Source organism: Anomaloglossus baeobatrachus, chromosome 11 (genome assembly GCF_048569485.1).
Source record: "Anomaloglossus baeobatrachus isolate aAnoBae1 chromosome 11, aAnoBae1.hap1, whole genome shotgun sequence".
NCBI lineage: Eukaryota > Metazoa > Chordata > Amphibia > Anura > Aromobatidae > Anomaloglossus > Anomaloglossus baeobatrachus.
Genome location: NC_134363.1, coordinates 7,719,984 through 7,788,586, shown reverse-complemented (window position 1 = coordinate 7,788,586; position 68,603 = coordinate 7,719,984). Strand labels below are relative to the sequence as shown.

General features: G+C 50.3%; 2 protein-coding genes across 4 annotated transcripts; one reads left to right on the top strand and one right to left on the bottom strand.

Moving 5' to 3' along the window:
- Nucleotides 1-46,032: 46,032 nt before the first annotated feature.
- Nucleotides 46,033-52,480, bottom strand: LOC142256340 (basic phospholipase A2 homolog APC-K49-like). The gene is made up of 4 exons (XM_075327972.1): nucleotides 52,360-52,480; nucleotides 52,050-52,194; nucleotides 51,489-51,595; nucleotides 46,033-46,576 (listed from the first exon to the last, which is right to left on the bottom strand). Exons 1-4 carry the CDS (start codon nucleotides 52,433-52,435, stop codon nucleotides 46,422-46,424), a joined length of 483 nt encoding a protein of 160 aa, XP_075184087.1. The 5' UTR covers nucleotides 52,436-52,480; the 3' UTR covers nucleotides 46,033-46,421.
- An 11,376-nt stretch (nucleotides 52,481-63,856) lies between these two features.
- UBXN10 (UBX domain protein 10) lies at nucleotides 63,857-68,199 on the top strand. 3 transcript variants are annotated; one of them, XM_075329375.1, is made up of 2 exons: nucleotides 63,857-63,927; nucleotides 65,865-68,199. In XM_075329375.1, exon 2 carries the CDS (start codon nucleotides 65,880-65,882, stop codon nucleotides 66,600-66,602), a length of 723 nt encoding a protein of 240 aa, XP_075185490.1. In that variant the 5' UTR covers nucleotides 63,857-63,927; nucleotides 65,865-65,879; the 3' UTR covers nucleotides 66,603-68,199. The 3 variants fall into 3 exon arrangements, with proteins under 3 accessions (XP_075185490.1, XP_075185492.1, XP_075185493.1); XM_075329377.1 differs by lacking the exon at nucleotides 63,857-63,927 and adding an exon at nucleotides 63,943-64,019; XM_075329378.1 differs by lacking the exon at nucleotides 63,857-63,927 and adding an exon at nucleotides 64,053-64,117.
- Nucleotides 68,200-68,603: the final 404 nt, after the last annotated feature.

Below are 68,603 nucleotides of genomic sequence, written 5' to 3'. Positions count from 1 at the left end.
TGGTGACGTGAACGTCATTTCCGGTGCTTGGAATGCAGGAACTTCTTGATCAGCGTCCCAGCACCCTTTGGAACACATGTCCACATCCGGTCTGTGTCTCAGCGCCTGCGCAGCACTATCTTCTCCCCTGCCTTTACTCAGACACCGGAAACAACACGCTAATACAGGTAGCGGGTAGTTTATTTAGGGATAGGTATAAATAAGGTTTTTCTGATGTGACACATCCTTGATGAAGCTACAAAGGTAGTTCTGATCCACCGACACCTGGTCTATTTCATAGGATTGTATGTATTATGGCAAATTGACTAGTATTTTCTTGTCTATATATTGTGTAATATTTATTTATTTTATATATATATATATATATATATATATATATATATATAATTGCCTTATTCTGTCTGTCTGTCTGTCTGTCTGTCTATCTGTCTGTCTGTCTGTCATGCTCCAAAAGCATCAGCCTCCCTCGTCCCAGCCTCCCTCAGCATCAGCCTCTCTCCTTCCAGCCTCCCTCAGCATCAGCCTCCTCTCCCCAGCCTTCCCTAGGATCAGCCTCTCTCCTCCCAGCCTCCTTCTTCCCAGCCTTCCGATCCCAGCCTCCTTCAGCATCAGCATTTCCCTCTTCCCCATGATCAGCCTCTCTGCTCCCAGCCTCCTCCAGCACGCCCTGCTCCTCTGCCGACACTCACACACCCGATCGCATGCACTCACACACACACCCGATCGCATCCACTCACACACACACCCGATCGCATCCACTCACACACACACCCGATCGCATCCACTCACACACACACCCGATCGCATCCACTCACACACACACCCGATCGCATCCACTCACACACACACCCGATCGCATCCACTCACACACACACCCGATCGCATCCACTCACACACACCCGATCGCATCCACTCACACACACAGACACTGACGATATCGCACTTACGCGCTCATACTCACAACATCCGGGGATATCACATGCTTCTGGCCATGTGATCCTCCGTCAGGTCCTGGAAGATCACAACAGCACATTTTCGCCGCCGAGAAGCAAGCGATATCCCAGGATGTCGTGAGTATGTGGATGCGATGTGAGGTGTGTGTGAGGTGTGTATGAGAGTGAGTGTGAGTGTGATCTGATGTGTGTGTATGTTTGTGTGTGTGCGTGTGGACCTTCCGGCGCAGCAGGACCTTGATGGGCTTGTAACCATGCGAGCATGGTTACCAACGTATCCACACCACTCCCACCACTGCCGTGGGAGCGGGGGCCGGGGGAGGGGGAGGGAGTACAGTACTCACCTCCGTGACAGCGCTTGTAACCATGCGAGTATCCACACCACCCCTTTGGGAGCGGGGGCCGGGGGGGGGGGGGGGTTGGGGGGGGATAGGGAGTACCGTACTCACCTCCGTGACAGCCGTGTCAGTTAGAGAAATGCGCGGGGGGAGGGAGGGGGTGGGGCCAGAGCTAACGTGCATTGCGTGAGGGGGGCGGGGCGTGGCGTGGCTGAATTGCCAATGCCTGCAGGGTGCCGGGGCGAGAGGCCAATCTGTGGGGGGGGCGGAGCCTGGGCGAGCGGCTGGCCAATCCGTGTGGGGGCGCAGCCTGGGCGAGCGGCCAATCCGTGTGGGGGGGCGGGGCCATGGCGAGCCCAGCGGCCAATCAGCTTTGTGTCACCGTAAGGACACAATTTTGGAGCATGACAGACAGACAGACAGATAGACAGACAGACAGACAGACAGACAGAATAAGGCAATTATATATATAGATATATATATATATATACAGTGCCTACAAGTAGTCTTCAACCCCCTGCAGATTTAGCAGGTTTACACATTCGGAAGTAACTTGGCATTGTGACATTTGGACTGTAGATCAGCCTGGAAGTGTGAAATGCAGCAAAAAAGAATGTTATTTCTCTTTTTATTTTTTTTTTTAAATTGTGAAAAGTTTATTCAGGGGTCATTTATTATTCAACCCCTCAAACCACCAGATTTCTGTTTGGTTCCCCTAAAGTATTAAGAAGTATTTCAGGCACAAAGAACAATGAGCTTCACATGTTTGGATTAATGATCTCTTTTTCCAGCCTTTTCTGACTAATTAAGACCCTCCCCAAACTTGTGAACAGCACTCATACTTGGTCAACATGGGAAAGACAAAGGAGCATTCCAAGGCCATCAGAGACAAGATCGTGGAGGGTCACAAGGCTGGCAAGGGGTACAAAACCCTTTCCAAGGAGTTGGGCCTACCTGTCTCCACTGTTGGGAGCATCATCCGGAAGTGGAAGGCTTATGGAACTACTGTTAGCCTTCCACGGCCTGGACAGCCTTCGAAAGTTTCCACCCGTGCCGAGGCCAGGCTTGTCCGAAGAGTCAAGGCTAACCCAAGGACAACAAGGAAGGAGCTCCGGGAAGATCTCATGGCAGTGGGGACATTGGTTTCAGTCAATACCATAAGTAACGTACTCCACAGCAATGGTCTCCGTTCCAGACGAGCCCGTAAGGTACCTTTACTTCCAACGCGTCATGTCAAGGCTCGTCTACAGTTTGCTCATGATCACTTTGAGGACTCTGAGACAGACTGGTTCAAGGTTCTCTGGTCTGATGAGACCAAGATCGAGATCTTTGGTGCCAACCACACACGTGACGTTTGGAGACTGGATGGCACTGCATACAACCCCAAGAATACCATCCCTACAGTCAAGCATGGTGGTGGCAGCATCATGCTGTGGGGCTGTTTCTCAGCCAAGGGGCCTGGCCATCTGGTCCGCATCCATGAGAAGATGGATAGCACGGCCTACCTGGAGATTTTGGCCAAGAACCTGCGCTCCTCCATCAAGGATCTTAAGATGGGTCGTCATTTCATCTTCCAACAAGACAATGACCCAAAGCACACAGCCAAGAAAAGCAAGGCCTGGTTCAAGAGGGAAAAAAATCAAGGTGTTGCAGTGGCCTAGTCAGTCTCCTGACCTTAACCCAATTGAAAACTTGTGGAAGGAGCTCAAGATTAAATCCACAGGAGACACCCAAAGAACCTAGATAACTTGGAGAAGATCTGCATGGAGGAGTGGGCCAAGATAACTCCAGAGACCTGTGCCGGCCTGATCAGGTCTTATAAAAGACGATTATTAGCTGTAATTGCAAACAAGGGTTATTCCACAAAATATTAAACCTAGGGGTTGAATAATAATTGACTCACACTTTTATGTGGAAAATTTATTAAAATTTAATTGAGCAACATAACTTGTTGGTTTGTAAGATTTATGCATCTGTTAATAAATCCTGCTCTTGTTTGAAGTTTGCAGGCTCTAACTTATTTGCATCTTATCAAACCTGCTAAATCTGCAGGGGGTTGAAGACTACTTGTAGGCACTGTATATATATATATATATATATATATATATATATATATATATACTGTATTTTTCGTTTTATAAGACGCATTTAATTTAGAGATAAAAAAAGGTGTAAAAAAAAAAATGGGTCCACCTCCCCGCCAGCACAGTGGGTCCACCTCCCCGCCAGCACAGTGGGTCCACCTCCCCGCCAGCACAGTGGGTCCACCTCCCCGCCAGCACAGTGGGTCCACCTCAACGCCAGCACAGTGGGTCCACCTCCCCGCCAGAACAGTGGGTCCACCTCCCCGCCAGAACAGTGGGTCCACCTCCCCGCCAGAACAGTGGGTCCACCTCCCCGCCAGCACAGTGGGTCCACCTCCCCGCCAGAACAGTGGGTCCACCTCCCCGCCAGAACAGTGGGTCCACCTCCCCGCCAGCACAGTGGGTCCACCTCCCCGCCAGCACAGTGGGTCCACCTCCCCGCCAGAACAGTGGGTCCACCTCCCCGCCAGAACAGTGGGTCCACCTCCCCGCCAGCACAGTGGGTCCACCTCCCCGCCAGCACAGTGGGTCCACCTCCCCGCCAGCACAGTGGGTCCACCTCCCCGCCAGAACAGTGGGTCCACCTCCCCGCCAGAACAGTAGGTCCACCTCCCCGCCAGCACAGTGGGTCCACCTCCCCGCCAGCACAGTAGGTCCACCTCCCCGCCAGCACAGTAGGTCCACCTCCCCGCCAGCACAGTGGGTCCACCTCCCCGCCAGCACAGTGGGTCCACCTCCCCGCCAGAACAGTGGGTCCACCTCCCCGCCCGCACAGTGGGTCCACCTCCCCGCCAGAACAGTGGGTCCACCTCCCCGCCCGCACAGTGGGTCCACCTCCCCGCCCGCACAGTGGGTCCACCTGACCGCCCGCACAGTGGGTCCACCTGACCGCCCGCACAGTGAGTCCACCTCCCCGCCAGCACAGTGGGTCCACCTGCCCGCCCGCACAGTGAGTCCACCTCCCCGTCAGCACAGTGGGTCCACCTCCCCGCCAGCACAGTGGGTCCACCTCCCCGCCAGAACAGTGGGTCCACCTCCCTGCCAGAACAGTAGGTCCACCTCCCCGCCAGCACAGTGGGTCCACCTCCCCGCCAGCACAGTAGGTCCACCTCCCCGCCAGCACAGTAGGTCCACCTCCCCGCCAGAACAGTGGGTCCACCTCCCCGCCAGCACAGTGGGTCCACCTCCCCGCCAGAACAGTGGGTCCACCTCCCCGCCCGCACAGTGGGTCCACCTCCCCGCCCGCACAGTGGGTCCACCTCCCCGCTCGCACAGTGGGTCCACCTCCCCGCCCGCACAGTGGGTCCACCTCCCCGCCCGCACAGTGGGTCCACCTGACCGCCCGCACAGTGAGTCCACCTCCCCGCCAGCACAGTGGGTCCACCTGCCCGCCCGCACAGTGAGTCCACCTCCCCGCCAGCACAGTGGGTCCACCTGCCCGCCCGCACAGTGGGTCCACCTGCCCGCTTGCACAGTGGGTCCACCTGCCCGCCCGCACAGTGAGTCCACCTCCCCGCCAGCACAGTGGGTCCACCTGCCTGCCCGCACAGTGGGTCCACCTGACCGCCTGCACAGTTGGTCCACTTCCCCGCCTGCACAGTGGGTCCACCTCCCCGCCCGCACAGTGGGTCCACCTCCCCGCCAGCACAGTAGGTCCACTTCCCCGCCCGCACAGTGGGTCCACCTGCTTTTTGGAAAATGTGATTAGTTATTGAACCGAATGTTGCCGATTTTTTTTTTGGAGAAAGTGCTTGGGTTACCGAAACCGAACCGAACAGGCAAAGGCTCGTACCAAATTTGAAATTGGTGAACCTATAGGTCCGCTCCTCTCCAGTACATACAGTGCGTCCTTCTGCATTTTTTAGCCAATTTCTCAATTGGAGGAAAATTACTTTGTAAAGGCTGCAAAATTGTGAGATCTGCTCTTCTATGACCTTGCTGAATGTTTCCCTTTTTTTACCTTGGGGGGGTAATTTTGGCTTCTGATGTGGGGTCGGAGCCTCATGATTTCTAAGTAACCCTCTCATTCTGCAAACAAAAAAAACAAGACCTCTATGTTTCAGTATACTATGTGGTAAAATGAATGATGTCATTCAGAAGCACAACTCATCCTGCAAAAAAGCGCACCCTTACACGGCTATGGGGCTGGAGAAATTAGATAAAGAGGAGAAAAAAAAGCTAAAAGTTGCCTGGACGGGGAGGGTTAAATCCTTTTATGAGCGGTAGTGATAGTGAATCTGACGACCTTTCAAGGCTCGACTGATGCAATAGGAAAGAAAAACATAATGCGTTCCATGAGTGCGGACGTGCAGCCACGTCTGAGCACGCGCTGCACATTCCTCTGTTGCAGGATGAGGGTGGGGTGAGCTGTGACATCTCAGCACGGCGGCCGTTCTCCGTCTCCGGTAAGTAACTTTCTTTTTTTTTCTTGTTACTTTAATTCCAGGACAAGAGAGGGGTTAATTTTATTAATTAATCATCAGACTTTCTACATTTCCACCTCATGCTCTTTAATGACTAATAACGTGATTGAAAACAGAAACAGGAAATGTCTGGGAGGAGGAGGTGAAAGTGTGATTAACGTTCCATGTAAATTAAAAGATACATTTAAAAATATGAAAATATAAACAAAGCAAAACCGTTAACCCCTAAGCGGATTCTTAGAGGGGGCGCACAGCGATATTTTACAGGGTAAAAGCTTAGAAGCATGGGGGTAAACTGGAAATGTCACCATTAACCCTTTCAATGCTGTGAACCAACATAGACACTATTAAAAGGGACTATGTTACCAGGTTCTTGTCACCTAATCTGAGAGCAACATAATGTAGGGGCAGAGATCCTGATTCCAGTGATGTCACTTACTGAGCTGCTTAGTTTAGATAAAATCACTATTTAATCAGCAGGAGATTATCATTACAAGACTAGTTGGTAGTCCAGCGCATTCATGAGCTTTGTGTAACTGCTAGATCTGCAGCAGAGGAGAAAGCAGACAGCCCAGTAAGTGACACATCGCTGGAATCAGGGTCTCTGTCTCTACATTGTTACATGGGGGAGCAAAAACCTGGTGACAGATTCCCTTTAACCCCTTCATTATTCAGGCCTCATGTGACAGTGTCCTTTTGTTGCCTTGTGTACGCAATAAATACTAATATTATATGGCAGTATTAGTTCAGGTAAGCTGTGCATGTGTCAGTGTGCACATAGTGGGGGGCTCGGCCCTACCTGCCAGGGGCCCCTATACAATGGGCCGGGCCTACCTGCCAGGGGCCTCTATACAATGAGCCAGGCCTACCTGCCAGGGGCCCCTATACAATGGGCCGGGCCTACCTGCCAGGGCCCCTATACAATGGGCCGGGCCTACCTGCCAGGGGCCCCTATACAATGGGCCGGGCCTACCTGCCAGGGGCCCCTATACAATGGGCCGGGCCTACCTGCCAGGGGCCCCTATACAATGGGCCGGGCCTACCTGCCAGGGGCCCCTATACAATGGGCCGGGCCTACCTGCCAGGGGCCCCTATACAATGGGCCGGGCCTACCTGCCAGGGGCCTTATACAATGGGCTGGGCCTACCTGCCAGTGGCCCCTATACAATGGGCCGGGCCTACCTGCCAGGGGCCCCTATACAATGGGCCGGGCCTACCTGCCAGTGGCCCCTATACAATGGGCCGGGCCTACCTGCCAGGGGCCCCTATACAATGGGCCGGGCCTACCTGCCAGGGGCCCCTATACAATGGGCCGGGCCTACCTGCCAGGGGCCTTATACAATGGGCCGGGCCTACCTGCCAGGGGCCCCTATACAATGGGCCGGGCCTACCTGCCAGTGGCCCCTATACAATGGGCCGGGCCTACCTGCCAGGGGCCCCTATACAATGGGCCGGGCCTACCTGCCAGTGGCCCCTATACAATGGGCCGGGCCTACCTGCCAGGGGCCCCTATACAATGGGCCGGGCCTACCTGCCAGGGGCTCCTATACAATGGGCCGGGCCTACCTGCCAGGGGCCCCTATACAATGGGCCGGGCCTACCTGCCAGTGGCCCCTATACAATGGGCCGGGCCTACCTGCCAGGGGCCCCTATACAATGGGCCGGGCCTACCTGCCAGGGGCCCCTATACAATGGGCCGGGCCTACCTGCCAGGGGCTCCTATACAATGGGTCGGGCCTACCTGCCAGGGGCCCCTATACAATGGGCCGGGCCTACCTGCCAGGGGCCCCTATACAATGGGCCGGGCCTACCTGCCAGGGGCCCCTATACAATGGGCCACACTGTAGAGGGAGATTTCAAAGCAAAGAACTTTAAAGAGGTTTTTCCTGTTTATTATATTGATGATAATATAACTCCTCGAGTGCAGCCAAGAAAAAAACTGGTGGTCGCTATGGTCTATAAGATGTTGAAAATATCTAATATGATGGATTTGTGGTGACGGCATGCCAGTAATCAATCACTATGGGGCGGTAATCTGTGGTCGTGGTATGGCGGTATTACTCAGACACAAACATGGTGGTAATATGTGAAGTGTGGAGATATTACTCAGCCACTTTGTGGTTATGGAAAGCTGGTATCAATCAGAGACTGCAGGGTCAGAAATAAACAAATTACTTTGATTTTTTTTTTTTTTTGCACGTCACACATGCAACAAAAATGTAATATGCGTAATAATATTAGCAAACCCTTCCAATTAAAAATGTAGTATAGTTCTCCTGATCAGTCATGTCTCCTACCTCATGTGCAGGGCATTGCAGCTTAGGTATCCATGGTTACGACCACATGCAATGCCCTGCACATGAGGTAAGAGACTTAGCCAATCAGGAGAACTATACTACATTTCTAATTGGAGCAATTTGATAATATTATGATTGCACTTACTACATACTGGGATAGGATCTTGGAGATGGGAATATCCCTTTAAACCGACGTCCATCCCAGTGATCATTTGAGTTATTCTAGATATTTATAGCGCTGCTTTTCACTCACATGAACACTCACCCCTGAAAAAGCCGAACTGCAGATGGCGAAACGCGTGGAGTTCTCTCCCGCCTCCTAAAATTCCATCTGGCATTCACTGGCAACTCCATATACTTGATATCCTTCTACTTAATGGCATTTTACATGACAGAGCACAGGATAACTTGCAAGTAACAATCCTTGTCAGAGGAAATAATCTTTTACGTGACCAACACTGGTGGACCGAAGGCTGGCTGCTGTGCTGAGAGAGGGTGCAGGAAGGGGTGCACGACCAAGCGGTGCACGGTGCGGGAGGTGTAGGGGTAGATGGAAGGCTGGATTGAGAACCATGTGGTGTGGTCGATGTCTCACATGGATCTAAAGCATCAGGCATGGCCACATCCGTACCACCTGACGGGCCCTCACCCACCCCCACTGTGGCGGGTACACGAGAGTAGGTTCTGTGGTTGGAGACCTGTTAGAATAGTTTCGATGGTGACGGAGGAGGAAGAAGTGTTGCACAGCTTCTAGCTTCCCAGTTGTAGAAGAAACTTCACAGAGCAGATTACATGGGATAACAAGCTTTACTTCTCAGAACATAGGGTAAATATGCACAGACATTCAGCGCTGCACCAGGAATAGAAAATATAGGAAGTACAAAAGACTTTTTTACAATATAGTAAGGGAACTTTACACAACCTCGCCATCTACTGTTAGATCAGCATAAAGTCCTCCTCCACACAAACAAAGAAGTCCTCAACTGTTGCATATACCAACAAGAAGTAGTATCTACAGCCTCACAGTCATTTTCTCTGTCGGCCTCCTCCTCTTCCTGCCCTGACTACACAGTACAGTGCTTTCTATAAAGGTGCATGTTGTCCCCCTGTACACCCCACAGATACCTTTTATAAAATCTTCCTCCATACATACTAATCTTTGGCTCCGGTCTGATGGGCATCCTATTTTGTGGCTCTTGTCCTTCCTCTTTGCTCTAATCACTGTCCTCCTTTGATAATTGACATTAATGATGCCTCCGGCACAATGCACACAGCTGGGCAAAATCTTGCGCATGCGCAGACACATTGCCGGCTCATGAAGGCGCACTTTGCTCTGCTTCTAAATGCGCATGCTCTGGCCATGGTTTTCCTGCTTCCCATTACCGGAAGTGAGATTTTGCCCAGCTACGCGGATGACGCAGGTGACATCATCCACATTGCCTGGCAAAATCTCGTGCATGCGCAGAGAACTCACCGGTCGCGCAGGCGCACTTTGCTCTGCTTCTAAATGCGCATGCGCTGGCCATGGTTTTCCTGCTTCCCATTACCGGAAGTGAGGTTTTGCCCAGCTACGCAGATGACGTAGGTGACATCATCCACATTGCCTGGCAAAATCTCACGCATGCGCAGAGAACTCGCCGGCTCACGCAGGCGCACTGATATTTTTGAGTTTGCTTGCAATAGTAGAGCGAAGTGCGCCTGCGCGAGCTGGTAATGTCTCTGCGCAGGCGCACGATGTTGCCCGATTACATGGATAGCAGTGGAGGCATCATCCACGTCAATCATCAAAAGAGGATGGTGATCAGCGCCGAAAGGAGGGACAAGAGCCACAAAATAGGACACCGGATCCAAGGATTAACGCACAGGGAAGTAGATTTTATAAAGGTATTTGTGGGGTGTAAAGGGGGGTCAGGGGGGCAACATGCACCTTTATAGAATGCAGCACAGGCGCTGATGAAGGTGATAGGTTTATAATAACTCAAAAATCTGGTGACCGGTTCCCTATAATCACTGAAATATTAAAAACTAGACAATTTTGGTTTTGGTGAAATCCGACCGATCTGGAGAATCACTGTCCGGTCAATTTTACTGCATAATGAGCCCCGTAAAAGCAAAACCTAAAAAACAAATGGCAGAATTGTGGGTTTTATTTCCCCTAGTTTGAATTTGTTGGAATTTTCTCCCCCCCATTTTCATGAGCATTATATGGTAAAATGAACATATGTATATATGTGTGTGTGTGTGTATGTGTATATATATATGTGTGTGTGTGTGTCCGCTAAAGGAATCCGCACCATCGCATTTACAATCACAACATTTTGCACAGACGCCCCATGTGACCCAGGGAACGTCATAGACTATGTTTTGACTGGAAAATTTAACCCCGTGCTTTACAGTTACTCTCCAAAAAACCTACCTCCATTAAACTGAATGGAGGTGGGAGCTACAGGTCATTAATAGCAGCTCTGATTGGTTTCTATAGGAACAAAATAAACTGTTAGTATAGGAAGCTCATGTGTGAGGTAATATGATGTCAGTGGAGAGATGGATAGAGACAGGGAAAGAGACAGGCAGACAGGAAAAGAAACAGATAGACAGACGGGGAAAGAGACAGGCAGACAGGAAAAGAAACAGAGAGACAGACAGAGACAGACGGGGAAAGATAGACAGACAGAGATAGACAGACAGAGACACAGAGACAGACAAAACCAGACACAAACAGATGAAGATGGGGGACAGTTACTATCCCGGGCAACGCCAGATACTACAGCTAGTGTGTGTGTGTGTGTATGTATGTATGTATGTATGTATGTGTATATGTATGTGTGTATATATATATATATATATATATATATATATATATGTATGTATATGTGCCGCCCCAGCAGCAGATCGAACCGCTCGGATCCGGGGGTGGTGTTCATTCGTAGCTCGAGGGTCTCCGGACCCGGGGGCTAGGGGCCACACTCAAATGTAAAAGGGTTTTTTTACAGGGGATTTGGTATAGTTCGTGATGCCACCTGTGGTGTACGGTAATTGGGAGTACCACCACTGCCGTTGGGAGTACTCGGGGTGATGGAGTGGGGCAGCAAGATGAAGTTACCCTCCACGGGTAGGAGAAGGCCCTGGGACTCTGGATGGTGGTATGGGGTGCAGGGGAGCACAGGCTCGCTGGTTGCAGGGGTCAGTCGGGTACTCACTCAACAATGAAGCAGACGCTGACAATAGGGTAAACCAAGTCTCTCGGTGCCGTTGCCTCTCGAGGGGAGCTCGCCTGGGTCCCATCCCCTACAGTACTGCCAGTGGTCCATAACCTGCCTCCTGGCACTAAGTTTTAGATTGTCCGTTGTGGGCCGGTAACTTGGAGCTTTCCGGGCCTCGCTCCCCACTGTGGCTAAGTGAAGGAGCCTGCTCTCAGGGCTCACGCTTGGGATTTCAGTGGGCCGCTTGCTAGGAAAGCCCTATCACCTCGTTGTGCTAGTGCCCCCGATCTCTGAGCTTCGCGGGAACAGTCCATGAAGGCCACGTTCTCCTCAGGTTAATTGCCGGGTTGCCTGAAGCTTCTCCCCGACCTAGGGTCCGTGTACCCCGTCGTGCCTTCGGTCCTGGACTGGTGATTAGGCCCAGGCTGCTGGCCGTCCTCCTTGATGAGTTCCAGGCACCTAGCCTCAATCCCCTGCAACCGGGGTCCAACTCCTCTAGGTCCAGGCCACCGTCTGCGACCTAGTCTGCTTCTCCCCTGGGAGCTCCAACTCCCAGCTTCCTCAGAGCTCCCCACAGCTCGAGGGCTACCAATGAACTGACTTGACACCTCCTTGCCTGATCCCTAGGTTGGCGGCCCTATTCCAGCTTAAGCAGCCCACTGGTGTGCCTGACAGGTGTGGTGCGAGGTGTAACTAGGATTTGTGAATGCTGGTGGAGGCAGTACTGCAGGATGGAGACCCAGAACCATGGGGGGTTGGGCCCTGCACGGGGAGAGAAAGATTGTGCAGAACCCTGTTGCCACCTGAGTAGTCCAGGGCGTCACATATATATATACGCCTCTCGGGAAAGGGAAAAGTATAAACATATGTAGGCAAGTGAAAAATTGTCCCGTCTGGAAGTGGTTAAACATCACTATTTTATGGATACTTCTGAAGATTAGTTTGCAGATTTCCTTATGTTTGGCAGACGTTGTAGAAGTATATTGAGGATTGCCGTGTTTGTTAGTAAACTACAGTTGAACTTTGCCGAGGAGGAAACTTTTCGACTCTTTCGAAGCTGAAAGTAAAATGAGAGATCATGCCGAACAAAGAACAAAGAAGGGCGGTGTCTTCCCTGCCAAGATGGCCCCCGTCCTTCCAGCCTCCCGTAAGTCATGCTAATACTCGAGTTATTATTATTTATTTATTATCGATATTTCAGGGTGACGGGGACGTTCTTCCTATAGCTGAAAACCAGTTTACACTCATCCGTGTCCTGATCTTGTTAGATTCTAAGAAAACAGTAAGAAAGTGATTGGCAGGAGTCGGAGAAAGAGTCGAAAAGTTTTTGGGGTAGAATTAAACAAAACAAAGTTCTCCTACTTGAGCCATTAACCCCGTACTGTGGCGTTTAGGGGGGGGGACCCACAGACAGAAGCTGTGTTTCCTGGCAGTGACAGTTCCTGGAGATTCCGCAGTTCTGTGACTTTGTAGCGAATAGTCAGGAAAAGTGACACTTTGTGCCCAGTTTGGAGCAAACACTTGTATCAGTTGAATTCAAATATTTACATTGTTCTTGTTTCTTTGCTGTAAACGCTGCTAATAACACAAAGTTACAATGGGCGAATAATTTTAGTTGTAAGGCTATGTGCCCACGGGAGCTCGTAACTGCGGGTATATCTACAGGTACTGTACAGCCGCAGGTTTCCCGCAGCTGATCCCCGGAATCCACAGTTATCCATAACTGCGACATTCCAGCGGATTAGCTGCGGTAAACCTGCGGATATTCATGCGATTTACCTGCGGACGTCCCGGCCTCTATCTCCATAGTGGAGGGCCGGGATTTCCGCAGCTATTTCCGCAGGAATAATTGACATGCAGTGATGTGCGGCTGCGGGACATCCGCAGCATATTCCGCAGCCGCAAATACCACAGCATGGACACAATCACTCCCCATGTCCCATAGGATAACATAGGAAGTGTCTGTACTTGCTGAAACCTGCAGATTTATCTAGAAAATCCAGATATATCCACAGGTTTTCCGCGGCAAAATCCGCAGGAGCAAGCTCCCGTGGGCACATAGCCTAACTGTATGAACTTGATCAGCCCCCCTCCCCCATCCTGCTTTTATTCTTGCATGTCAATCACACTAAGAAAAAAAAATGCATTTCTGTCATTATATTTTAGGTTTCTTTGCAATGTAATAACTACGTGACAACTTGGTTCTCCAGGTCAGTATGATTATGGTAATATCACATTAGTAGAGGTTTTTGTTTTTTTTTGTTATTTTATAATAATTGTGCTTGCATTTCCTGAAACTTGTGACTTTTTTAATTTTTTTTTTTATTTTTTTTTTATTTATTTATTTATTTTTTAATTTGTGCTAGGGTGTGATTTTTGTGCACTGTTTTGGAAAATAAATGCTTTAAATACCATAAACCCTTAATATAAAGTTTAGTATCAATTTGCATATTATTGGTTTTCACCCCACCTGGTTTAGCAAATTCTTGGAATAATCATTAGGCCATAATAATAATAATATTTATTCATTTATATAGCGCTATTAATTCCACAGCACTTTACATACATTGGCAACTCTGTCCCCATTGGGGCTCACAATCTAGAGTCCCTATGAGTATGTTTTTTGTAGTGTGGGAGGAAACCGGAGAACCCGGAGAACATACAGTACAAACTCCCTGCAGATGTTGTCCTTGGTGGGATTTGAACCCAGGACCCCAGCGCTGCAAGACTGCAGTGCTAACCACTGATCCACCACATGACTGCAGTGCTAACCACTGAGACACCACAAGACTGCAGTGCTAACTACTGAGCCACCACAAGACTGCACTGCTAACCACTGAGCCACCACAAGACTGCAGTGCTAACCACTGAGCCACCACAAGACTGCAGTGCTAACCACTGAGCCACCACAAGACTGCAGTGCTAACCACTGAGCCACCGCAAGACTGCAGTGCTAACCACTGAGCCACCACAAGACTGCAGTGCTAACCACTGAGCCACCACAAGACTGCAGTGCTAACCACTGAGCCACTGCAAGACTGCAGTGCTAACCACTGAGCCACCGCAAGACTGCAGTGCTAACCACTGAGCCACCGCAAGACTGCAGTTGCTAACCACTGAGCCACCGCAAGACTGCAGTGCTAACCACTGAGCCACCATGCCGCACACAGTGCCTTTTGATACTTTTTTTTTTTTTTTTTGGTGCAGTTCTGTCACAAATCTGCATGTCTATCTTTATGCCAGCAAAATCAATGAGCATTCTGAAGTATTTTGCGCATGTTGCTTATTTTATTTACTTGCAGACTTGGTGCAGAAAATCTGCAGTATGTCAATTCTTGGTGCGTTTTTGCCTCAGTGTTTTTTTTGTTTTTTTGGTTTTTTTTAGCCTTTTCACCCATTGACTTTATTATGAAAACCGCACGGCACAAAAACATTCATCACACTCATCATTTACTCTGATTTGGAGAATATTTAATTCCATCCTGCACTCAAGGGGTTAAGGTTCCTTTCTATCCTGCAGTGATCTAACAGGTAGTTGTAAACTCAGCTGCAGCCACTGCCTTCTGCTATAAGTATCCACTCCTCACTCCTCTCTATGCCGGCTATAGCTCATACCTATGCTGTCCACTTGAAAGGAGCCTGTCTCTAGAGGAAGCTGAGGCGTGTTGTATGTTATGTTTTTCCCTTCCTGTTTGTCTTACGTTCCTCGTGTTGTATTATTGCAGTGGTGAGATTAGCTAGTCATGGTGAGATCAGGGCCAGTGAGGGCCTAGGCACGTGACAACGTCTCCATCTTTGATCACTGATTAGCAAGTTGTCCCTTTTGGGTATGTTTTTTTTTTGGGAAATTTCAGGTTCTAGGTGTCACTCATTGGGCTGCTTTATGTAGTTTTAATAACAATCCCTGTTTTCTCTGCTGCAGATCTAGCAGTTCTCTTAATGCTGAGCCCTGTATAATGCCACCCACTCCACTGGTTGCTAAATATATGTTCACTGTGCATAGGTAGAAAGCTGCCAATCAGTGATGTGGGGGCAGGGTTATATGAATATGGAGGACTAACTGGCAGTAGGTTTGCTGATAAAACTATGATTTTAAGAAAACTACAGAAAGTGACACATGACTGACATCAGGGTCTCTACCCCTACATCATGTTGAGGGCAAAAGCCTGGAGACAATTACCCTTTGATTTTAAAGTTGTAACCAATGGGTCGGGGGGGATGGATGATTCACATTTCCTAATGATAACATATTATAGGCGTCCTCCATTAGTCCATTATTGATGAACTTATCAATATCAGTATCACAGTGCTACTTGCCTTACTTCCATCAATGTGTCACTGATAAGTAGAACCCCACAGCGCCATTCACTTTGTAGTGGCCGTTCTTGGTACTGCAGCTTAGCTCTAAGTAACTTCAATAGGAGCAGAGCTGCAGTACCAAGAACGGCTACTACATAGTGAATGGCGCTGTGGGGTTCCATCTGTTGATCGGTGGAGATGCTTGTTGTCTGACATCCATCGATCTGATATTAATGGCCATCCCTAAGGAGGATGGGGGAGCAATAACCAAAAAGTGGACAACCCCTTTAAGGAGACCTTTCCGTTGCTATAAACAAAAACTGAACAGAATAAAGCAAATGTGAACAGGTGCAAGCTGCTGTGACTGCAAAATATTCAAAGTAGAAAGTGCCGCTGTCCCTGTATGAGATGTCTGCAAACACGGACCCTGTGACATGCAGTTTAGATGTCACATATATAATGCTTGCATGCATTGCAGAGAACAGAGTGCTGCGGAATGCTTTGGTTTGCACATATGATGGTTCTTGTATCAACCTGATCACTGACGCATTTTTATTTTTAGGTGCAAAGAATGAATCGTGTTCTGCAGTAGCCGGACCATGGGTGGGTATCCTCACACTATAGAAACTGACGCATCCCATCATATAGGAGAACCCAACCCTCCCCCACTAGGTGGACCTGAATCTGGGGCAGGAGATCACAGATCTGACATCAACCCCACAAGAATTACCCTGATTGCCATCACACCAGGGCAATTAAGAAGAGTCGGCCAAAGTACCAGAATTGGCATTAAATTGATGTGTCACTTCTGGGGTGGCTGCAGGCTGCTATTTTTAGGCTGGAAAGGGCCAAATAACCATGGGCCTTCCCAGGCGGATAATACTTTTACTACAAAGTTACTTTTTTTTTTTTTTTTAAATATCTTTTTCTTTTTTATTTTTAACACTTTAGTGCCCATTTCCTATTCTCATACAGGAGAATACGTCATTTATCAGAGCAGCAGTTTGTGCTCCGGAGCTGTGCTTCCATATTTAACCGAGAAGTTTCAACTTTCAAAACTATAGACCAAAGAAACAAAACCCCTTAAAATTTTCAATTTTTATTCATGCAGTTAAAACACACCCCAAACAAACAAACAAAACACATATATGGGACACCCAATCCCAAATTCGCCAATAAGCTAAGAGACCCCTCTAGGAGTTAAGAGGTCACGATGGCGAAAAAAGGGGGGGGAGGGGGAAATAAACGTCCCTTTAAAAAAACACAGTTAATACTGCCTATTGAAAAAATCAAACAATGTGTATGGATAACTGATCCAATATTAGAAAGTGCAACCAGGGTATGGCCAACCGAACCCTGTAGAGGCCCTGCCTTGCCGCGGAGGTTGGCACCCTAAACCTAAGCGCGGTGGCGCCCCCACTCAACGAAGACTCACCCTGCTTTCCCTTCGCTGGTCTATTGTGCAGCTGATCCGGGAAAGGAGGAAGTGAGGGACGGTTGCACTTGTGGAAAATACTCAAAGGGGATCTCATACAATCATAACAATAGAGCAGTACAGGTTCAGTAATTTATAGTGTTAAAAACGGACCATATCAACAGAGTTGTTACTCTCCAAAATATAGGCACATAAATGGTTATTGAGTGCTTACTCGTTCCACTTATATATATCTGCACATGCCCAAAGGGAATCCTATTAAAAATATCCTATAAAATATTATTATCCTGCACAGACAGCGCCTGTGTTTAAAAATGGCGCCAGACGCCGCCCACAGCTCCAGAAAGCCGGATGTGAGGTTACAACATCATCGTCATAGGAAATGACGTGGGTTAGAAGGTCCAAATATGGAGCGCTGGCAATATGGGAAATCCCCGGAAGTGACGCTGGTGAATTCCAACGTCACAGGACGTGATGTCAGCGGGCTTCATATCGGAGCGCTGCTTGTGTTACGCACGCCGTGGAACGCATCATGCGTTCCACAAATGAAATTACTTATACATGAATAGGGGAAATAACGTGCTAGACCACAATAAGCCTCCCCGAGGATAAATAGCGCTGACAGCACGTTCCGTCCATATACGACACACATCAGGACAAATCATCCCCAGGGGTAAAGCTCAATCATATTTCCTAAAATGTCTCCCATAGTCTCTCAGGAAGGTGCAATATTTACTATTTTCAGAGAGACTTAAGGAATCGCAAAAACGGACCTGATGGCATAACAATACCCATGCCGTGTATAGTGATTATAACCTCACCATCAAGATTAGTATGAAAGACCTCAGAAAAATTATGGTTACACTGGTTTGAGGATAATGTGTAATTTTTGGTACCAATAAATACATTTAGGATCAACAATTATATTGACCCATATTAAAATCCATGAAAATTGTATCACAGATAAATAGATGCTCGTGAAGAAATCATTAACGAGCTATAGCTGTCTCAACTCAGGAATAAATAACCTTAATACATGGAAGGCTCTGGTCCATAATCGGACGACCCTGGGCACAGGTCAGGAAAAAAGGGGAGGGGAGGAGGGGGAGGGGGGGGAGGGGAGGGACAAAAATTGGATTCGGCTGGCTAAATGAAGCTAGAGAAGACCAGTTGTTCGTTGAGACCGCTGGGATTGACCGAATCCAGCCAAAAAATCCAGCGTGTCTCCCTCTGCAGGAGTTTCTTATCCCAGTCTCCCAGACGGACTGGTAGCGGGATCACCTCAATAACCTTAAATGAAATAGAGTCAGGGTTCCCATTATGGCAGCTATTTACATGACGAGCTATGGGGGTATCCCGTTTATTTCTTATGTCCCCCAGATGTTCACCAACCCTGACTTTTAGTTGTCTCTTAGTTTTGCCCACGTAGTCTTTTGGGCAACTACATGTACATAAGTAGACTACTCCTTCCGTCTTATAATTGGCGAAGTGACGGTTTTTATAAATTCTGCCTGTGCAGGAACTTCTAAACTCTTTTGAGGGTGTAATATGCTTACAATATATGCACGATCCACATTTGAAGGTACCCACCTCCCTCAGATCTAACCATGTTCCGCTTTTCTTAGGTGGGGCATAAAAACTATGGACAAGTTCATCCTTCAATGTTCTTCCTCTCTTGTATGTTATCGAGGGATGATCACAAATAATACTGCCAATGTCTGGGTCACTTTTTAAGATGTTCCAGTGTTTCCTGAGTATGGACATGATCCTTCCATTCTGATCGTCATACATCCCTATCAGCCTTGTCAGATTGTTCGTTTCATCCTTAGGGGTTGACACAAGGAGATCACTTCTGGTTTTAGTTAGAGCATTTTGGTATGCCTGCTCAATTACATTCCCGGGATAGCCCCTCTCTCTAAACCTTCCCCTCAGATTTTCTGCCTGTCTGAAGGTTTAGAGCGCGGGGCTATCCCGGGAATGTGATTGAGCAGGCATACCAAAATGCTCTAACTAAAACCAGAAGTGATCTCCTTGTGTCAACCCCTAAGAATGAGACTAACAATTTGACAAGGCTGATAGGGATGTATGACGATCAGAATGGAAGGATCATGTCCATACTCAGGAAACACTGGAACATCTTAAAAAGTGACCCAGACATTGGCAGTATTATTTGTGATCATCCCTCGATAACATACAAGAGAGGAAGGACATTGAAGGATGAACTTGTCCATAGTTTTTATGCCCCACCTAAGAAAAGCGGAACATGGTTAGATCTGAGGGAGGTGGGCACCTTCAAATGTGGATCGTGCATATATTGTAAGCATATTACACCCTCAAAAGAGTTTAGAAGTTCCTGCACAGGCAGAATTTATAAAAACCGTCACTTCGCCAATTGTAAGACGGAAGGAGTAGTCTACTTATGTACATGCAGTTGCCCAAAAGACTACGTGGGCAAAACTAAGAGACAACTAAAAGTCAGGGTTGGTGAACATCTGGGGGACATAAGAAATAAACGGGATACCCCCATAGCTCGTCATGTAAATAGCTGCCATAATGGGAACCCTGACTCTATTTCATTTAAGGTTATTGAGGTGATCCCGCTACCAGTCCATCTGGGAGACTGGGATAAGAAACTCCTGCAGAGGGAGACACGCTGGATTTTTTGGCTGGATTCGGTCAATCCCAGCGGTCTCAACGAACAACTGGTCTTCTCTAGCTTCATTTAGCCAGCCGAATCCAATTTTTGTCCCTCCCCTTCCCCCCCTCCCCCTCCCCCCCCCTCCCCTTTTTTCCTGACCTGTGCCCAGGGTCGTCCGATTATGGACCAGAGCCTTCCATGTATTAAGGTTATTTATTCCTGAGTTGAGACAGCTATAGCTCGTTAATGATTTCTTCACGAGCATCTATTTATCTGTGATACAATTTTCATGGATTTTAATATGGGTCAATATAATTGTTGATCCTAAATGTATTTATTGGTACCAAAAATTACACATTATCCTCAAACCAGTGTAACCATAATTTTTCTGAGGTCTTTCATACTAATCTTGATGGTGAGGTTATAATCACTATACACGGCATGGGTATTGTTATGCCATCGGGTCCGTTTTTGCGATTCCTTAAGTCTCTCTGAAAATAGTAAATATTGCACCTTCCTGAGAGACTATGGGAGACATTTTAGGAAATATGATTGAGCTTTACCCCTGGGGATGATTTGTCCTGATGTGTGTCGTATATGGACGGAACGTGCTGTTGGCGCTATTTATCCTCGGGGAGGCTTATTGTGGTCTAGCACGTTATTTCCCCTATTCATGTATAAGTAATTTCATTTGTGGAACGCATGATGCGTTCCACGGCGTGCGTAACACAAGCAGCGCTCCGATATGAAGCCCGCTGACATCACGTCCTGTGACGTTGGAATTCACCAGCGTCACTTCCGGGGATTTCCCATATTGCCAGCGCTCCATATTTGGACCTTCTAACCCACGTCATTTCCTATGACGATGATGTTGTAACCTCACATCCGGCTTTCCGGAGTTGTGGCGCCATTTTTAAACACAGGCGCTGTCTGTGCAGCCCGGGACGCCGGTGACCAAGCTCCACACGTGGCGGATTGCAGCCAGTGTTTCCTACCCTAATAGGGAGCCCCTGATGAACCCCGATGTGAGTTTCGATCGGGGGGGAAACGCGTTGGGAAATGTTTTGCGGTGTCAATCTGGACCCTGATGTATTAACATCATTCATAGGACTTCTATAAATAAGCTAAGTACTATGCTTACATTTGGAAATTTCTATTATGGTTATGTGGACCTTATTAACTGTATCATATTCCACTGCATGCACCATCTTCTGTGAAGTTTATTCTGCCTTCTGTGAAAGTGTAAGAAAAACCTGTTGTTGCCTTCTGTGAAGTGTGCACCCTATGCTTAATAATGCTTCCGGACTGATGTCTCCCAATATCTTGTGCGGGACTGGTACGGGACTATTGAGTCTCTGGGAGATTCTATTCAGGGCAATATTGGCCTTGGTTTTTTGCTAAGAAGAACCACTATTATCTCCTTACTGTCTGTATTTAGAGGGTGCTCATTGAGTATTTTCACTGACTCTAAGAGGTATATTTAAGGTATCTATGCACTTTGTATACTTATCTGTTTAATAGGATTCCCTTTGGGCATGTGCAGATATATATAAGTGGAACGAGTAAGCACTCAATAACCATTTATGTGCCTATATTTTGGAGAGTAACAACTCTGTTGATATGGTCCATTTTTAACACTATAAATTACTGAACCTGTACTGCTCTATTGTTATGATTGTATGAGATCCCCTTTGAGTATTTTCCACAAGTGCAACCGCCCCTCACCTCCTCCTTTCCCAGATCAGCTGCACAATAGACCAGCGAAGGAAAAGCAGGGTGAGTCTTCGTTGAGTGGGGGCGCCACAGCGCTTAGGTTTAGGGTGCCAACCTCCGCGGCAAGGCAAGGCCACTATATGGTTTGGTTGGCCATACCCTGGTGGCACTTTCTAATATTTAATCAGGTATCCATACACATTGTTTGATTTTTTCAATAGGCAGTGTTAACTGTGTTTTTTGAAAGGGACGTTTATTTCCCCCTCCCCCCCCTTTTTTCGCCATCGTGACCTCTTAACTCCTAGAGGGGTCTCTTAACTTATTGGCGAATTTGGGATTGGGTGTCCCTTATATGTGTTTTGTTTGTTTGTTTGGGGTGTGTTTTAACTGCATGAATAAAAATTGAAAATTTTAAGGGGTTTTGTTTCTTTGGTCTATACACTTGAATTCCCCCTACAATAAGTTTCTATGGTCTTTTTAACTTTCAAAACTAGCAAACAATGCTTATATACAGTGGGTCACCCAGTCTGCACTCGAGTATTGTGAACACTTTCCAGGGAAAATGGACAGGGCTCATCCTAATCTCCATTGACACCTCTTTGTTTGGGGCTTTACAAGACTTTTTGTTCATGTGGTCAGATATGTATCAAGAAATATCATTTATAAACCAAAATTAGAAAATGCAAAATGATGAAAAATTCAGACAGTGACTGTAGCAGAGTATTTTATTTTGCATTTTATTATTTTTGTTTACATATTTTAATGTAACATTTAATATTGTGGATATTTGATAATATCAGGTCTCGGACTTTGTATATGTACAAATCCTCTTCTGCAGGTATCTGGACACTACTGGTCCTGTCTACATTATTCCGTACTGGTAAGCACAGATTTTCTTGGAAATTTTGGCTTTTGCAGGACTGGGGTGTTAGTGACTGATTCGCTCAGTGGGGCTACAGCTGGGATATTCCTGCTCCATAGCTCCAATAGCTCATCCTGGGGGTCCTGGATGTTGGCCCCCCACCATATGATATTAATGACCTCTCTGTCATACATAAGACTCCTTTAGATTTGCTGAATTCTATTCCGTGTCTTATTTGAGAGTCACCATGCTCATCAATGCTTTACACTGCAGCACTGATCTATTTTGACACTATTATTAATGCTACAGTTTAACTGCATTGTCTGGATTGTGTTCTTATCCATACTTTACACTGCATTGTCTGGATTGGTGTTTTTGGAGTCACGGGGGTCAGCGGGTGCTCTCCTGTGGAGACACGGGGGTCAGCGGGTGCTCTTCTGTGGAGACACGGGGGTCAGTGGGTGCTCTCCTGTGGAGACACGGGGGTCAGCGGGTGCTCTTCTGTGGAGACACGGGGGTCAGTGGGTGCTCTCCTGTGGAGACACGGGGGTCAGTGGGTGCTCTTCAGTGTAGATACAGGGGTCAGTGGGTGCTCTCCTGTGGAGACACGGGGGTCAGTGGGGGCTCTCCTGTGGAGACACGGGGGTCAGTGGGTGCTCTCTTGTGGAGACACGGGGGTCAGTGGGTGCTCTCCTGTGGAGACACGGGGGTCAGCGGGTGCTCTCCTGTGGAGACACGGGGGTCAGCGGGTGCTCTCCTGTGGAGACATGGGGGTCAGCGGGTGCTCTCCTGTGGAGACACGGGGGTCAGTGGGGGCTCTCCTGTGGAGACACGGGGGTCAGTGGGGGCTCTCCTGTGGAGACACGGGGGTCAGTGGGGGCTCTCCTGTGGAGACACGGGGGTCAGTGGGTGCTCTCTTGTGGAGACACGGGGGTCAGTGGGTGCTCTCCTGTGGAGACACGGGGGTCAGCGGCTGCTCTCCTGTGGACTCACGGGGGTCAGTGGGTGCTCTCCTGTGGAGACACGGGGGTCAGTGGGTGCTCTCCTGTGGAGACACAGGGGTCAGTGGGTGCTCTCCTGTGGAGACACGGGGGTTAGTGGGTGCTCTCCTGTGGAGACACGGGGGGTCAGTGGGTCCTCTTGTCCGCTGGCCCAGCCGCCTTTAGAAAGACAGCGTGGCCCAGGGCTCATCCCAACTGAATGCCGGCCTCCCTAACCGTGGGCGTAACACTACTCAGACAACACAGGGTGAGGGAATCACAATATTAAGACTTTATTGGATCCCCAAACAATTAACGGCACATAACACATAACCAGCAAAACACACAAATGTAACAGGCAACAGTCTCTCCCCGTTCCGCTGCTCACCAGGGATTTAGAATGTCCATGGCTCAGAGCTTCCAGGGCTACTTACTCCAATCCAGCAGCACCCCGCTTTCGGCGGGAACCCAAAGAGAATGGAATAATGCCAGATTTAGGAAGCTGTGTGAGGGCCGCAAAGCCTGAAGTCAGATGACTGGATTGTCCCAAGCTGGGTTCCTTCCTTGGGTAGTCCTTGATATCTCAGCCGAATCCTTGCATTCGATGCTGAAGTCCATGTAGTGTTATCATCCAGGTTCAGCTATGGCTTGCCAATCGGATCTGCAGGTCCTAGATTGGTATCATGTAGCAAGAGTCTTCCTGGGCAATGGACAGTCCTCCTTATACACCTGAGCTCTCCATTCAGACCATTGGGGTCTTCACGATTGGTGGATAAGACTGGGCTCTTATTGGCTAGATTTTAAGCCATATACAAAATATCCCTAGTCGTAATGGTCTCTGGCAGAGACGAGGGAGAGACAACTAAGTTACATCGCATCTAGCAATACCCATAGTAATACAATGGGAGGTTCATATAATTGATTTGTCTGGGTATCTGACCTTCACTGGCCAAGGCAATTACATGAGTCAACAAGAACTTTAACAGTAGACTCCTAAGAGTCTTGTAGAAACAATGAGGGGCTTACCCCCCGTTTATAAACAAACTATCATCATGCTTGCTGAATTTTAAGAAACTTAACCCAAGCTAGGCACTGACAGAGTCCATGTCATCAGTGTTCTTATCCATACTTTACACTGCCTTGTCTGGATTGGTGTTGTTATCCGTATTTTATGCTGCATTTGTGAAGGCCTAGGCTATGAATCGTTTGTCTAGTGTAATATAATAAGATGATCTGTCCTTTGAATACTTTACATATTCCTAATTGAAATATTAACTGAATGTATAACCAAAACAAATTATGCTTAAGGCTAAGTAGAATAAGTTTTAGTTCATGAATAAGTAACTGACATTCATAAATAGAAGAGAATAAGTAACTGACATTGTTCCATTCATAGACTCTCGTCTATGCCTAAACACACCTGAAATGCTTTACTAAAGAATGTTGCTCAAATAAGGGAATGAGTTATGCCTAAGCTAGCTGATCGGTTACTAGATAATGTGGATGTACTAAGTAAGCTGTATATATGCCATGGGTCCCCAATTCCAGTTCTTGAGGGCCAACAACAGTGCATGTTTTCAGGATTTCCTTAGTATTGCACATGTGATAATTTAATCACCTGCACAGTTGATGATTCCAACACCCATGCAATGCTAAGGAAATCCTGAAAACATGCACTGTTGGCAGCCCTCGAGGACTGGAGTTGGGGAACCCTGATATATGCAATGTTTTGAATACAAGGGTCAGAAGAGCATTAGGATTAGGCTTCTCCTGGATAGAGACACGTCTCTGTGTGGTCATTTCTCCTGATTCATCTGCGCAGTTCTGATTTAGAATCCTCCTCCGAGACCCTGAGAGAGACCCCCTAGAGGTCTCCCCCAACACATTGACTGGTTTGGTGTTTTTATCCATACTTTACACTGCAGCTCTGATCTAGCAATAGTTCCTGATTCCAGTTTGGCTTTATTATCTGGGGGTCCTAATTTTGTTTCCTTTGATCTTTTTGATTACTTCTTATCCTATTCGAGCCCTGGTTTCCCTAAGACTTGTGTTATCTTGTTGCAGCCTCCAATTGTCTCTATTTCGTTGGCACTGACTTCTCTAATCAGATGCTGGTGATCAGGAAGGAAAGGGAAAGCTACTGCTTCCTCAACAAAACAACCCCCGATGGTGGTACCGTGCCCTGTGAGCGCAATGTCACGGCCACCAAAGTCAACAAAACCCACGTCCTGCTGAAGACAACTGAGACCAATGTCCTCTTCACAATGGAGTACGGCAGAGGCAAGACTGGAGAGACCGCCGAGCCGATTACAGCAGGTGAGGGCCGAATTGGGGGTGGAGGGGGGTTTCACTCAATACTCCTCATCCCCACGGATTAAATTTAGAACTGGAGCTTTTCTTTCTCAATATTGATTATTTTATTAGTTTTGCATTTGTTCTTTTTTATCCTTTCTTTTGTTTTGTAAACATTGTTGGGCGGTTGCCGATACATGAAAGATGTGTCAGGTGCCCATTCTCTTGATCCCGCGTACACCCTCCACCAATGCTCTTTTGGTTGCATCTGTTACACTTAGATTATAGATCATTTGTGACCCGAAACGCGTTGGAGAATTCCAAACCTTTCATGATTTCATGACATTCGGAGCTGGATTTTTCTCTTTGCTATACCTCAGATTGTCCAGATCCTTTGCCCGTTCCAGGAAAAGTGAAAAAAACAGATGGGAATTATCGAGTATATTATGGATCATATGCTGCTGCAGGCTCAGCGATCATCATCATCCTCATCTTCATCATCCTCATGCTCTGTCAGACATGTGCAAAGAAAAGGATGGAACTGTATCGCATCAAACAGTAAATATCACTTATTAATGATTGCTTATAGAATTTTTCATCTGATCAATCCTATATGTTTTGCATTGTTACTATCAAGAGAGCACTAAGGTCAAAGAAGGGGTCGTCCACTTGTGAATAAGCTGCTCATTCCAATATCGGAGCCACTTCTGTCTATATAGTAGCCACATGGAGGGGGCTGGCTCAGCTTCTGAGATGAGCAGTCAGCCCCCTCCTTATATAATGCTGATGAGGGGGTGACACAAGAAGCTTTCACAGCTGATACAGAGGGGTTTCAGCAGTCCCAGGCCTTGTAGCAGAGTCTCCTCCCCTGTGCTTTATACTGCAGTTCACATTTGTCTGCATTTTATAGGCACAAACTCTGTAGGGATAATGTGGAGGGCAAAATAAGGATCCGTACCATACCGGCTCTGTGCCCTGCCCTACCGGCTCTGTGCCCTGCCCTACCGGATGTGTGCCCTAACGTATCGGATGCATGCTCTGCCCTACCAGTTTTGAGCCCTGTCCCACTGGTTCTGTGCCATGCACTACTGATTCTGTACCATGCCCTACCAGTTCAGTGCCCTGCCCATTCTGTGCCATGCCCTACCAGATGTGTGCCCTGACGTATCAGATCTGTGCTCTGCTTTACTGATTCTGAGCCCTGCCCAACTGGATATTTGCCCTACCGGTTCTGCGCCCTTCAGATTCTTTACCATGCCCTACCAGTTCAGTGCCCTGCCCATTCTCTGCCTTACCCTACTGGTTTAGTGCCCTGCCAGTTCTGTCACTTGCCCTACCGTATGCGTGCCCTAACATATTGGATCTGTGCTCTGCTCTACCGATTCAGGGCCTTGCTGTTACACGTCGTGGCTCTCTTGTTGCAAGGAATGAGGTGGTCCCCCATTCCTTGTCGGCCACGAGCCCTACTGCTCAGCAGCACCAAAGGTCTGGGAGACTGTGCAGTCTGCAGGAGTTGCCTTCTCTGAGACACAGCAGAAGGGTGACACCTAGTGGTTCTCCTCTTGCAGGGAATGGAGCGGTCTCCCATCCCTTGCCTGCCACGAGCTCTCCTGCTCAGCATCATGGAGGCTCTGGGAAGTTGCGCAGTGTGCAAAGAATAGATGCTCAGGGAAGCAGCAAGACTTCCCATGTCTCTGCACATTGTGAAACCGGGGATCCCGCCTTTATGACCCAGAGGCAGGAGGATGAGCATGTGCTCCACGTTATGTCTTCTGATTCGCTCACTGATATCACACGGCCCCATGACGAGGCTGGTGATGTGCTGAATCCTGACTGGCTGGGCCAGGACGTCACGAACCCTGATTGAGTCACGCCCGTCTCGCGCCCGCCCTTGGGTGGAGCTACACCTCCTTAAAAGCTCCCCCTGCCATCATGGCGGTGCGCGACCGTCCTTCTATGTTTGGATGTCTGGCAGCGTGCTGCCACGCCACTGTACAGACGTCATTGTCTTTCGTGGGCTTTGCCCTTGCTGCTCAGGCAGCACCTGGTTTGCAGGCCGTGTTCCTGCCTTGCTGCTCCGGCAGTATCTCCTTCAACAGGCCGTGTTCCTGTCCCAGGTGAGCTCCTCGAGTCTCCACCGGACTCACCTGGTTATTGAAAGCACACGTGCGTGGGCACCTCTGTGCTACCCTTGTGCCATATCCTGTGACTCCCGCTGGCACACGTGCGTAGGCACCTCTGTGCGTCACCGTGCAACAGGTACACCGTACGAGAAGCCCCGAGCCATACAACCCTCACGGGTTAGGGCGGACCGGTGTACATAGATCGTCTGTGATGTTCCAGACGATCACTAGTAGCAACCCGCTCACTCTTTCCTGACCATAGCAGCGGTCCCTTACACCGCACAGTGGACCTTGACCGGCGGAAGCTGTCCATTTCCCATCTTGGCACGCTTCCCCGGGTCCCCCTCGTAACATTACGGTCGCGCCAAAGGTCTGGCTATGGCGGAAGAGCAGCAGCAGTTGCTGCGTTATGTGCAGCAGTTGGAGTCACGATTGGCAGCAGTGGAGCGGTCTTCCCCCAATAAGGCTGCTCTAGCAACAGTCGCCACCCAGGCGGCTACTCAGGCGGTGGAATTGTGCGGAAGGTCGCCTCGCCTTGCGCTCCCAGAGCGCTTCAGCGGGGACAGCTCTGAGTGCCGTGGTTTCATAAACCAGGTTACCACCTACTTGGAGTTGTCCGCGACTGATTACGCTACTGAGAAGGCGAAGGTAGCCTTCGTCCAGTCCCTGCTCTCAGGGAAAGCGCTAAAGTGGTCCACGCCGTTGTGGGAGCGCGGAGATCGGGTGGTGAATCACCTTCCAGTTTATCTTGAGGCCATGAGAAAGGTGTTCCTCGGGCCTCAAGTCACCCACGACTCCGCGCTGCGGCTCCTACGCCTTCGGCAAAGGTCCACTTCAGTCGGGGACTTTGCAGTACAATTCAGGACACTCGCCGCAGAGCTGGACTGGCCAGATAAAGTCCTGGTCCCTGTGTTCTGGGAGGGTCTGGCAGGGTTCGTCAAAGACGCGCTGGCCACGCGTGACGTGCCGACCACCTTAGAGGCCTTGATTCGGCTTGCCTCTCGCATAGACATCCGCCACGCGGAGCGGAGGCTCAAGGTCTCTTCGGCACCCACGTCTTCCTGGTCTACAGAGCCTCTGACTTCCCTTCCCCACCAGACCGGTCTCCCAGCCAGCTCTATTGACGATTCTGTGGAGCCCATGGAAATCTCCACAGTGGTCTCCTCTACCACAGGTTCTCGGCCGTCGGTCGATTGCTTTACCTGTGGGCAGAGGGGACATGTAGACACCCGATGTTCGAAACCATCGGAAGAAACACAGTGTCTTGTTCCATCTCCGGTCAGCGTGAGGAGGGTCACTTCCATTTCCCTAGACCAGGTGCCACCTGGTAAGACCCTCATTCCCCCTGACCCACGGAATGATGTGCTGTCATGGGATCGTGCTTCCAAAAGCAGGGGTCACTTCAGGGTCGACAGGACCAGAGACCCTGCGGTCAGGCATTATTGGGGGCCGGCGGTAGCTCAGGATGTACAGAAGAATATGGGAGTCCGTACGTCGTGTGCGTATAATATACCGTTCAGGCGGAGGCCTGCGGGTCTTCCATATCCTGTGCCATCTTTCGCACCTGGTGACCTAGTGTGGCTGTCTTCTAAACATATTAACCTTCCGGTACAAACAGCCGAGTTTGCGCCTAGGTACCTTGGCCCGTTTACAGTAATAGAGCAGGTAACCCCGGTAACATATCGACTCCAGCTCCCTCCGGGCTGGGCTATTTCTAATACTTTTCATGTATCTCTCCTGAAACCCGTACGACCTAAAACCTCGGGGTCTCTGCTGTCCCAGGTTGGCTTCTCATCCGACGACCCTGAAGTAGCGAAGCTAGTAAGAACAAAAATTGTACAGGGCAAGAGGTACTTCCTCGTGGAGTGGGTCGATCGTGGCCCGGAGCATAGGTCCTGGGAATTGGAGGAGCATGTCCGCGCCCCAGGTTTGGTGGCGGCCTTCAGGCGCAGGCGAGGGGGGGGGCCCTAGACGGGGGGGGGTAATGTTACACGTCGTGGCTCTCTTGTTGCAAGGAATGAGGTGGTCCCCCATTCCTTGTCGGCCACAAGCCCTACTGCTCAGCAGCACCAAAGGTCTGGGACACTGTGCAGTCTGCAGGAGTTGCCTTCTCTGAGACACAGCAGAAGGGTGACACCTAGTGGTTCTCCTCTTGCAGGGAATGGAGCGGTCTCCCATCCCTTGCCTGCCACGAGCTCTCCTGCTCAGCATCATGGAGGCTCTGGGAAGTTGCGCAGTGTGCAAAGAATAGATGCTCAGGGAAGCAGCAAGACTTCCCATGTCTCTGCACATTGTGAAACCGGGGATCCCGCCTTTATGACCCAGAGGCAGGAGGATGAGCATGTGCTCCACGTGACGTCTTCTGATTCGCTCACTGATATCACACGGCCCCATGACGAGGCTGGTGATGTGCTGAATCCTGACTGGCTGGGCCAGGACGTCACGAACCCTGATTGAGTCACGCCCGTCTCGCGCCCGCCCTTGGGTGGAGCTACACCTCCTTAAAAGCTCCCCCTCCCATCATGGCGGTGCGCGACCGTCCTTCTATGTTTGGATGTCTGGCAGCGTGCTGCCACGCCACTGTACAGACGTCATTGTCTTTCGTGGGCTTTGCCCTTGCTGCTCAGGCAGCACCTGGTTTGCAGGCCGTGTTCCTGCCTTGCTGCTCCGGCAGTATCTCCTTCAACAGGCCGTGTTCCTGTCCCAGGTGAGCTCCTCGAGTCTCCACCGGACTCACCTGGTTATTGAAAGCACACGTGCGTGGGCACCTCTGTGCTACCCTTGTGCCATATCCTGTGACTCCCGCTGGCACACGTGCGTAGGCACCTCTGTGCGTCCCCGTGCAACAGGTACACCGTACGAGAAGCCCCGAGCCATACAACCCTCACGGGTTAGGGCGGACCGGTGTACATAGATCGTCTGTGACGTTCCAGACGATCACTAGTAGCAACCCGCTCACTCTTTCCTGACCATAGCAGCGGTCCCTTACACCGCACAGTGGACCTTGACCGGCGGAAGCTGTCCATTTCCCATCTTGGCACGCTTCCCCGGGTCCCCCTCGTAACACCTTGCCCTACCAGTTCTGTTCCTTCTGGTTCTGTACCATGCCCTACCAGTTTAGTGCCCTGCCCATTCTGTGCCATACCCTACTGGTTTAGTGCCCTGCCGGTTCTGTGCCTTGCCCTGACGTATTGGATCTGTGCTCTGCGCTACCAGTTCTGAGCCCTGCCCCATTGGATCTGTGTCCTTACGGTTCTGTTTCATGCCCTATTAGTTCAGTGCCCTGCCCATTCTGTGCTATGCCCTACTGGTTCAGTGCCTTTCCGGTTCTGTCCCCTGCCCTACCGGATGTGTGCCCGGAAGTATTGGGTCTGTGCTCTGCCCTACCTGTTCTGAGCTCTGCCCCACTGGATCTGTGCCATGCCCTACTTGTTCTGTGCCCTGCCTATTCTGTACCATGCCCTACTGGTTCAGTGGCCTACCCATTCTGTGCCCTGCAGGTTCTGTGCCTTGCCCTACTTTTTTTGTCCCCTACCCTACCGTTTCTGTGGCTTACCGGTTCTGTGCCCTGCCCCACTGGATCTATTCCTTGCCCTACCGGTTCAGTGCCATGCCGGTTCTGTTTTTTGCCCTCACGGTTCTAAGCCCTGCCCCATAAGGTCTGTGCCTTGTCCTACCAGATAAGTGTCCTCTCCTACCAGGTCCATGCCTTGCCCTCCAGAGTCTATGCACTGCCCTGGAGCCTCCATACCGGGCCCCACAGGCTCTATGCCAGAGAGCAGGGGATCTTGTATTGAGCTATATTTTTTGGATGAGCAGAGCCGGTGGTGAAGTTGCTTTACTTTGTAAATGACCTATTAATTATGATTATCTTTTATTCATAGAGCTTGCAGTGGAAATTGTGCGTCTTCCAGCAAAGACTCCAGTACAGTGGACCTTGAAGTCTGATGAATGCCTGAACGATACCGTACAGTACGTCTACGACCGTGTCCTCTAAGGACCCTTCCCATAGAGATTATTTTGCAGATTCGCCATGACCGGAGCTGGACACTGACTATGAAATGACATTTTGTATCCAGGGAGGAGCTGCGCTCGTGTCCATTGTCATTGATGAGAGGGTCCCAGATGCCCCTAAAAAAATGTCGTTCTCCAATCATATGATCACGGGAATATTCACAGGACACAACTGTCTCTAAATGTCAAATTATACACAAAAAATAGTCATTGTCCAGCTCCAGACATAACATAGAACATTTCTACCAAAGATTCAGTGTTTTTGCATATACTTCAATATTGGGGAAAAAAATCTAAAAAAAAAGTCTGAGGAACGTGGCCAAAAAGAATGAAAAAAAAAAAGTAGAATTCGAGGAAAAAGTAACTTTATGAATACCACATTTATAGTTAATGATAAAAGTAAATAGAATCAATCCTAAACTTGAAAACTATCAAAGTTTAAAACTTTTTTTTCAAAAAATGGGTAAGGAGGGTCACTGTTTAGTGTCCTAATTTACATGCTGTGCAGCTTTCTGCTGATACTTTTTCACTTTTGAAGGGAAAATTTATTATAAATATTTTTTTGTATTTTGGGGGACACTTTTGGAGTCCGGTTAAGTTGGATTTGGACCAAGAAATTCATATATTTGGTATCTGGAGATCACTGGGGTATTTAAGGTGGTTAAACCCAACTTTATTCTGGTAGTATGAAGCCTGTGGTGATGAACCATACGACACCCAGGCTTTGCATATGTAAAAACGTCATCTATATATCTTCCATAGTTCTCACTATGAGTCCCTAGAATGTAATGACTTCTTTATTATGTCAATATGCAAAAGTAGAAATAATCACTTGATTACTGGACCCACTGGATCATGTTTAAATCCCAAGAACTTGCACAATATATAGCATTTATACCGTGCAAGGTCCTCATTATTACTGCACAATGTCATTGACAGAGCTCAATACAGTGTATGTATTGTATGTGCGGCCCGTAGATTGCAGCAGAAAACATTAGACCGTAGTGTATTCAGAATCAATATAAAAACACGGTGCCTGCGATTGGTGATGAAGGTACGGATGGCGATATAGATTAATAACGCATAAACTCATGTTCCCCGGTTTCCACATATTCCACCTCTGGTACCATAAAAAGTTATAAACGAGATGAAAAATTCCCAGAATCCTAAAAAGTTTTGGTAATTTTCTATTTTCCTGACGTGTAGTCAGAGTCCGCGAGAGCATTAAGTATAAGATACAAATGGCGAAGAAAGGAACCGGTAATGGCGTGGAGCAAAAACATCAGCCCCGGAGACTGAGGCACCCCGGGAGATGGCACCAACTTATATCTTATATTTAATGCTCCAGTAAAATTGGAGAATACATTGTCACTGGCAAGGACCGTACAATGTGCCAAAAAATGCTACATTTATGAAACAAAAATGTGTTTTTTGGGTTCAATCTATTATTTGAAGACTTGTTCCCGCATAGTGGGGTTCCACCAACATTACATAGAGTGACGATCCATTTGACACAGGGACTCTTATCTGTAAGTGTCCGCTGTAGATCCCCCATGGATCAGGAGCATATTTAAGCCCCAGGACCATGCATTAATATATATATATATATATATATATATATATATATATATATATATATATATATATATATATATATATATATATATATATTAGTTCATGGTCCCTATATACCTCATTACGTTGTCACTAACAGTGTTCAGTACAGTGTATGTATCAGGACACCGCCAGCCATTATGTCAGATACCAGGAGATCGTAGTCAGAGATCTGTGCAGGACAAGAAAAATACATCGTTTTCCCGTACTGTAGTATCTGCATACATGGATCCAAAAAGGACACGTTCCCACGCAGCATTCCTTCCCCTCAACCCTAGATGCAAAATCCGAAGGATAACTCGCTCCAGAATGGCGCATCTTATCCTCGTGTTTTATATTTTACATTGCAACATTGCATGTCGAGGCCACAATCAATCTTGTGATCAATGGGTCCAATGCCGCTAGTTTAAATCCCACAATCACACTAATATAGATATAGATATATATAGAGATATATATATATATATATAATATAACACACACACACCCTGTTTTTGGTGAACAGAACATTCCTAGCTTCCTCACTATCACTTTACGTAGTGATTGCCGCCGGTCGATACCAGGAGCTCGTAGTCATAGTCAGACATCCGTGCAGGATTTCATCTAGGATGATGCGTGTACGATTTCATCTAGGACGATGCGTGCAGGATTTCATCTAGGATGATGCGTGCAGGATTTCATCTAGGATGATGCGTGCAGGATTTCATCTAGGATGATGCGTGCAGGATTTCATCTAGGACGATGCGTGCAGGATTTCATCTAGGACGATGCGTGCAGGATTTCATCTAGGACGATGCGTGCAGGATTTCATCTAGGATGATGCGTGCAGGATTTCATCTAGGACGATGCGTGCAGGATTTCATCTAGGATGATGCGTGCAGGAGGGGCCATTCCCCATTTGTCACTTAGGATTATAATGCATCTGGCATCTACTTGTTTTCTGGGCGATCAAGGACGTAGATTAAGGCCGTTCATCCTGCTATACAGTGCACTGCCTCCTCATGCTAAACAGACTTGCTTTAAGTCCTTAGGCCAGTAATTCTATGGATAGGTAATTGGTCGGGGTGCGGCACCGAACACTGTCTCTAGTCAGTTGATCCCGGTGTCGGCTGGAATTACTCCGTTGCAGAGCTGCACAGCTGTCAACTTTATAGCGGCCGCGACCGAGTGCTGCACATGTACTCCTATTGATTTCAATGGGGGATGGATGTGCAGAACACAGTCATGGCCACTATGCAGTAGATGGAGCTGTGCAACTCCGCAACTGATCAGTTCCGCCACACATTGGTAACAGCTGATCTTCCTCGGGGGCCGGGTCTTGCGCCTCCACCAATCAGACATTGATGGCCAATCCTAGGGGAAGGTCAGCAATTTTACAAGCAGTGGAGCCTGTAAGCATGGATGAGGCCGTCCGCGATGCCCCGTAAATCTCATCCGTGCACACTATATATGGTAGAAGGGCTGACACCCGGCGATCCGCTCTCAGTTCTGTTCTGTCATGTCACTTATTATTGATCCCCACCCATGACTAGGAGTTTTTGGAGCACAAATTCTCCAAATCCTTTTTAAGAAAAACCACATTTCTGCCCCAAAAAACTCAGCAAAAAACCCTCCATGTGCACATTAGCCAAAATCTTTATTAGTTTTTGCATTAATTGAACCTTTCCGAGCAGAGGATTAAGATATCTGCCAAGACGTGAAGTCAGGGAGGTCCAGGGAGCATTAAACAGAAAATCCAAGGGGTTGGGAGGGGGCATCCGGCGAAGTATCAGCCAACGCGTAGATTGGGTTTGGTGCTTCAGTAAAATCAGTGCTAAATTTTCACCAGGTGCAATGAGCTAAAAATGTCCAACTATTAAAGGGAAAATTTACAAGGGAAAACCCAATGTGCAGCCAGTAACGGTGACTATTCAAGACCAAACAGGGGGGAAAATTATGGAATCACCCAATTATGAGGAAAGAATTATGGAATCGCCCTGTAAATTTTCATTCCCAAAACTAACACCTGCATCAAATAAGACCTGCTCATTAGTCTGCATCTAAAAAGGAGCGATCACACCTTGGCGATCTGTTGCACCAAGTGGACTGACATGAATCTGGCTCCAACACGAGAGATGTCAATTGAAAGAATGGAGAGGATTATCAAACTCTTAAAAGAGGGTAAATCATCACGCAATGTTGCAAAAGATGTTGGTTGTTCACAGTCAGCTGTGTCTAAAATCTGGACCAAATACAAACCACATGGGAAGGTTGTTAAAGGCAAACATACTGGTAGACCAAAGAAGACATCAAAGCGTCAAGACAGGAAACTTACAGCAATATGTCTCCAAAACAGGAAATGCACAACAAAACAAACGAGGAACGAATGGGAGGAAACTGGAGTCAATGTCTGTGACCGAACTGTAAGAAACCGCCTAATGGAAATGGGATTTACATACATAAAAGCTGAACAATAAATAGATGACTTCCTGAAGAGAACATGTACATTTCCACAGTCACTGATGATATGGGGCTGCATGCCAGGTAAAGGCACTGGGGAGATACATCTTCAATATATGCCCAAGTTTACATTGAAATTTTGGACACTTTTCTTATCCCATCAATTGAAAGGATGTTTGGGGATGATGAAATCATTTATCAAGACGATAATGCATCCTGCCATAGAGCAAACACTGTGAAAACATTCCTTGAAAGAAGACACATAAGGTCAATGACATGGCTGCAAATAGTCCGGATCTCAATCCAATAGAAAATCTTTGGTGGAAGTTGAAGAGAATGGTCCATGACAAGGCTCCAACCTGCAAAGCTGATCTGCAACAGCAATCAAAGAAAGTTGGGGCCAGATTGATGAAGAGACTGTCCGTCACTCATTATGTCCAAGCCTCAGAGACTGCAAGCTGTTATAAAAGCCGGAGGTGGTGCCACAAAATACTAGTGATGTACTATAGGAGGGTTCTTTTGTTTGTTTGTTTTTCATGATTCCATAATTTTCCCCCTTGTTTGTTCTTGAAAAGTAACCATTACTGGCTGCACATTATGTTTTCAGGATTTTTTTTTTTAGTGTTTCTTAAAGCCAGAAAGTCGCCATGTGAAGTGACTTTAGTTTTGTGCCGTCTGTGATTGGCTTTTATTATACAAAAGTAAACAACTGAATGAACATCCTCAGAGCCCGGGGAGGCCAGAAATATTACCAGGGGGTTGTATATATTACATATAAATATTTAATTTTAAGGTATTGTTCATAAATAACCTTTTTTATCATCGGTGCTGTCACTTACCGAGTTATTCAGGATTCCCAAAAATCGTTTTTTTTTGTCGATGCCGGATTAAAGGAATTGTGCTACAATGAGGAAACACGTGGAAATGTTTCACTCATCTGCGATCATAATGTGATTATACCCAGAACACTAAATGTTAATAGTCAGGATTACTCATTTTAAAAGGGAAGTTCAACTAAAATGTAGAATATTGGGAGATTGGGGGCCATATTCTGTCCCCTCCGGCCCCGCTAAGGGCAATATCACCGGTTCTGATAACATTCTGCTTTTATGTATACGGGGAGGAAAAAGTATTCCTATTACTGAGCTTCACTCATTATTACTATATTATGCCTTTTGCATTATTATCACTGTTGCATTACTCCACAGATTATGTTATTATTGCTACAATATCAGTATCACTTTTGCATTATTATCAGTATCGTTTTGCTTGACTGATTCTATTATTATTGTTACTACAGTATCATTATATTACCTATTGTGCAATTCCTGTATTCCAATAAAAACACAAAATTCCGACATTTGTGTCAACTTTTTCTTGTGTGATTTATATATATACTAGCTGTAGTACCCGGCGTTGCCCGGGATAGTAACTGTCTCTCTGTCTCTGTCTGTGTGTTGCTGTCTGTGTGTTGCTGTCTGTCTCTCTGTATGTGCCTTTCTTTGTCTGTCTGTGTCTATGTCTCTGTCTGTCTATTTTTATCTCTCTGTCTGTATTTGTATCAGTCTATCTGTCTCCATCTCTGTGTCTGTGTCTGTCTCTCTGTCTCTCTCTTTGCCGGTTTGTCTCTTTGCCGGTCTGTCTCTTTGCCGGTCTGTCTCTTTGCCGGTCTGTCTCTTTGCCGGTCTGTCTCTTTGCCGGTCTGTCTCTTTGCCGGTCTGTCTCTTTGCCGGTCTGTCTCTTTGCCGGTCTGTCTCTTTGATGTCCATTGTCCAAATTGTGACATAAAATTCATTCATTTTAGGGCGCATTACACGGTGGGATATCGGGGCACATCACACGGCAGGAACACAAATACAGGACACAGGACCAGGCTGGAGTTCAGGGGGAATCCAGTAACCAGATACGCCGGTCCCTGAATATGCAGAAGACCCAGGAAATGGTTAACCAGATTGCAAACAGGATACCAGACTCAGACAGAGGGCTGTACCGGACTCGGGGACTGTACCACACTCGGGGATTGTACTGTACCGCACTCGGGGAGCGTACTGGACTCGGGGACTGTACTGTACTGCACTCGGGGACTGTACCGCACTCGGGGACTGTACGGTACCGCACTCGGGGACTGTACGGTACCGCACTCGGGGACTGTACCGCACTCGGGGACTGTACCGCACTCGGGGACTGTACTGTACCGCAGTCAGGGAGCGTACTGGACCCGGGGAGCATACTGGACTCTGGGACTGTACTGTACCGCACTCTGGGACTGTACTGTACCGCACTCTGGGACTGTACTGTACCGCACTCTGGGACTGTACTGTACCGCACTCGGGGACTGTACTGTACCGCACTCGGGGACTGTACTGTACCGCACTCGGGGACTGTACTGTACCGCACTCGGGGACTGTACCGCACTCTGGGACTGTACTGTACCGCACTTGGGGACTGTACCGCACTCGGGGACAGAAGACCCCAGTCCTTCAGGAAACACATCAATACACATACATACATACATACACACTATGAAGTAGCGACCACCAATGTTGTGGATGGTCGCTGTATGTCACAGTGAAGGATCCCCTGCGATATTGAACTTAAGGTGTGACTGTGGGACCTGTAGTTCCACAGAACTTGGGTTGTAATTAAGGGTTAGGTTCCCTTTAAACTATGACTGGTGTGATGGACAGGGCTGGAGAATCACATACCTCCACCTGTGGGTGTATCCGGTTGGGTTTAAGAGACTGTTTGGTTTTAGAGACAGAGAGAAGTCTGAGAGTGCTGCACATGGAGGATGTGTGCTGGAGAGGAGCCTGAGAGTGCTGCACATGGAGGATGTGTGCTGGAGAGGAGCCTGAGAGTGCTGCACATGGAGGATGTGTGCTGGAGATCTCAGTCTGTGTGAAGACTGGAGACAGACTTCTGGAAATCAGTCCAGGTGAGGGCTGGGGAAAATACTGCAGCCTGGCTGGAGAGGGCTGGGGAAGGGACTGCAGCCTGGCTGGAGAGGACTGGGGAAGGGACTGCAGCCTGGCTGGAGAGGACTGGGGAAAAGACTGCAGCCTGGCTGGAGAGGACTGGGGAAAAGACTGCAGCCTGGCTGGAGAGGACTGGGGAAAATACTGCAGCCTGGCTGGAGAGGACTGGGGAAAAGACTGCAGCCTGGCTGGAGAGGACTGGGGAAGGGACTGCAGCCTAGCTGGAGAGGACTGGGGAAGGGACTGCAGCCTAGCTGGAGAGGACTGGGGAAGGGACTGCAGCCTGGCTGGAGAGGACTGGGGAAGGGACTGCAGCCTGGCTGGAGAGGACTGGGGAAAATACTGCAGCCTGGCTGGAGAGGACTGGGGAAGGGACTGCAGCCTAGCTGGAGAGGACTGGGGAAGGGACTGCAGCCTAGCTGGAGAGGACTGGGGAAGGGACTGCAGCCTAGCTGGAGAGGACTGGGGAAGGGACTGCAGCCTAGCTGGAGAGGACTGGGGAAGAGACTGCAGCCTGGCTGGAGAGGACTGGGGAAGGGACTGCAGCCTATAGGCTGGGGAAAATACTGCAGCCTGGCTGGAGAGGACTGGGGAAGAGACTGCAGCCTGGCTGGAGAGGACTGGGGAAGGGACTGCAGCCTGGCTGGAGAGGGCTGGGGAAAATACTGCAGCCTGGCTGGAGAGGACTGGGGAAAAGACTGCAGCCTGGCTGGAGAGGACTGGGGAAGGGACTGCAGCCTAGCTGGAGAGGACTGGGGAAGGGACTGCAGCCTAGCTGGAGAGGACTGGGGAAGGGACTGCAGCCTGGCTGGAGAGGACTGGGGAAGGGACTGCAGCCTGGCTGGAGAGGACTGGGGAAAATACTGCAGCCTGGCTGGAGAGGACTGGGGAAGGGACTGCAGCCTAGCTGGAGAGGACTGGGGAAAATACTGCAGCCTGGCTGGAGAGGACTGGGGAAGGGACTGCAGCCTAGCTGGAGAGGACTGGGGAAGGGACTGCAGCCTAGCTGGAGAGGACTGGGGAAGGGACTGCAGCCTAGCTGGAGAGGACTGGGGAAGGGACTGCAGCCTAGCTGGAGAGGACTGGGGAAGAGACTGCAGCCTGGCTGGAGAGGACTGGGGAAGGGACTGCAGCCTATAGGCTGGGGAAAATACTGCAGCCTGGCTGGAGAGGACTGGGGAAGAGACTGCAGCCTGGCTGGAGAGGACTGGGGAAGGGACTGCAGCCTGGCTGGAGAGGGCTGGGGAAAATACTGCAGCCTGGCTGGAGAGGACTGGGGAAGAGACTGCAGCCTGGCTGGAGAGGACTGGGGAAGGGACTGCAGCCTGGCAGGAGAGGACTGGGGAAAAGACTGCAGCCTGGCTGGAGAGGGCTGGGGAAAAGACTGCAGCCTGGCTGGAGAGGACTGGGGAAAATACTGCAGCCTGGCTGGAGAGGACTGGGGAAAAGACTGCAGCCTGGCTGGAGAGGACTGGGGAAAAGACTGCAGCCTGGCTGGAGAGGACTGGGGAAAATACTGCAGCCTGGCTGGAGAGGGCTGGGGAAAATACTGCAGCCTGGCTGGAGAGGACTGGGGAAAAGACTGCAGCCTGGCTGGAGAGGGCTGGGGAAAATACTGCAGCCTGGCTGGAGAGGGCTGGGGAAGGGACTGCAGCCTGGCTGGAGAGGACTGGGGAAGGGACTGCAGCCTGGCTGGAGAGGACTGGGGAAAAGACTGCAGCCTGGCTGGAGAGGACTGGGGAAAAGACTGCAGCCTGGCTGGAGAGGACTGGGGAAAATACTGCAGCCTGGCTGGAGAGGACTGGGGAAAAGACTGCAGCCTGGCTGGAGAGGACTGGGGAAGGGACTGCAGCCTAGCTGGAGAGGACTGGGGAAGGGACTGCAGCCTAGCTGGAGAGGACTGGGGAAGGGACTGCAGCCTGGCTGGAGAGGACTGGGGAAGGGACTGCAGCCTGGCTGGAGAGGACTGGGGAAAATACTGCAGCCTGGCTGGAGAGGACTGGGGAAGGGACTGCAGCCTAGCTGGAGAGGACTGGGGAAGGGACTGCAGCCTAGCTGGAGAGGACTGGGGAAGGGACTGCAGCCTAGCTGGAGAGGACTGGGGAAGGGACTGCAGCCTAGCTGGAGAGGACTGGGGAAGAGACTGCAGCCTGGCTGGAGAGGACTGGGGAAGGGACTGCAGCCTATAGGCTGGGGAAAATACTGCAGCCTGGCTGGAGAGGACTGGGGAAGAGACTGCAGCCTGGCTGGAGAGGACTGGGGAAGGGACTGCAGCCTGGCTGGAGAGGGCTGGGGAAAATACTGCAGCCTGGCTGGAGAGGACTGGGGAAAAGACTGCAGCCTGGCTGGAGAGGACTGGGGAAGGGACTGCAGCCTAGCTGGAGAGGACTGGGGAAGGGACTGCAGCCTAGCTGGAGAGGACTGGGGAAGGGACTGCAGCCTGGCTGGAGAGGACTGGGGAAGGGACTGCAGCCTGGCTGGAGAGGACTGGGGAAAATACTGCAGCCTGGCTGGAGAGGACTGGGGAAGGGACTGCAGCCTAGCTGGAGAGGACTGGGGAAAATACTGCAGCCTGGCTGGAGAGGACTGGGGAAGGGACTGCAGCCTAGCTGGAGAGGACTGGGGAAGGGACTGCAGCCTAGCTGGAGAGGACTGGGGAAGGGACTGCAGCCTAGCTGGAGAGGACTGGGGAAGGGACTGCAGCCTAGCTGGAGAGGACTGGGGAAGAGACTGCAGCCTGGCTGGAGAGGACTGGGGAAGGGACTGCAGCCTATAGGCTGGGGAAAATACTGCAGCCTGGCTGGAGAGGACTGGGGAAGAGACTGCAGCCTGGCTGGAGAGGACTGGGGAAGGGACTGCAGCCTGGCTGGAGAGGGCTGGGGAAAATACTGCAGCCTGGCTGGAGAGGACTGGGGAAGAGACTGCAGCCTGGCTGGAGAGGACTGGGGAAGGGACTGCAGCCTGGCAGGAGAGGACTGGGGAAAAGACTGCAGCCTGGCTGGAGAGGGCTGGGGAAAAGACTGCAGCCTGGCTGGAGAGGACTGGGGAAAATACTGCAGCCTGGCTGGAGAGGACTGGGGAAAAGACTGCAGCCTGGCTGGAGAGGACTGGGGAAAAGACTGCAGCCTGGCTGGAGAGGACTGGGGAAAATACTGCAGCCTGGCTGGAGAGGGCTGGGGAAAATACTGCAGCCTGGCTGGAGAGGACTGGGGAAAAGACTGCAGCCTGGCTGGAGAGGGCTGGGGAAAATACTGCAGCCTGGCTCGAGAGGACTGGGGAAAAGACTGCAGCCTGGCTGGAGAGGGCTGGGGAAAAGACTGCAGCCTGGCTGGAGAGGGCTGGGGAAAATACTGCAGCCTGGCTGGAGAGGACTGGGGAAGGGACTGCAGCCTGGCTGGAGAGGACTGAGGAAAAGACTGCAGCCTGGCTGGAGAGGGCTGGGGAAAAGACTGCAGCCTGGCTGGAGAGGACTGGGGAAGGGACTGCAGCCTGGCTGGAGAGGACTGGGGAAGGGACTGCAGCCTGGCTGGAGAGGGCTGAGGAAAAGACTGCAGCCTGGCTGGAGAGGACTGGGGAAAAGACTGCAGCCTGGCTGGAGAGGGCTGGGGAAAATACTGCAGCCTGGCTGGAGAGGGCTGGGGAAAATACTGCAGCCTGGCTGGAGAGGACTGGGGAAAATACTGCAGCCTGGCTGGAGAGGACTGGGGAAAATACTGCAGCCTGGCTGGAGAGGGCTGGGGAAGGGACTGCAGCCTGGCTGGAGAGGACTGGGGAAGGGACTGCAGCCTAGCTGGAGAGGACTGGGGAAGGGACTGCAGCCTGGCTGGAGAGGGCTGGGGAAGGGACTGCAGCCTGGCTGGAGAGGGCTGGGGAAAGGACTGCAGCCTGGCTGGAGATGACTGGGGAAAAGACTGCAGCCTGGCTGGAGAGGACTGGGGAAGGGACTGCAGCCTGGCTGGAGAGGACTGGGGAAGGGACTGCAGCCTGGCTGGAGAGGGCTGGGGAAAAGACTGCAGCCTGGCTGGAGAGGACTGGGGAAAAGACTGCAGCCTGGCTGGAGAGGGCTGGGGAAAATACTGCAGCCTGGCTGGAGAGGGCTGGGGAAAATACTGCAGCCTGGCTGGAGAGGACTGGGGAAAATACTGCAGCCTGGCTGGAGAGGACTGGGGAAAATACTGCAGCCTGGCTGGAGAGGGCTGGGGAAGGGACTGCAGCCTGGCTGGAGAGGACTGGGGAAGGGACTGCAGCCTGGCTGGAGAGGGCTGGCGAAGGGTCTGCAGCCTGGCTGGAGAGGGCTGGGGAAGGGACTGCAGCCTGGCTGGAGAGGACTGGGGAAAAGACTGCAGCCTGGCTGGAGAGGACTGGGGAAGGGACTGCAGCCTGGCTGGAGAGGGCTGGGGAAGGGACTGCAGCCTGGCTGGAGAGGGCTGGGGAAAATACTGCAGCCTGGCTGGAGAGGGCTGGGGAAAATACTGCAGCCTGGCTGGAGAGGGCTGGGGAAAATACTGCAGCCTGGCTGGAGAGGGCTGGGGAAAATACTGCAGCCTGGCTGGAGAGGACTGGGGAAAAGACTGCAGCCTGGCTGGAGAGGACTGGGGAAAAGACTGCAGCCTGGCTGGAGAGGACTGGGGAAAATACTGCAGCCTGGCTGGAGAGGGCTGGGGAAAATACTGCAGCCTGGCTGGAGAGGACTGGGGAAAATACTGCAGCCTGGCTGGAGAGGACTGGGGAAGGGACTGCAGCCTGGCTGGAGAGGACTGGGGAAAATACTGCAGCCTGGCTGGAGAGGGCTGGGGAAGGGACTGCAGCCTGGCTGGAGAGGACTGGGGAAAATACTGCAGCCTGGCTGGAGAGGGCTGGGGAAGGGACTGCAGCCTGGCTGGAGAGGACTGGGGAAGGGACTGCAGCCTGGCTGGAGAGGACTGGGGAAGGGACTGCAGCCTGGCTGGAGAGGACTGGGGAAGGGACTGCAGCCTGGCTGGAGAGGGCTGGGGAAGGGACTGCAGCCTGGCTGGAGAGGGCTGGGGAAAATACTGCAGCCTGGCTGGAGAGGGCTGGGGAAGGGACTGCAGCCTGGCTGGAGAGGACTGGGGAAGGGACTGCAGCCTGGCTGGAGAGTGCTGGGGAAGGGACTGCAGCCTGGCTGGAGAGTGCTGGGGAAGGGACTGCAGCCTGGCTGGAGAGGGCTGGGGAAGGGACTGCAGCCTGGCTGGAGAGGACTGGGGAAGGGACTGCAGCCTGGCTGGAGAGGGCTGGGGAAGGGACTGCAGCCTGGCTGGAGAGGGCTGGGGAAAATACTGCAGCCTGGCTGGAGAGGGGTGGAGGCTGCAGGAAGCAACCACAGTGACTTGTGTTCGCTGGCTGGAGCCAGAGTGTGGAGACTCCACTATGGACATTTAATGGACTGGAAGCCCACGGTGTGTGGATGTTCTATTTTCTTTTAAGCCGGGAGAGGCTTTGTTACATTTTGTTTAGCAGTTTATGTTGAGTGTTTTAAATAAACTGCCAGAATTTTTATAAAGAGACTGTAGCTGTGTTGCTGAAGCTACCTCGCACCGCTGCAAGTGAGTGGAACCCCTCAGGTTGCGGGGTGCAACCTTACAACACATACAATAACTAAAAAAAATGGTCCACACCTCTTCAGGGAGGGGCCTTAAATAGCTAGTGCCTGCCAGCAATAGGCTGGGGACACCTAAAACTGCGGTCGTTATGCCCCTGCCCCCACCATATATTCCTCTGATATTGTCCTGCCCATCCCCACTATCACCCCCAACAGCTGAACTCCAGATGGGAGAAGAAATCCTGATTCAAGAAGAGACATGAAGCATACTTGTGCAAAAAATCCCTCATAAATAATAATCCTTACTTCTAATGTTCTCTCAGTATATTACACCCAGGAAGCTGCAGCCAGAACTCAGCTCTGCACTGCCTGTTACCACCTGCCACCTGCTGGGGGAAATAGGACATTACATCAGCCTGTAACACCTTATTGTGTCCGGCGTAATCACCGTGTGTGAGTATATCAAATACTACATCTATCTGTACACAGTGACCACCAGCAGAATAGTGAGTGCAGCTCTGGAGTATAATACAGGAGGTAACTCAGGATCAGTAATGTAATGTACACTGACTGCACCAGCAGAATAGTGAGTGCAGCTCTGGAGAATAATACAGGAGGTAACTCAGGATCAGTAATGTAATGTATGTACACAGTGACTGCACCAGCAGAATAGTGAGTGCAGCTCTGGAGTATAATGCAGGAGGTAACTCAGGATCAGTAATGTAATGTATGTGCACAGTGACTGTACCAGCAGAATAGTGAGTGCAGCTCTGGAGAATAATACAGGAGGTAACTCAGGATCAGTAATGTATGTACACAGTGACCACCAGCAGAATAGTGAGTGCAGCTCTGGAGTATAATGCAGGAGGTAACTCAGGATCAGTAATGTAATGTATGTACACAGTGACTGCACCAGCAGAATAGTGAGTGCAGCTCTGGAGTATAATGCAGGAGGTAACTCAGGATCAGTAATGTAATGTATGTGCACAGTGACTGTACCAGCAGAATAGTGAGTGCAGCTCTGGAGTATAATACAGGAGGTAACTCAGGATCAGTAATGTATGTACACAGTGACTGCACCAGCAGAATAGTGAGTGCAGCTCTGGAGTATAATGCAGGAGGTAACTCAGGATCAGTAATGTAATGTATGTACACAGTGACTGTACCAGCAGAATAGTGAGTGCAGCTGTGGAGTATAATACAGGAGGTAACTCAGGATCAGTAATGTAATGTATGTACACAGTGACTGTACCAGCAGAATAGTGAGTGCAGCTCTGGAGTATAATACAGGAGGTAACTCAGGATCAGTAATGTAATGTATGTACACAGTGACTGTACCAGCAGAATAGTGAGTGCAGCTCTGGAGTATAATACAGGAGGTGACTCAGGATCAGTAATGTAATGTATGTACACAGTGACTGTACCAGCAGAATAGTGAGTGCAGCTCTGGAGTATAATACAGGAGGTAACTCAGGATTAGTAATGTAATGTATGTACACAGTGACTGTACCAGCAGAATAGTGAGTGCAGCTCTGGAGTATAATACAGGAGGTGACTCAGGATCAGTAATGTAATGTATGTACACAGTGACTGTACCAGCAGAATAGTGAGTGCAGCTCTGGAGTATAATACAGGAGGTGACTCAGGATCAGTAATGTAATGTATGTACACAGTGACTGTACCAGCAGAATATTGCGCTGGATATGTGAACCCTTGTGGAATCTGCCATAGTAAATATTCTGATAGTCATTCAGGTTCCCTAGAAATATTTATAATTAAAGTGAACCTTTCACACAATTATAAATATTATAGTCATTAGTTTTAGGGTTTATCTGCAGGTAAAAAAAAAGAACATTACAGTGCTGGTTACAGGAGATCATGAACTTCTTTCCTCCCAGGAGCCGCTGGTTTCAGCTATAGGGGCGGGCACGGAGCGGCCGCAGTCACCACTCCCAGCACTGTGAGCACCGGCTGTAACCTTACTTGATTGACAGCCTGTAGGGGCAGAGCAAGTTGTCAATTAACATTTCGGGTTTTTTTCATAGGTGACAATAAAGCCACGCTGGAGAACGACCCAAGGGTTTCTATTGCTTGAGGATTTCTTTTATTCCAGGGCAATCCTCTGGAAGGAGGCAGCGGCTCTGTGAGCGGTGAGGGCCGGGGTCTCCGGGACGTGACGTTACGGCTGATCACAGGGCGGTCGTCTCCCTCTACATTTCCCATAAAATTGGTATTTTGCGTTCTCTTTTGAATATTCGTGGCTCATTAAACATGTCACGGTTTTCCGGTCGATCTCACAGCTTTGTCTGGCACAGCCGGACTCCTCATCATCATCTGCGGATATAAAAGGAATATCCATCATTTATCATCCATGACGGATCCGAGACCGAGATAAAAGATTAATCTGTGGTAACCGTGACAAAGCCGTGAAAATAACCGACCCAATACAGACCCGTGAGCTGGTGCTATATATCAGGCTGGAGGGGAGTCCGTCCGTGCCACAATAATTTCACCACGTGACACTATAGAGGCCTCAACACAAAAATTGCACCGTTCTCTTAATCTGTCCGTGCTTTCTGCCGACATCTTCTTTACTCCAATATGATAATTATGGTGCTCGGGGCACCATCTCCTCTTAGGTTTTGCACCCCTCCTCCGCCGTCCCTTGTAATTGATAGCAATATAGGAGACAGGAGCAGAAAGGAACAATGAGAGACTGCTGAGGCTTCTAGTGTGGAGTAAAAAATGTATAAAAAGTAAGTGTATAAATCTTATAATGGCAGAAATTCTCTTATTCTTCCTGTGCACACATGATGGCGTATTCTGAAAAGTCACAGGAAGCAGTCAGACTTTCACAGCCAAACGGGGGGTGTAACGACCGTGGTCGCAGAGATCGCGACTGCAACATGGCCCGGCAGGGTTAGGGGCCCGGCACCCGCCCTGCAGAGACGCAGCCGGCTCCTCTCAGTGAGAGAAGAGCTGTGCTGCTCAGTGGCAGATCATGTGGCCACTATGGGGCCCGTGAGTCAGGGGGGCCCGGTGCCAGCAGTAGCCCCTCTTGCTCGCGGGTCCTCGTCCATCATCACACAAAGTAATAATGAAGGGTGGAGTGGTGCATCATTCTCCCCCTGTACATGCGCTCGACGTCTCAAAGCAGCAGACTGCAGTGACATCACTACTGCGCAACTGCTTTGCTGAGACATGCAAGAGCGCAGGATGGAAGGACGCTCTGACCGAAGCAGCGGAGCAACGAAGAGAGGTGGGGACTTTTTTATTATTTTTTTTAATCCTTGATTACACAGTGGACAGGGGCCTATGGGGGTGCATTAAATGGTATGGGGGCTGCATAATATAATATGAAGGACTATGGGGCTGCATTATTAAACATGGAGGTCTATGGGGCTGCATTAAATTGTATGGGGGCTGCATAATATAATATGGAGGACTATGGGGGCTGCATTATAATATATGGAGGAATATGTGGTGCAGTATAATATATGGAGGGCTATAGGGTGAATTATAATACATAGAGGACTATGGGAGGTGCATTATAACAATTGGAGGATTATGGGGGTGAATTTTACTACATGGAGGACTATGGGGGTGCATTCTAATGTATGAAGGGTTATGAGGGACCCATTATATTATATGGAATGCTATGTGGGGCCATTATAGTATTTGGAGAACTATATATGAGGGGGGAAAAAAAGAAAAGCATGGGATCGGAAGGTTTTGTATTGAGGGAAAGAGGCTCTTTCCCTCAGCACCCAGCTTTCCCATGCTCTGCTATTCATCTTCCCTCAGCACCCAGCTTTCCCATGCTTTGCTATACATCTTTCTCTCAGCATCCAGCTTTTCCATGCTCTGCTATTCATCTTCCCTCAGCACCCAGCTTTCCCATGCTCTGCTATACATCTTCTCTCAGCACCCAGCTTTCCCATGCTCTGCTATACATCTTTCCCTCAGCACCCAGCTTTCCCATGCTCTGCTATACATCTTCTCTCAGCACCCAGCTTTTCCATGCTTTGCTATACATCTTCTCTCAGCACCCAGCTTTCCCATGCTTTGCTATATATCTTCCCTCATCACCCAGCTTTTCCATGCTCTGCTATACATCTTCCCTCATCACACAGCTTTTCCATGCTCTGCTATTCATCTTCCCTCAGCACCCAGCTTTTCCATGCTCTGCTTTTCATCTTCCCTCAGCACCCAGCTTTCCCATGCTTTGCTATACATCTTCCCTCATCACCCAGCTTTTCCATGCTCTGCTATTCATCTTCCCTCAGCACCCACCTTTTCCATGCTCTGCTATTCATCTTCCCCCAGCACCCAGCTTTTCCATGCTCTGCTATTCATCTTCCCTCAGCACCCAGCTTTCCCATGCTTTGCTATACATCTTTCCCTCAGCACCCAGCTTTCCCATGCTCTGCTATTCATCTTCCCTCAGCACCCAGCTTTCCCATGCTCTGCTATTCATCTTCCCTCAGCACCCAGCTTTCCCATGCTTTGCTATACATCTTTCCCTCAGCATCCAGCTTTCCCATGCTCTGCTATTCATCTTCCCTCAGCACCCAGCTTTCCCATGCTCTGCTATTCATCTTCCCTCAGCACCTGGCTTTCCCATGCTCTGCTATTCATCTTCCCTCAGCACCCGGCTTTCCCATGCTCTGCTATTCATCTTCTCTCAGCACCCAGCTTTCCCATGCTCTGCTATTCATCTTCCCTCAGCACCAAGCTTTTCCATGCTTTGCTATACATCTTTCTCTCAGCATCCAGCTTTCCCATGCTCTGCTATTCATCTTCCCTCAGCACCCAGCTTTCCCATGTCTGCTATTCATCTTCCCTCAGCACCCAGCTTTCCCATGCTCTGCTATTCATCTTCCCTCAGCACCCAGCTTTCCCATGCTCTGCTATACATCTTTCCCTCAGCACCCAGCTTTCCCATGCTCTGCTAAACATCTTCCCTCAGCACCCAGCTTTCCCATGCTCTGCTATACATCTTCCCTCAGCACCCAGCTTTCCCATGCTCTGCTAAACATCTTCCCTCAGCACCCAGCTTTCCCATGCTCTGCTAAACATCTTCTCTCAGCACCCAGCTTTCCCATGCTCTGCTAAACATCTTCCCTCAGCACCCAGCTTTCCCATGCTCTGCTAAACATCTTCTCTCAGCACCCAGCTTTCCCATGCTCTGCTAAACATCTTCCATCAGCACCCAGCTTTCCCATGCTCTGCTATACATCTTCCCTCAGCACCCAGCTTTCCCATGCTCTGCTAAACATCTTCTCTCAGCACCCAGCTTTCCCATGCTCTGCTATACATCTTTCCCTCAGCACCCAGCTTTCCCATGCTCTGCTATACATCTTCCCTCAGCACCCAGCTTTCCCATGCTCTGCTATACATCCTTCCCTCAGCATCCAGCTTTTCCATGCTCTGCTATACATCTTCTCTCAGCATCCAGTTTTTCCATGCTCTGCTATACATCTTCTCTCAGCACCCAACTTTCTCATGCTCTGATATCATGGGAAAGCTGGTTGCTGAGGGAAAGTTGTATAGCAGAGCATGGAGAAGGTGCATGGTGAGGAAAAAATGGATATCAGAATATGGAAAGCTGGGTGCTGATAGAGAGATTTCGGACCATGGGAAACATGAGTGCTGAGGGAATGAGCCAAGTGTCAGTGACACTATCCTGTACCCCGAATGTCAGTGTAATTATCCTGTACCTTGAGTGTTGGTGTACAGTTGGGGGAGGGCCCATCAAGCTCTAGTTACGCCACTGTAGCTGAACATCCGCCCTGTTTCCCGAAAATAAGCCCTAGCAAGATTTTTGGGCTTTTTGGAATATCTTCTACAGTAGTTGCAGTTCCATAAGAAAATGTCCAAAAGCTAAAAAATGTAAAGAATACAGCAGAGAAAGCTTCATCAGAGAAAGCAGACACCCCCAAAAGAAAGCATACAGTCACCCCGACGATTACAGATGGCAAGTCTTGATGGTGGATAGGCTCTCACACAGAGATCAGTGTCGCTGTCAGGTCCCTCGCTGTTCCGGCTGCAGCTCTCACACACAGATCAGGTACCAATATCAATCTGCACAAGTAATATTGCTTCCAGCCACCAGGGGGAGCCACCGCTGTAGAACGCAGGGAGGCCTGAGAGCGATGCAGATCTGTGTGTGAGAGCCCATTCACTTACCAGCTCTAATTGTTTGGGGTCTGCTAAGTGCGATTCTTTTAGGGGGGTGTCTGCTTTCTTTTGGGGGGAATTTTAGCCGTACACAGAGAATAAGAAATGTAATCAGGTAATTTAACCCTTTGTAAATATGGTCTGTACTCCCCACTATAGGACTGGACCATGAGAAGAGCAGATCAGAAAATGTGCATCTGACCAGTAATGGGACAATGTTCCAGAATGTTCCAGAATGTGAGGATGATTAGATTTCATTAAATGCTGATTTTTATTTTGTTCAAGAATAAACGTGGATTGTTGTTCATGGGAAAATATGAAACACCCCCTCAAAATACGCCCTAGCCCCTCTATCGGAGCAAAAAATAACAGAAGACCCTGTCTTATTTTCGGGGAGACCCGGTATTTATGTCACCGGACGCCGCTCGTCTGATGATGTCATCAACTTAAAGACTCAAAAAGGACAAAATTGTAAATCTTCTACTCATCACAATGTCCCCGAGTGTCCTGACCCTGAGGAGACCACCGGACTTACCGCAGGTGATGACCCCATTACTAGGGGTGTCCTGACCCTGAGGAGACCCCCGGACTTACCGCAGGTGATGACCCCATTACTGGGGATGTCCTGACCCTGAGGAGACCCCCGGACTTACCGCAGGTGATGACCCCATTACTAGGGGTGTCCTGACCCTGAAGAGACCCCCGGACTTACCACAGGTGATGACCCCATTACTAGGGATGTCCTGACCCCGAGGAGACCCCCGGACTTACCACAGGTGATGACCCCATTACTAGGGGTGTCCTGACCCTGAAGAGACCCCCGGACTTACCGCAGGTGATGACCCCATTACTAGGGGTGTCCTGACCCTGAAGAGACCCCCGGACTTACCACAGGTGATGACCCCATTACTAGGGATCTCCTGACCCTGAGGAGACCCCCGGACTTACCGCAGGTGATGACCCCATTACTAGGGGTGTCCTGACCCCGAGGAGACCCCCGGACTTACCGCAGGTGATGACCCCATTACTAGGGATGTCCTGACCCCGAGGAGACCCCCGGACTTACCGCAGGTGATGGTCCCATTCCTGTATGTGTAATAGTAACGCGCTAATGCTGGATTACAGTCGGCTCTGGTGATCGTTTTATACATGCAAAACTGTGCAAGACAACATCTAAAGGAGGAAGACAAGATAGTCACCTAAGAGTGTCCTATCAGTACTGGTTACATGGGACTGCAGGTGACATCTACTACATTATCTGTACTCAGAGAGATATCACTGTGTTATCTGTGGTGTTACATAGGACTGCAGGTGACATCTACTACATTATCTGTACTCAGAGAGATATCACTGTGTTATCTGTGGTGTTACATAGGACTGCAGGTGACATCTACTACATTATCTGTACTCAGAGATATCACTGTGTTATCTGTGGTGTTACATAGGACTGCAGGTGACATCTACTACATTATCTGTACTCAGAGAGATATCACTGTGTTATCTGTGGTGTTACATAGGACTGCAGGTGAGATGTATTACCTTGGCCATATAATAAACCTCACCCTCACCTCCTCCAGGTCTCATATATACACATCATTATATATAATATTGATTATCGGACAGTTACCGATCTGTCTCATCCACTATCTGACGTCCGGTAAATAATCCACATTGGCAGCCGTAGAAGTTGTAATCTGTGACTCTTCTGCTCATGGTTTCTGTCATCAAACTTCTGAAGTCACTGAGGTAAGATCTGGCTCCTTCCACCGACACTAGAAGATAAAGCCATGGTCACCTTGTGGTTACACGGAGCGGCGCAGTCACCGGGAATGGCGGATGTTACCGGGAATCCTCCTCCTCTGATCAGGGATCTGCCTGGAGATCGGTCCCTACTACATTCCCATTACCGGAGAGGAGCGGAGAATCTCAGGACTTACCGAGACTAAGGAGGAGCAGCAGAGAGGAGAGCATTGTGCCCCGGAGACAGACGGGGAAGATCCAGGAGAAGACCATCTGGAAGACCAGCAGATCCCACCGGGGATTATATCCTCCTGATATTCCCACCACTAGGGGGCGCTGCAGAACGCTGTCTGCTATTGGTGCCCGGGGCTTATTACCTGATACCAGCATCATATGATCGGGTGACAGCGTGGGAAATATTAACCCTTACTTGTACTGTGATCCTGGGGCCACAATGAGAGCAGGCGGAGGATTGTTGTTGACTTTCTCACATTTTCTACAGCGCCATAGAAAACGCCGGCCGGTTATTATCTCTGTGAGAAGGAAACAAAACAGGAGCAGAACCATTTCTATTCTACTGCACATTTCATAACTTTCCATTCGCCTTTGTCACGCGTCTGTCCCAAAGGAATTCATAGAACTTGCCATGTGCTACATAGATACCGGACAGCAGGACTCTCCCAGGTCTGTGTGTTATGATTCAGGGACCGAGGAGGATCAAAAAATGCGGAAACCCAAAAAGTAACCTTAACAGACTGCAGACCTAATCCTGACACACAACTAGAAGTAGCCGAGGGACGAGCCTAGTCATCTTGACACAGCCAGAGAACTAAATAATCTTACAGATAGAAATATAAGAAAAGCTAATCTGCCTCGGAGCAATCCCCAAAGATATAGTAGCCCCCCACATGTAAAGACTACGGTGATATAGGAAAACACAATACACAGCTAGAAAACAGATTCAGCAAAGATGAGGCCCAAACTATCTTTATAGGAAAGGATAGGAAAGAGCACTATCTGCAGCCATAAAAACCCTAAAAAATCTCTGCACGCCTGACATGGAAAAACCCTGAGACCACACGGCCTCTCCCCCACTATATCAGTACTCTGATGTTACTGGGATCCAAAACACTAATATAGAAGAGGGACTGAATTTAATACTAAGCATGACAAAACACAATACACTGCAGAATCATGGAGCTAAGTATACAGACACTCCCAGCAGGGAATCATCCAATTTCACCAGGAACGCCACACAGGCAAAATAGGAATCAAGCAATAGTATCAAAACAGAAAAAACAACAAGAAAAGGGAAACAATAAGCAGAGGTTCAAAGACCAGCTTATCTTGAGAGGAGTTATGGTAGAAAGCAGGGCTGGTTACAGAATGTCCTAAACACACAAAGGAAATCAATTGAGCACCGGCAAGTAACAGGAGAAAACTGTTCAGCTATATAGCCCAATCTCAGAGACCTGATTGCCAGTCCTCCACAGGTGTGTGGCTCTCATTCCACAAGTCAACTGCACCACCAGCACTGACCACAAGAGGGAGCCCCAAACTGGAAAATGCATTCACAACATCTGTGTGTGCGGTGTATGGGAGACATCATAACAACTCGTCCACACTCACTAGCTCAGAGACAACTGAAGATTGGAGACAAAGCCTACTGAAGGGAAAACTGATGAAAAATGCAGGATACAAGTCAAATAATGGGCAGAATTATTCCTCAAGTGCACAAACCCAACAGCGTACTAGAAGCTACGAGAACACGTTAACTAGATCAGCTCAGACATAAGCCGATATTTATGAAGAATGAAATGTAAACGTAAAGAATGTTTTAACACATAACTTGCCCCAACTACTCCACTTATCTCTGATCACCGCCCTGCTGGATACTGCAGCTCAGCTCACCTGGAACTCTGGGAAAAAAATATTAAATCTTTTTAAGTTCAAGTACAATGAACCCGAGCACTTAAAGGGTTTTGTAATGTGGGTGGAGGATTATTTTAGTGTTTTTTTCTTCCCAGCAAATAAGGACTTTCTCATCACAAAGCCATTTTCCAATTATATGCCCAGAATGTGCCAGGAGGCGGTGAGTCTCGTAATACTGGAAATGTTCACATCCAAAGGAGAATCAAACAATATAAATACTTGTACACTTGCCATCATCTTAGCAAAATTCATATGTTTATTTCAAGCCAAAGAACAAGAAAAGATAAATTCCATGAATAAAATCACACAATGTATGTAAAGTGCTGTGGAATTAATAGCGCTATATAAATGAATAAATATTATACTAGTTTGCCCATTCGCAGCTATATTATGAACACTCCACTGATGATAAAAAAAACCCCTTGCATTCATATATATATACTAGCTGTAGTACCCGGCGTTGCCTGGGATAGTAACTGTCTCTCTGTCTCTCTCCCAGTCTCTGTCTGTGTGACGCTGTCTGTCTGTCTGTCTGTCTGTCTCTTTCCTTCTCTGTCTGTGTCTATGTCTCTTTCTATCTCTTTGACTGTCTTTGTATCAGCCTGACTCTAGCTCTGTGTCTTTGTGTCTGTCTGTCTCTCTCTCTCTCTGTGTCTGTCTCTATGTCTGTCTCTCTCTCTCCGTCTGTCTCTTTCCAGGTCTTTCTCTTTCCCTATCTGTCTCTTTCCCCATCTGTCTTTGTCTCTCTGTCTGTCTCTTTCCCCGTCTGTCTCTTTCCCCGTCTGTCTCTTTCCCCGTCTGTCTCTTTCCCCGTCTGTCTCTTTCCCCGTCTGCCTGTTTCTGTCTCTCTTTCTTTGTCTGTCTCTATCTCTCTTTTTCTTTCCCCATCTGTCTCTTTCCCCGTCTGTCTATGCGACAGTGGGGATTCCTTTAGTAGACATACACATAAATACATACATACACACATATACACACATACACAAACATACATAAATACACATATACACACATACATACACACACATACATATACACACATACATACATATACACACATAGACACACACATACACAAACATACATACACACATACATACACGTATACACGTATACACACATACATACGCACACATACATACCATATACACACATACATACACAAACATACATACACAAACATACATACACATACACACACATACATACATATACACACACATACATATACACACATACATACACACATACATACATGCACACACATACATACACACACAGACACACACATACACAAACATACATACACACACATACATACATACACACACATACACAAACATACATACACACACACACACATATATACACACATAAACAAACACACACACATACATATACACACACATACATATACACATACATACATACATGCACATACATACATACATACATACATACACTCAGCTTTATATATTACATTACATTTTTCTGACCTGTCCCGCCTCCGGGTCCAGGCTTTGCATCCTCCCTCCCTGGCAGCCGGTCCTCTCTGCTCTTGTCATTATCCCAGAGATCAGCTCTGAAGTCATTCACCTAACCTGAATATCCAGGTAGCTGCTTCCAGGTATCGGGACTATGTGCGCTTTCTGACAAACTGTCCGCACACTCAACTACAAGAAGGATTCTGTCTGCCTATGTGGCTCTACTGTTCCAAGGTGCTGCCCTGGCATTCGGCTTTGCTATACCAAGGAGTCTCATATTAGTACATACGGAGTGAAGAGGGAAACCCTGCGCTCTTAGAACCTTACTCAGATTTCCAAACTTAAAAGTTCTGTTCAAATGATTTATTAATACTAAAATAAATAAGTATAATAGTGAACAGGCAATATTTTCAATGCTAAATGGGGATGTTCTTCAGGCTATAGCAGATGGAGGTGCTGGATACTAAGAAACATACATTGACGAGCAAAAGGGTAACGATGTTTTGAACTTTCGAATTTAACCTCCTTATCTCACCATCCACTACAGCGTCATTTTATAGATAATCATCTTGGCTACCTCATACATCAATTTAACTTGCATGTATTTAGCATATGATTAGTTATGCAAATTCTTCTCCTATCTCTGCATTGTTACTGTTTTGCTTTTGTCACTCTCCTGCTCCTCTTCCCCAGTGAGGCCGCCGGTCCCCTCACCTGTCCAGGCGTCCTGCACCTGTGGTCCCGCCCTCGTCCCATGCTGTAGCCTCACAGAGCATCTGTACTCCTGACAGGCTCCGGGCCTTGGCCCACAGGGCACACCCACAGCCATGCCCCCTTTCTTAAAGGGCCAGCGTCCTCCTAACCCGGAAGTGCCTTCCAGGTCAGCTGGGAGGTTGCATGCATTTAACCCAACTCTGCCCTATTGAGAGTTGCCTGGGCAATGAGTTAGAGGTACTTTGCACGCTGCGACATCACTACTGCGATCTCGTCGGGGTCAAATCGAAAGTGATGCTTATCCGGCGCCGGTAACGACATCGCAATGTGTAAAGCCTAGATGCGCCGATAAACGATCGCAAAAGCGTCGTAAATCGGTGATCTGTGTAGCGTCGGTCATTTCCATAATGTCGCACCAATAGGAGATAAGATGTTGTTCCTCGTTTCTGCGGCAGCGCTGTACATCGCTGTGTATGAAGCCGCAGGAGCGAGGAACATCTCCTTACCTGCCTCCACCGGCAATGCGGAAGGAAGGAGGTGGGCGGGATGTAACGTCCAGCTCATCTCCGCCCCTCCGCTTCTATTGGCCGCCTGCCGTGTGATGTTGCTGTGACGCCACACGACCCGCCCCCTTAGGAAGGAGGCGGGTCGCCGGCCAGAGCAACGTCGCAGAGCAGGTAAGTGCGTGTGACGCTGCCGTAGCGATAATATTCGCTACGCCAGCTATCACAAGATATCGCATGTGCGACTGGGGCGGGGACTATCGCGCTCGGCATCGCAAGCATCGGCTAGCGATGTCGCAGCGTGCAAAGTATCCCTAAGACTCATTGCTGTAGTCAGGTCCCTAGCACTGTGCTGCTGCCGTTGCCATTATCTATAACTGCTGCGAGCCGCCCCTCTGGCCACCATTACCTATCCTGTTGCTGCTGCCAAAAACTGCCATGCCAGCCATGTGCCCTGCTGCCACAAGCATCTCCACCAGCTGCTGCCACATCCATCTCTCCGTCCATCCATCCAAACTGGATGGACCCTCTACAGTTGCGGCTGCCGCAACCTAATACCAGAGACTGTCACTCCCGTGCCCCTGGGGCCAGCCGACGCAACACCAGTCTTCCGAAGCTGCACCCGGACCAATACCTGCAGCGTAACACCTCCACCATCAGGAGCTCTGGAGAAGACCAGGCTCAGGCCCGTAATCAAGCCACTGTGTTGTAACCCAGTGGCTTCACTAACATCACTGCTCGCTCTGCGAGCATAGCATTTACCTTTTACGGATGCTCTGCAGAACTTTCCAGAACTTTTCTCACAGCTTTAACAATGATGGTGGTCCTCCCTGTCCTGATGAGAGTTTGGCTTCTCTGCTGTGTGGTGGTCATGTCCTACTTCCCGTACTGGAGAAGGAGTCGGGATCCTGGGATTCTCAAGACAAGAAAACTCTGGATGCTTGATCCCTTCCAGCGAGCGGCGTCTCGAATCCTGAGGGAAAACTGACTAATTCTTCTAGAAGTTTCCAGACTCAATCACGTCACTGAGCTCCTGGGCAATATCACTGCTCCTTATATAAAGGCTAATAGGTGTCTCTCAATTTGCCACTGACCTTGGAAGTCCTGGTGGCCTAGGGACTGATACCTGCCAATGTGCAGCTGCCCCTGCAGAGGGTTCAGCAGTCACCTCAGGACAGGACGTCTCCATGTCCCCTCCTCACCCCACACCTGAATTTACCTCACACCTAAGCTCCTCCCCTTTCTCCTTTTAGGGCAGGAACACAAGCCTTGTTATCAGCTGAGGTGACTGGCCCCAGTAAGGGAGTGTGGGGGAATGTGTGTATGTGGTGACCGGCCCCAGTAAGGGAGTGTGGGGGAATGTGTGTATGTGGTGACCGTCCCCAGTAAGGGAGTGTGGGGGAATGTGTGTATGTGGAGAACAGCCCCAGTAAGGGAGTGTGGGCGAATGTGTGTATGTGGAGAACAGCCCCAGTAAGGGAGTGTGGGGAAATGTGTGTATGTGGTGACCGGCCCCAGTAAGGGAGTGTGGGGGAATGTGTGTATGTGGTGACCGGCCCCAGTAAGGGAGTGTGGGGGAATGTGTGTATGTGGTGACCGGCCCCAGTAAGGGAGTGTGGGGGAATGTGTGTATGTGGAGAACAGCCCCAGTAAGGGAGTGTGGGGGAATGTGTGTATGTGGAGAACAGCCCCAGTAAGGGAGTGTGGGGAATGTGTGTATGTGGTGACCGGCCCCAGTAAGGGAGTGTGGGGGAATGTGTGTATGTGGTGACCGGCCCCAGTAAGGGAGTGTGGGGGAATGTGTGTATGTGGTGACCGGCCCCAGTAAGGGAGTGTGGGGGAATGTGTGTATGTGGTGACCGTCCCCAGTAAGGGAGTGTGGGGGAATGTGTGTATGTGGTGACCGGCCCCAGTAAGGGAGTGTGGGTGAATGTGTGTATGTGGTGACCGGCCCCAGTAAGGGAGTGTGGGGATATGTGCGTATGTGGTGACCGGCCCCAGTAAGGGAGTGTGGGGGAATGTGTGTATGTGGTGACCGGCCCCAGTAAGGGAGTGTGGGGGAATGTGTGTATGTGGTGACTAGCTCCAGTAAGGGAGTGTGGGCGAATGTGTGTATGTGGTGACCGGCCCCAGTAAGGGAGTGTGGGGGAATGTGTGTATGTGGTGACCGGCCCCAGTAAGGGAGTGTGGGGGAATGTGTGCATGTGGTGACCGGCCCCAGTAAGGGAGTGTGGGGCAATGTGTGTATGTGGTGACCGTCCCCAGTAAGGGAGTGTGGGGGAATGTGTGTATGTGGTGACCGGCCCCAGTAAGGGAGTGTGGGGGAATGTGTGTATGTGGTGACCGGCCCCAGTAAGGAAGTGTGGGTGAATGTGTGTATGTGGTGACCGGCCCCAGTAAGGGAGTGTGGGGATATGTGCGTATGTGGTGACCGGCCCCAGTAAGGGAGTGTGGGGGAATGTGTGTATGTGGTGACCGGCCCCAGTAAGGGAGTGTGGGGGAATGTGTGTATGTGGTGACCGGCCCCAGTAAAGGAGTGTGGGGGAATGTGTGTATGTGGTGACCGGCCCCAGTAAGGGAGTGTGGGGGAATGTGTGTGTATGTGGTGACCGGCCCCAGTAAGGGAGTGTGGGGGAATGTGTGTATGTGGTGACCGGCCCCAGTAAGGGAGTGTGGGGGAATGTGTGTATGTGGTGACCGTCCCCAGTAAGGGAGTGTGGGGGAATGTGTGTATGTGGTGACCGGCCCCAGTAAGGAAGTGTGGGTGAATGTGTGTATGTGGTGACCGGCCCCAGTAAGGGAGTGTGGGGATATGTGCGTATGTGGTGACCGGCCCCAGTAAGGGAGTGTGGGGGAATGTGTGTATGTGGTGACCGGCCCCAGTAAGGGAGTGTGGGGGAATGTGTGTATGTGGTGACCGGCCCCAGTAAAGGAGTGTGGGGGAATGTGTGTATGTGGTGACCGGCCCCAGTAAGGGAGTGTGGGGGAATGTGTGTGTATGTGGTGACCGGCCCCAGTAAGGGAGTGTGGGGGAATGTGTGTATGTGGTGACCGGCCCCAGTAAGGGAGTGTGGGGGAATGTGTGTATGTGGTGACCGGCCCCAGTAAGGGAGTGTGGGGGAATGTGTGTATGTGGTGACCGGCCCCAGTAAGGGAGTGTGGGGGAATGTGTGTATGTGGTGACCGGCCCCAGTAAGGGAGTGTGGGGGAATGTGTGTATGCGGTGACCGGCCCCAGTAATGGAGTGTGGGGGAATGTGTGTATGTGGTGACCGGCCCCAGTAATGGAGTGTGGGGGAATGTGTGTATGTGGTGACCAGCCCCAGTAAGGGAGTGTGGGGGAATGTGTGTATGTGGTGACCGGCCCCAGTAAGGGAGTGTGGGTAAATGTGTGTATGTGGTGACCGGCCCCAGTAAGGGAGTGTGGGGGAATGTGTGTATGTGGTGACCGGCCCCAGTAAGGGAGTGTGGGGGAATGTGTGTATGCGGTGACCGGCCCCAGTAATGGAGTGTGGGGGAATGTGTGTATGTGGTGACCAGCCCCAGTAATGGAGTGTGGGGGAATGTGTGTATGTGGTGACCGGCCCCAGTAAGGGAGTGTGGGGGAATGTGTGTATGTGGTGACCGGCCCCAGTAAGGGAGTGTGGGGGAATGTGTGTATGTGGTGACCGGCCCCAGTAAGGGAGTGTGGGGGAATGTGTGTATGCGGTGACCGTATCCCAGTAATGGAGTGTGGGGGAATGTGTGTATGTGGTGACCGGCCCCAGTAAGGGAGTGTGGGGGAATGTGTGTATGTGGTGACCGGCCCCAGTAAGGGAGTGTGGGGGAATGTGTGTATGTGGTGACCGGCCCCAGTAAGGGAGTGTGGGGGAATGTGTGTATGTGGTGACCGGCCCCAGTAAGGGAGTGTGGGGGAATGTGTGTATGTGGTGACCGGCCCCAGTAAAGGAGTGTGGGGGGAATGTGTGTATGGGGTGACCGGCCCCAGTAAGGGAGTGTGGGGGAATGTGTGTATGTGGTGACCGGCCCCAGTAAGGGAGTGTGGGGGAATGTGTGTATGTGGTGACCGGCCCCAGTAAGGGAGTGTGGGGGAATGTGTGTATGGGGTGACCGGCCCCAGTAAGGGAGTGTGGGTAAATGTGTGTATGCGGTGACCGTATCCCAGTAATGGAGTGTGGGGGAATGTGTGTATGTGGTGACCGGCCCCAGTAAGGGAGTGTGGGGGAATGTGTGTATGTGGTGACCGGCCCCAGTAAAGGAGTGTGGGGGGAATGTGTGCATGTGGTGACCGGCCCCAGTAAGGGAGTGTGGGGGAATGTGTGTATGGGGTGACCGGCCCCAGTAAGGGAGTGTGGGGGAATGTGTGTATGTGGTGACCGGCCCCAGTAAGGGAGTGTGGGGGAATGTGTGTATGTGGTGACCGGCCCCAGTAAGGGAGTGTGGGGGAATGTGTGTATGTGGTGACCGGCCCCAGTAAGGGAGTGTGGGGGAATGTGTGTATGTGGTGACCGGCCCCAGTAAGGGAGTGTGGGGGAATGTGTGTATGTGGTGACCGGCCCCAGTAAGGGAGTGTGGGGGAATGTGTGTATGCGGTGACCGTATCCCAGTAATGGAGTGTGGGGGAATGTGTGTATGTGGTGACCGGCCCCAGTAAGGGAGTGTGGGGGAATGTGTGTATGTGGTGACCGGCCCCAGTAAGGGAGTGTGGGGGAATGTGTGTATGTGGTGACCGGCCCCAGTAAGGGAGTATGGGTAAATGTGTGTATGTGGTGACCGGCCCCAGTAAGGGAGTATGGGTAAATGTGTGTATGTGGTGACCGGCCCCAGTAAGGGAGTGTGGGGGAATGTGTGTATGCGGTGACCGGCCCCAGTAAGGGAGTGTGGGGGAATGTGTGTATGTGGTGACCGGCCCCAGTAAGGGAGTGTGGGGGAATGTGTGTATGTGGTGACCGGCCCCAGTAAGGGAGTGTGGGGGAATGTGTGTATGTGGTGACCGGCCCCAGTAAGGGAGTGTGGGGGAATGTGTGTATGTGGTGACCGGCCCCAGTAAGGGAGTATGGGTAAATGTGTGTATGTGGTGACCGGCCCCAGTAAGGGAGTATGGGTAAATGTGTGTATGTGGTGACCGGCCCCAGTAAGGGAGTGTGGGGGAATGTGTGTATGTGGTGACCGGCCCCAGTAAGGGAGTGTGGGGGAATGTGTGTATGTGGTGACCGGCCCCAGTAAGGGAGTATGGGTAAATGTGTGTATGTGGTGACCGGCCCCAGTAATGGAGTGTGGGGGAATGTGTGTATGTGGTGACCGGCCCCAGTAATGGAGTGTGGGTGAATGTGTGTATGTGGTGACCGGCCCCAGTAATGGAGTGTGGGTGAATGTGTGTATGTGGTGACCGGCCCCAGTAATGGAGTGTGGGTGAATGTGTGTATGTGGTGACCGGCCCCAGTAATGGAGTGTGGGTAAATGTGTGTATGTGGTGACCGGCCCCAGTAAGGGAGTGTGGGGGAATGTGTGTATGCGGTGACCGGCCCCAGTAAGGGAGTGTGGGTAAATGTGTGTATGTGGTGACCGGCCCCAGTAAGGGAGTGTGGGTAAATGTGTGTATGCGGTGACCGGCCCCAGTAAGGGAGTGTGGGGGAATGTGTGTATGTGGTGACCGGCCCCAGTAAGGGAGTGTGGGGGAATGTGTGTATGTGGTGACCGGCCCCAGTAATGGAGTGTGGGTAAATGTGTGTATGTGGTGACCGGCCCCAGTAAGGGAGTGTGGGGGAATGTGTGTATGTGGTGACCGTATCCCAGTAAGGGAGTGTGGGGGAATGTGTGTATGTGGTGACCGGCCCCAGTAAGGGAGTATGGGTAAATGTGTGTATGCGGTGACCGTATCCCAGTAATGGAGTGTGGGGGAATGTGTGTATGTGGTGACCGGCCCCAGTAAGGGAGTATGGGTAAATGTGTGTATGCGGTGACCGTATCCCAGTAAGGGAGTGTGGGGGAATGTGTGTATGTGGTGACCGGCCCCAGTAATGGAGTGTGGGTAAATGTGTGTATGCGGTGACCGGCCCCAGTAAGGGAGTGTGGGGGAATGTGTGTATGTGGTGACCGGCCCCAGTAAGGGAGTGTGGGGGAATGTGTGTATGCGGTGACCGGCCCCAGTAAGGGAGTGTGGGTAAATGTGTGTATGTGGTGACCGGCCCCAGTAAGGGAGTGTGGGTAAATGTGTGTATGCGGTGACCGGCCCCAGTAAGGGAGTGTGGGTAAATGTGTGTATGTGGATCCTGGATGTTACATTTTTAATCAACTTGGGGTTTTTTTTCCCTCGAAGATTTTTATGCTTTTTGCAAAACTATCGAACATCGCCACCTAGTGGGAGATAAGTGGTACTGCAAGTGCACTGCATAAAGTCAGGACTATGGCCCAAATCAGGGGGGATGGGAAGAGGACAGGAGATTTCTGATTGTTTTGTATTTTTCTATTCACAGGATGACAATGGATGATGATTGGGGGAAGCTGCAGACGATCGCTTTACATCTACAATACTAGGGATCTGTCATTGGCCACATGGACTGCCATCGGGGCGCTACCATAGACTCTCACCCGCTAGCTATGAGCCTCACACTGCAAATGTCCCCTGTACCAAAGACCAATAGGTGAAATTTAAAGGGAGTGTCCACTTTTGGGAAACATTTTTTTTATTATTATTCAATTTATATATTTGGCACTAAAACTAATTTTTGCAATTCATTTTTATTAAAACTTTGGCACTATTCGCCTTTTTCAAGCTCTTTGTTTCCTCCACATTCAACTTTGATGTGGTCTCTGGTCATAAATCAGCAGAGAGGAGCGGAAAAAAAAAGAGTTAAAACCTCCCTGTCCAAATGAGCTCAGCCCAGAGGCCACAGGGGGCAAAAGGGACGAAATGTTAAGTGAAATGAAAGTGCAAAACAATATTTTTAGGCAGAAATACTTGTAAGTAAAAGAAACTGTAGCCAACCAATAATATGGCCGCCGCCTGGTCAGCGACATCTATTACCTTCCTGTTAAGCGTGGTGACGTCAGAGCAGCGAGTGACGCATGGTTACCCCGGGAGACGGGGTTGTTTACTAGCCGCAGATGGCGGCGATAAGGGTGTCCGTGGACAGGTAACCCCCGGGGCGGTTTATTAGCGGAGAATGAGCGGGTTACCGGACAGGCTGCGGGTGACGCGGGATATAAATGCGGGTGGTGGCGGCAGGTGAGAGCCGATATATTCACACCCCTATTAGTAATGGATTATGCCGATCGGCTGCAGCAGATCACGAGTGGTCCTGCTGGAATGTACCATTCATAGGGGTGTGTAGACTATGTATAATGGGGTGCTGGTGACAGAATTAGGAGGGCGCCCTCTGGGGGTCGGGGGTGGTTTGGGCAGTGCCTGCAGGAGGCGGCGGATGCTAATGATAGGATATTGGGGTCCAGAATCCACAGCAGTGCCCTCCCAACCCCACCTCCCTCTGCAATTACCGACACATAACACATCTATGAGGAAACAGACCCCCTAAGATCAGGACGAGGAGTTCATGGAGGGTCTACCAGCTGCGGCCTATTTATTTCCTGGGTGGGGAGACTCCCAACTGTATGGAGTATTGGGGGGCACCAATGACACTGGGAGGAGGGGGGCCGGAGGGATCACCAACGATACAAGGGCACAGATAGCACACGGGGAACGCCAACGATTCGGGGGACACCAAAGACACGGGGGCATTGATAGCACACGGGGAGCATCAACGATACGGGGGCCACTGATAACAAACGGGGAGCACCAACGATACGGGGGCCACTGATAACAAACGGGGAGCACCAACGATACGGGGGCCACTGATAACAAACGGGGAGCACCAACGATACGGGGGCCACTGATAACGGGGAGCACCAACGATACGGGAAGGAGGGGGCCACTGAAAACACACAATCGATACGCGGGGCATCGTTGACATAGAAAGGAGCGGGGCACTGATGACACGGGGAGGGGGGCACTGATAACACAGGGGGCACTGATGACACGGGGAGGGGGGCAATGATAACACGGGGGCACTGATGACACGGGGAGGGGGGCACTGACAATGCAGGGGGCACTGATGACACGGGGAGGGGGGCACTGACAACACAGGGGGCACTGATGACACGGGGAGGGGGGCAGTGATAACAGGGGGCACTGATGACACGGGGAGGGGGGCAATGATAACACGGGGGCACTGATGACACGGGGAGGGGGGCACTGACAATACAGGGGGCACTGATGACACGGGGAGGGGGGCAATGATAACAGGGGGCACTGATGACACGGGGAGGGGGGCACTGACAATACAGGGGGCACTGATGACACGGGGAGGGGGGCACTGACAATACAGGGGGCACTGATGACACGGGGAGAGGGGCAGTGATAAAACAGGGGGCACTGATGACACGGGGAGGGGGGCAGTCTTAACACAGGGGGCACTGATGACACGGGGAGGGGGGCAGTGATAACAGAGGGGGCACTGATGACACGGGGAGGGGGGCACTGACAATACAGGGGGCACTGATGACACGGGGAGGGGGGCACTGACAATACAGGGGGCACTGATGACACGGGGAGGGGGGCACTGACAATACAGGGGGCACTGATGACACGGGGAGGGGGGCACTGAAAACACGGGGGCACTGATGACACGGGGAGGGGGGCAGTGATAACACAGGGGGCACCGATGACACGGGGTAGGGGGCAGTGATAACACAGGGGGCACCGATGACACTGAGAGGGGGGCAGTGATAACACAGGGGGCACTGACAATACACAGGGGCAGCACGACACCTGTGGGGCACTGATAACACAGGGAGCAGCAATGACACTCGGTGGGCCCCAACAACACAGGGAGGAGGGGGACTCTGACAACACACAGGGGGCCCCGATTACACCAGGGGCAGATTATACGGGGTTAGGGGCACATTTTGTGGGGGGGTGCGCTCTCCCAGGTTTACTAGGTTGGGGAGAAGGCGTGGGGCAGATTCGGGGGGCACTTTGCTATGGAGGACACTGACTTGGCTCTTCTTCTTCCAGGTACGGTGACTAGAGATGGCTTCTGCACCGACCGGCCTCAATTCTCGTGGCGCAGTGGACCCGCTCCTGAGGATGCACGTAACAAGACCCAAATCTGCCAAAGGTCGCACCAGGACCACCCCGCAGGGTGCCGCCCACAGCATGGAGGCTTACCCCTGCCACTCCTCGCCCACCCCCAGGGTGTCTTCAGCACGAGGAATGTCCAGTCCCAGGGACGATATCCCGGAGCTTATCCATCAGTTTCCGAGCAGACCGACGTCCTCCAGCCTCAACCGCTACCGCGTCCTCCCCTCCATTGGCGCAGCAGGTGGTAGACAGAGTGCCGAGCATGAACTGGTCCATAGAACCAGCGCCATGAGGCTGGCCCCCGAGGTCCGCGATCGCCACAGCACCAAAACCCTGTACCGGCAGCAGAGTGGAGAAGCGGGCACCGGCCAAAGCAACATGGAGGACTCTGTGGTGAAAGTGCAGGAGCCACCGTCCACACAGGAGCCCCGGCTGCTCCTGGCCGTCAGGTCCCACTCCGGGCAGAGGTTTGAGCGCTTCTTCCGCCCCTCGGACACATTGTTCACCGTCCTGGCAGCAGCGGAGGAGAAGACGGGGACCTCGTGTAAGGACTGCAGTGTGGAGTCAATGGAGGTGCCGAGGCGAAGCTTCACCGACCTCAGCCGCACCCTCCAGGAGTGCGGGATCCCCAACAAGTCTGTGCTCTGCATCCACCGGCTGGAGACTGACTGAACCTGACTGTATAAGTCCATGGTCCGGCGGTGGGACCCTGCGACCACGACCCCAAATTCCAGGCCATGACCAGGCAGTGTAGAGTCACCACCACTCACAAAAAATAGAAAATCCCCACAAGTTCTAACAAAACCAGTTGTGTTCCGGATCGGTGCCATCCAGCAATTTCAGGGGGTCTCAGACTCTCCAGGAGATTGGTGCCATGCAATAGTTTCAGGAGGCCACGGACCCTCCTAATTGGGGGTGCCACCCATCATCTTTAGATCATAAATCCTCCAGGTGCCACCCATCAGGTCACGGACTCTCCTAGTTAGGGGTGTCACCCATCATCTTTAGATCATAGATCCTCTAGGTGCCACCCATCAGGTCATGGACCTTCCTAGTTGGGGGTGCCACCCATCATCTTTAGATCATAGATCCTCCAGATGCTACCCAACATCTTTAGATCATAGATCCTCCAGATGCTACCCAACATCTTTAGATCATAGATCCTCCAGATGCTACCCAACATCTTTAGATCATAGATCCTCCAGGGCATGGCTGCCACCTCTTATATTAAGGTCATAGACTCCAAGTGTTCTCCGACCTCTTCAGGTCACAGACCCTCCAGGAGATCGGTGCCATGCAATAGTTTCAGTTGGCCACAGACCCTCCTAATTGGGGGTACCATCCATCATCTTTAGATCATAGATCCTCCAGGCTATCAGGTCACAGACGTCCATGGGGCGGGTGTCACCCCTTATATTAAGGTCATAGACTCTGTGTTATCCAGCCTCTTCAGGTCACAGACCTCTAGGTGGTGGGTGCCACCCCTTATATTAAGGTCAAAGACTCTAAGTGTTATCCACCCTCTTCAGGTCTTGGACCCTCCAGGTGGCAGCTGATCTTCGTGAAATCACTGTGGGGGCCTTTCAGGTGCTGGACCCAGTGTTTTGCTCATAACCCAACTTTCCCATCATTAGGCAGGTTTTCTTCTCGGTGTTCTGGTGCAGGACCAGTAGCCGTTGTACTGGAGGCCTCACTGGTCCAGGAGGGCGGCTCAGAGACATTATTGGGTGTGGCGCTCCAATCCCCAGACAAGATGGTGGCACAAGATGCCGCCGCGTGGTCTTGTGTTACACGTGGCAAGTATTAGACGCGCCGGCCGTGGATGAGGACCCCCAAGTGCCTTCTTCATAGATGGGTTGGATTCCCCCGGTCACCTCCCCGCGTCTGTGATTCTTCACCAGATCCGTGGCGAGTCCCGATTGTATTATTAGCGGCCGACATCCAGTGTTCTCTCCCTGCAGCTTCTTCCCGTGACGGTCGCCCCAGTCTCATCCTTTGTAATGGGCCGGTGTTCTGCCAGGATCCGAACACACGGAGCGGGAAAAAAAAAACACTCGTCCTCACAAGACATCAACAGCATCCGCCCCGCTCCGGAGCCCTTGAGGTCCTCCAGCGTCACGTGGGGCGGCACCGCTCGTCTCCGTCCTCCGCTGATCCCGTCCTGTGTGTTTGCTGTGAGCGCGTTTCTCTCTGATCCCGTATACACAGATCGGACGAGTTTTCTGTCTGGCCTCAATTCACTGTATAAAATGTATAATCTACAGCTAAAGAAGCAAATAAAAGGGCTTGTCCCATCATTAATCGTATAGTCACTGAACAAGTCATATTTAATTACATTGTATAGCGCTACCTGGTGTTCCCAGAGGTTACATAATGGCCACATATAGTGAGTACTGGAGGACACACACGCTCAGTCACCTCCACCTAATGAGCCGAGTGCTGGAGAACACACACGCTCAGTCCCCTCCACCTAATGAGCCGAGTGCTGGAGGACACACACGCTCAGTCACCTCCACCTAATGAGCCGAGTGCTGGAGGACACACACGCTCAGTCCCCTCCACCTAATGAGCCGAGTGCTGGAGGACACACACGCTCAGTCCCCTCCACCTAATGAGCCGAGTGCTGGAGGACACACACGCTCAGTCACCTCTACCTTATAATCCGAGTGCTGG

Coding starts and splice junctions, on each gene's coding strand:
- UBXN10 (XM_075329375.1), top strand. CDS start 65,880: ATGGCTTCTGCACCGACCGGCCTCAATTCTCGTGGCGCAGTGGACCCG.
- LOC142256340 (XM_075327972.1), bottom strand. CDS start 52,435: ATGGTCTTCTCCTGGATCTTCCCCGTCTGTCTCCGGGGCACAATGCTC. Junction 51,596..52,049: donor ATAGTGGATGAGACAGATCG/GTAACTGTCCGA, acceptor TTCCTCCTTTAG/ATGTTGTCTTGCACAGTTTT. Junction 46,577..51,488: donor GAATGGGACCATCACCTGCG/GTAAGTCCGGGG, acceptor TTATATCCGCAG/ATGATGATGAGGAGTCCGGC.